Raw genomic sequence first — 72,089 nt, 5'->3', positions numbered from 1 at the left:
AGGATCCTCCAGTGCTTATGGTCAAATTGTGGGCAAGGGGATCAACATGACTGTGGGAATCATGACGAGCACTGCCAGTGTGGTGGTTGTGCATGGTGAAATTCAGACCATGCTTGTCTTGAGGACATTGATCCAGTTATGGGAATTCAGTCGAGGCCTAAAGAATACCAAACTCCTGGTTATGACAGCTCAAATGGATTTCACCTCATTTCATTTGCAAAGACAGTGGGATATAGACTTCATCCATGGTGCTCTGTCTTTTGCAGTTCACTCTAAAGGGGTGTTAGGATTCCATAAATTTATTCAGAACAGGAACCCCATTTCAGAAAAAGAAGACAAATTTCTTAGAGTATTCTGGGAACATACATTTACCTGTCTTCTCCCTGACACCAAAGTAGACATGGCAAATGAGGAATTCTGCACAGGAAACGAGAAGCTAGACACTCTTCCAGCATCAGTTTTTGAAATGAGTGCAACTGCTCACAGTTACAACATCTACCTGGCTGTTTTTGCTATAGTTCATGCCCTGCAATCCATGGATTTGTCCAATTTCAGAAAGAAAGCAGTTGCAGGAGGACAGAGAAAGAAGTTTCTCATCAAACTGCAATGGCAGGTAAAATGAACAAAAGAAGAGGGGTCCCCCTCTCTGCCAAGTCTGGGTTTGGGGCAGCTGCAAACTTGGTTTGTCACTAATCCATTTTTCAACTTGTTTTCTGGTGTTTCTTGCTCACAGTAAACACATTAAACACTGGTTTAGCAACCCTTCTTTCTTTCAGGACCAAGACATGCAGTGGCCTCTAATTTGAATGCACAATATCTCCCTTTTACTAGATATTTGGCCATCCAAGTTTCTTGGAGCATGATAAAGTCAAATGTTTGATGAAATAGTTATCCAGACTTCTGGCCACGTAGGTGAACCAGCCTGCCGTGTTCCAGGAGACAATTTTGAGGGTCATAAGCGCCCAATGAGCAAGCTGGTCTTTGCACCTTCATACTGTTTGGTTAATGTCACTGTGGCTAAAGTTTGTTTTTTTACGCAGAAAAACCACATATTTCTAATAGTATAAGAAAGCAACCCCCCCCCCACACTGAAGCATGCTCTGTAGCCTCCAGAAGACAAGGAACATGGTGGAACAAGGGGGTTTTCCCTGCTTGAGCCCATAGTACCATAGAGGAGAACATCACTGGCTTCCTGCTTGAAATAATGAACTGCTACATCCTGCACTGATCATTTAAAAAGCCCAGTGATCCTAGTTTGAAGTGTATTGTATTATTGCCTTGATTCTCTCTTAAGATCTCTCTCTCTCTCTCTTTAACTCTTCCCTTTAGCTCCAACGTTTTCTCCGAAATGTTTCATTTAACAACAGTTCTGGGGAAAAGGTTTCATTTGATCAAAATGGGGCCTTACAATCTGGATTTGATATTATAAATTGGGTCACATTCCCAAATCAATCTTTTCTTAGAGTCAAGGTTGGAAGCATAGACCCAGATGCTCCCCAAACATTCGCTATTGATGAGGATGCCATTGTATGGCCTAATATCTTTTACCAGGTAAGGATCCACGAAACTTTTCAGATGGTTCCCATTATTTCCCCAAAGTTTAAAAAGCAGTTAATTCTTCAGAATTGGAACCAACTTTGCCTCTTTGAGAGCCAGTATGGTGTAGTGGTTGAGAGCGGTGGACTCGTAATCTGGTGAACTGGGTTCACGTCTCCGTTCCTCCACATGCAGCTGCTGGGTGACCTTGGGCTATTCACACTTCTCTGAAATCTCTCAGCCCCACTCACCTCACAGAGGGTTTGTTGTGGGGGAGGAAGGGAAAGGAGAATGTTAGCCGCTTTGAGACTCCTTCGGGTAGTGATAAAGCTGGATATCAAATCCAAACTCTTCTTCCTCTTCTTCTTCTCTTTCTCATGTCAGCTAGATGAGGCTCGTTTATCTTAAGCACAACCACGGTGGACGTTCAATCAGTCCTACTGCATAGAAAGTAACTCCTAAGACTGAGGCAGATTTATTATGCCATGCCAACATCAATCTCGTTCTCAGCTGTAGATTAAACTATATCATACAAACTATCTAGAGCTATTTTTTGAATGTTAAAATATTCTGTGCTTTCTTTTATGGACAGTCGCTTCCCATTTCTCTGTGCAATGACAATTGTCATCCAGGTTATAGAAGGGGCAAGAAGGAGGGGAAGCCATCTTGCTGCTATGATTGCCTTCCATGTCCAGAAGGAAAGATCTCCAACCAGAAGGGTAAGTATGATAATGTATCAAGTTCTCAGAAGTATTGCATGTAGTCCACTGGATGCATATCAGGCTCTCACTCATTTATCTAATGATTCTAAAAAAAGTTTGTAGTTCAGTTTTCCATATATTTTCCTACAAATTTTTGGATTAGAACTCTATAACAAAGCTCAGAAAAAAGTGAATTCTGAAGGTTAACAGTGTTTTCAGTACTTGTATTATTTCAGGAAGAATGAATAGGCAATTTTTATTGAAGATGCTAATATTGAACAGTTTGAAGAGAATGGATACATGAAAACAAAGTCCTTTTGGAATAAACTATTGTCAAGGCCCATAGGTTTAGTTCACAAGTTTACTTACTTGTCTTCAAAAACATCAAATATATGTCAAAAATATCAATACAATACCTTGTTGTGTCCAACTTAGAAATAACTTCAATTTAGAAGCCGACAAATATAGCTCTGGAGAGCTTCATTTACACCCTTACTCCACAGAGTTTGAGAACAAAGAAACCCAAAGGCAACTCCCTTCAAAATGGAGATTTGCAACCAAAAGCCTTTGTCACCTGATCTAATGTTAATCACTCACATGTTAGCTGCTAGAGAACAACAACCAGTTATTGATCAACTCAGTTAAAAACCAGAGAGAGCTCTTCTTGCTGTTCTTTGGCTTCAATGAAATCTTTCAGTTAAGCCCTTTCACCGAAACAAACAGGCAGTCCCATTCCAGTGTGAATTAAACCAATTATACTTAACAAATCTATATTACAAGCCAAACAGAATGATCCTTTCCACCATAAATCATTTCAGTTTGATGGTGTTGGTTAAGAGAATACAAACTGATATATGTAATATACAGCTGTATATTATGCCACTTGACTAAAACAAAAGAAATATTTACATATATATATCCAGGCAGATGGCAGCAGAGGCATTACTCCCATTTTATCATGGACAAAAAGCAGCAGTGGTATTTCCCTGTGCCACTGAGCTCTTGGCATTTGGGTGCAATATACTGTATCATGTTTTGACCTATTTGCCTTCATTGGGGTTTTTCCAATATCAGAGCATGTACAACAAAATGAAACGTGTTTGAAAACTACATTTTCTTTTTTCAGACCTGGATGCCTGCTTCCAATGTCCAGATGGACAATATCCAAACAATGACCAGGATTCATGTATTCCAAAATATATAACCTTCTTGTCCTATGAGGAAACATTGGGCCTCGGTTTGGCTCTTCTTGCTCTTTCCTTGTCTTGCATCACAGCTTTGGTGCTGGGAATCTTCATTATGCACAGGGACACTCCCATCGTCAAAGCCAACAACCGGAGCCTCACTTACACTCTCCTCATCTCCCTCATGCTCTCCTTCCTTTGTGCTTTGCTCTTCATTGGCCAACCTGAGAAGGCAACCTGCCTCCTCCAACAACTTGCTTTTGGCTTCATATTTACTGTGGCTGTATCAAGTGTGCTGGCTAAGACCATCATTGTAGTCATAGCTTTCCGGGCCACCAAGCCAGGGTCTAAAATGAGAAAATGGGTGGGGAAACACCTGGCCACCTCAATTGTTCTTTCCAGCTGCCTGATTCAAGCCATTATTTGTACTGTGGGGTTGTCAATCTCTCCTCCATTCCCATATATGGACATGCACACAATGCGTGATGCAATTGTACTGCAATGTAGTGAAGGTTCACCTCTCATGTTCTACTCTGTGCTGGGCTTTTTGGGCTTCCTAGCCATTGTCAGCTTCAGTGTGGCTTTCCTAGCCAGGAAGTTGCCTGACAGTTTTAATGAAGCCAAGTTTATCACCTTCAGCATGCTGGTTTTTTGCAGTGTGTGGTTGTCCTTTGTTCCCACCTACCTGAGTACTAAGGGGAAGTACATGGTGGCTGTGGAGATCTTCTCCATCTTGTCCTCCAGTGCAGGCTTACTGGTTTGTATCTTCTTCCCGAAAATCTTTATAATTATGGTGAGGCCTGAGTTGAACAACAGAGAGCTGCTAATACAGAGGAAAAAATCATCATTGTAATGTGGTACTCAACCCAAATAACGTTATTCATCATTTAACCGCATTGTAAGCAATGGAAATTTAGTCATAGCTAAATATCTACCTTGTCATCCATGAAACTCACAATGCAATTCCAACCAAATATACTTATCCTCAGCTAAGTTGCACTACTATTGCAGCCCCTATCGTGAGAAGAAAATGAAAGAGAGAGACAAGAAAAAGATCACAGAAGAAGAGAAAGAGATAGAAGCAGAAAGAAGAAGGGAAAGTAAGAAGAGAAATGATTGAGAAAAGAAAAGAAACAATTAAGGAGGAGAAAGGACTTAATGATTTTCCATCTGTTGATTACAGAAAAAGCGGGGGAGGGGGATTAAGACATTTAGTCCAGATAACACCATCTTATCTACTTTCTGTTAATAGCAAATTCTCCCATCTGTCTCCACAAGTCTCTCCACTTGTGATCACATATTGGAATAATATTCCAAAATTCTTGTCCCGTGTCTTTAAGAAAAGTGCAACTCTGCACACTTTGTTGTAAGTTTACACCTTCCTATAATAAAGGATTGGATCTGGCCGTTCTCATGTCTTTGCTCACCCCCTCCTTTGGGCCTGCAGTTCAGGACAGCGTGCTTGGCGTGCCTTGTGTTCATCCACATTTGAGTGGAGAAAAATGATTGGTGAAAAAAGATAATGTCTTGATTGGACTAGGACAAGAAGGCTCACCACATCTTTGGCTGGAGCTATCCAAACACCCCAGCTAAATTAGAAAACTGCCTCTGTAGCAGGCCTGGTGTTTTGATATCTCAGGTTTGGGTCTGTCATAACGTAATTTTTACAACCACCAGAATAATTCTAGTGTCATGAAAGAAAAGCAGGATTGTTCTCCCCCGCAAAAAAAGCTTTTAAACGTTATTAAAACATCTGTCTTAAAGGAAATAGTCATAGTCACGTGAATGTTACTATATTCTGTGTGTGTATATATATATATATATATATGCAGGTTTTGGTGTCTTCGGGTGTCTTCCCGTGTAAGAGTTGGGGTGTCTAGGCGACGTTTCGACGAGGTCTCACTCGTCATCTTCAGGCTGGTGCTTTCGGCTTCTTGTTACTGGAACAGAGCAGGATCTCAGTGTTTGAGTTCCTATAAATACTGTTGAGGGGGTGTGGTGTATAGCCTCCAACGTTCTGGGCAGAGAGGAAGTTCCCAGGTTAGTGTGCCTTTTCTTCTTTTGTTCATTAATTACTTGAGGGATATCTTGAGTGATTTCTTGAGTGATATTCTGAGTACCAATTAGGAGGGTCATTAGGTGTGGATTAGTTGCTAAAGCTTTCGTGTCTTGACCTCTTGAGCTTGTGAAGAGTTTTTCTGAGAAGATGGCTGTACTGCAAATAGTTGTGCTCTGGCTTGGCTTCGTGTATAGGGGCGAGCTGTGGTTTTGTGCCCTGTGCCAGCCAGATCTGTGTAGGGATTGCAGGGGGGTGCAGCATCCGGAGGTGCCACTATGGTTTGGCTACTGGATGGTGTCTGTAATTTATCTGTGGAGAGGGTCTGGGTTTGGGTCTGGTGTGGTTGATTGGAGATGGCGTTCTGTGTGCCTCTGGTTCTGGTGTCGGTTTTTGTGGGGAGGGCTAATTTCCAGATGTCTGGCAGGCGGGACGTGTCGTCACGCTTGTTCATGTTGTGAGGGTGTTTCTCTATCTCGATGGCTTCCATAGATAGAGAAACACCCTCACAACATGAACAAGCGTGACGACACGTCCCGCCTGCCAGACATCTGGAAATTAGCCCTCCCCACAAAAACCGACACCAGAACCAGAGGCACACAGAACGCCATCTCCAATCAACCACACCAGACCCAAACCCAGACCCTCTCCACAGATAAATTACAGACACCATCCAGTAGCCAAACCATAGTGGCACCTCCGGATGCTGCACCCCCCTGCAATCCCTACACAGATCTGGCTGGCACAGGGCACAAAACCACAGCTCGCCCCTATACACGAAGCCAAGCCAGAGCACAACTATTTGCAGTACAGCCATCTTCTCAGAAAAACTCTTCACAAGCTCAAGAGGTCAAGACACGAAAGCTTTAGCAACTAATCCACACCTAATGACCCTCCTAATTGGTACTCAGAATATCACTCAAGAAATCACTCAAGATATCCCTCAAGTAATTAATGAACAAAAGAAGAAAAGGCACACTAACCTGGGAACTTCCTCTCTGCCCAGAACGTTGGAGGCTATACACCACACCCCCTCAACAGTATTTATAGGAACTCAAACACTGAGATCCTGCTCTGTTCCAGTAACAAGAAGCCGAAAGCACCAGCCTGAAGATGACGAGTGAGACCTCGTCGAAACGTCGCCTAGACACCCCAACTCTTACACGGGAAGACACCCGAAGACACCAAAACCTGCATTCCTGTACCCGTGAAAATCTACGAAAGCATATATATATATATATATATATATATATATATAAAATCAACAGCAGGATTTAGTCATTAACATAATTTAATGGTTGGCCTATGTATCTATGGAATAAGTCTCCTTTTCTTGGGCCCTGAATACCAGAGAAAATGCAATTGTTCCTATTATCTCACGGCCCCATGGGCTGAGATTAGGAAATGAATACCTTTTTTAAGGTACCATTACCATTTGATGCCAGATTATTCTGTGAACCGCCCTGATATTCTGTGAACAGCTCTGAGACCCCCAGGTATAGGGTCGTATGTAAATTCAATAGGTATAGGGTCGTATGTAAATTCAATAAAATCATCATCACTACCACCATCCTGAATTAGTGATAGGATTGTTCCTGGAATCTGACCACAATCCTGCCATTTCATAGGGCTGAAAGGCCAGCACAACTTTGTGTTAGTCTTTGTTTGTTTCTTGATGCCTCTCTTTTTGGGGGGCCTTGTAGATGCTTTGGAGCATATTGTTGCCACACCAGGGAGGGCTGTGAAGCCTACTGGGTTCTGCTGATATGTCGGGGGGGGGGATATTCTTCTGCACCTGCACAGTAAATGCTAAACATGTGGTTAACTCCACAGCAATTATCAAATCAACTGTGATTACAACCGCTTCTGCAAATATCATGGGAAATTCTATTGGCCACTGGCAAAATAGTAAATTCTGACTCAAGCTAGATATTAACATCCGCTGTGCCATCAATCTGAGTGCTAATAAACTGCACTCTTGAATGTCCCGGCTTTTGAGCTCGGCTGACTGACTGTTTATTCTGCTCAGATGATGAAACTAACAGGCACTCAAATGATAATGTGGGAACTGATAAAATGGTTTCTCACTGGATGGTTTTCATCCAAGATTATTCTATTTGGAATACTGGCATTAGTGTGGCTGCCTCAAGCTGGTTGCAGACTCCCTGTTCTTAAATCTTGCAGGGATGAGCAGACTCCTAGTCTTCACAACTATTATCAGCCAGGTGATCTCATCATTGGGTACATTATTTCACAGATCTACATATCTTCTTACCAGATAACATTCACAAAGCATCCCTCTCAGGACGTAGGTGATGAGCTCATGTACGGAGCTAGGTTTTAATGATGATGATGATGATGATAATCTTTTCAGATAATATTCTCCGGATGGTTCTATGAAGATGAGCTTTAGCTTCAGTAGTTAGGGGGATGACCTGAGCTCATTCCCTACTTCCTTATCGGAAAGGCATTCTGCCTCTACCGCTACCTTTTGGTATATTCTTATTTGCTGTGCTGGTGTAGATGATAATATTAGCATTAAAAGTAGTAATAAATGCAGATATTCTCTGACATTACTTCTCTCAGTAACCATGTGGACAATTTCTGAAGCTGAGTTTATAATTGCTAAGCCTAATCCTATTATTTGTAAGTATGATCAGTCCTGAGACTTCACTGTTGCTGGCATTATTTCTCAGATTTACATTATAGTAAGCTTTTAATAGATTTTATCTCTGTTGAATTTCTTGAACTTGCTGCACACTGCTGAGAGGCTGTTGTCAAAACATGTGCTACTCCCCTGGCATATTTAGCAGGCAGCTGGGCTGCCATTGACTCTGGATGGCTTCCACTTGAGGTTAGAAATGCACTTATTTCTTAGTTTTCATGGCCACAGTTATCAGTTCCTGTTGTTGATCATGTGATCTTGAGGTATCTTTTGACCTGATTTTTAAAAAAGTCAACAGCTGGATTTTCTTGATTATAGGTCACAGCCAACTAAATCATGCTGAGAGTACACCCTTTGAAATAAGTATCCAATGTTTATTCCAATGGACCCGTTCTGAATATGATCAGCCTTGTCTCTCACCCCTTATATTTACTAGATATTGTCTTGTATTTTCATGATGTGACCGCCTTGATATTTATCATAGAAGGGGAAAGCAGTCCGAAAAATAAACAAACTTCCATTGTAGGTTTCTGACTCAAAATTACCAGAACATCCTGGCCTTTGTATTTGCTGTTAGGGAGATAAATTGCAACACTCAGATCTTGCCCAATGTCACCCTGGGTTTCAACATCTATGAGAATTATTTCCATCCAATATCTACACTTCAAGCCTCTATGGAAGTCCTCTGCACACGGGGAAGATTTATCCATAACTACAAATGCGAACCCCAGAACAGTTTGGCAGCGGTCATTGGGGGACCTGACTCTAATGTCTGTCTCCACATGGCAGTCATTTTGAACAACTATAAGATTCCACGTGTAAGTTGGCTACCCAAGGAACTGGAAGTTTATAAATCTGGGGTGGAGGCAGGAAGAGGAGTGTCTTAGATAGTCAGGCTGCATGCTGCTTAAGGAACAAATATAGACCCAGGAAAAATAATCCTTAAACTGGCTTCATGTGCAGTTCCAAACTGCCAGCGTTCGCTTCCCCGCTCCTCCACCTGCAGCTGCTGGGTGACCTTGGGCCAGTCACACTTCTCTGAAGTCTCTCAGCCTCACTCACCTCACAGAGTGTTTGTTGTGGGGGAGGAAGGGAAAGGAGAATGTGAGCCGCTTTGAGACTCCCTAGGGTAGTGATAAAGCGGGATATCAAATCCAAACTCCTGCTCCTCCTCCTCCTCCTCCTCTTCTTCTTCAAACTAATATTCCTTTTATGACCTCTGTTAGTCCAACTCCCTATTCACTGCAAGAACCCACAGCATTCCTAGCAAGTGGACATCCAGCTCTCCTTAAAGACCACAGATGATTGAGAAATGCAGAAGCAGTGCTGGAGAGTCAGGCAGGAGCATAGGTCAAACATAATTATGGAATCTTTACTCCAACCTAGCAGTTTGAAAGCACGTCAAAGTACAGGAAGATAAATAGGTACCGCTCCGGCGGGAATGTAAACGGCGTTTCCCTGCACTGCTCTGGTTTCACCAGAAGCGGCTTAGTCATGCTGGCCACATGACCAAGAAAAACTGCCTGCGGACAAACACCAGCTCCCTCGGCCAGTAAAACGAGATGAGCGCTGCAACCCCAGAGTTGTTTGTGCCTGGATTTAATTGTCAGGGGTCCCTTTACTTTTACCTTTACTTTTACTGCCAATCCATGGGGGTGGAGTCCTCTGCAGCAACATTTATTTTATTTTTTAAGAAAGAGTCCCTTAGACACCGTAACACAGTCATAGGAATTGGGGTGGGGTGGGGAAGAGAGATATGTGAAAATGGCCTCTTGGGCACAGCAGCTGAGTTGCCAGCCTGATCACCATTTTGCAATATGCACAATGCCCTGGATCCACCATTGTTCCAGGGATTTGCAATGGTGTTGGGAACAGGAGAAGAGGATGGCGAAAAAAAGAATATTTTGAGGAAAACCCTGCAAAGTAGTTTTCTCTTCCTACAGGGATAGATGAGAAAAAGAAAAAGAATAACTGTGTTTTGATAATGCCCAGGTCCTCTCTAGAGGGGGACGGGGAATCCGTCTGCTTAATAACTAGCCATCAAAGAGTAGGTCTGTTTATGACCTCAATGGATGATTGGAAAAAAGCATTACATTTTGGCAAATGTATCAATGTATTTGGTGTAGGAAATCAGGTAATGGACATCAGGGGAAGACAACCCCCCCTCTCTTTGATCTGTACAGCAACATAAAAATGCAACTCAAAACACAGCAAGGAGAACTGACTTTGCTGCTTTTTCAAACTACTAATGTGTACATATCCAGAAAAAGAAAGTTGCAAAATAATCTTTCAATATTTTATTTTTAAATACCTTACCCACTCTTCTCGTTTTTCTTGATTTTCTTTAGCTCACCTATAGCTCCGCTCCAGAAACCACCAGCAACCCCCAAGCTGCTTTCGAGTACTGGATGTTTCCAAGTGCATCCAGTCAACACAAGGGTCTTCTCCAATTACTGCTGCATTTTGGGTGGACATGGATTGGAGTGCTTTATTTCAGTGTCGCAAGTACAGATATATTTGTAGAGAACATGCTTCCCATGTTTTCCCAGAACGGTATCTGCTTTGACTTCATAGAGAAATTTCCCCGAACAGATTTTTCCAGTGAGATTGAAAAAACCTTGCAGAAGGTGATTGGAACATTTAGGGTCATCATGGGAAGCAAAGCCAATGTGGTGGTCTTCCATGGTGAGACTCATACTATGATAGTTTTTAGAAATTGTATTCAGTATTTAGAGTTTTATGATATATCGGTGAACACCCAAGGTAAGGTATGGCTTATGACAGCTGAGATGGCTTTCACATCCCTTCCTCTTCAAAGAAGATGGAATGTAGACATCCTGCATGGTGCACTATCCTTTGCTGTTCACTCAAAAGAGGTGCTGGGGTTCCATAAATTTCTTCAGATGAGAAATCCTGCTTTAGAAAAAGAAGACGGCTTCATCAGGGTCTTCTGGGAAAAGGCATTTGAATGCTTTTTCCCCATATCCATGGTTGACAAGGAGATTGATGAAATCTGCACTGGAGAGGAGAGGCTGGAAACTCTCCCTGCATCTATTTTTGAAATGAGCATGACTAGTCACAGCTACGGTGCCCACAATGCAGTCTATGCTATCGCTCATGCTTTGCATGCCATGCATTCATCCAGATTCAAGTACAGAGCAGCAGTGGATAAAGGAAAATGGAAGTTTCTTAATCTACATCCATGGCAGGTAAAGTTCTGAACTTAAAACTATTATAGATCTCACCCTATCCATGGGTGAAGAAACAAACCATCCTTGATTGTTTAGCAATTAGTGGTGGGCAATGTGGCTCTGCCTTAATTTGCAATTTCCTCAATGAGTTCAGAATCTGACATTATAAACTCACACAGAAGTTGTATTTCATAATTATATTAGAATTAAAATTTGCTCCAATATGAGGTGGCCTGTGGACCTTTTAAGCCAGGCATAGGCAAACTCTGACCCTGCAGTTGTTTTGGAACTACAATTCCCATCATCCCTAGCTAACAGGACCAGTGGTCAGGGATGATGGGAAATGTAGTCTCAAAACATCTGGAGGGGCGGAGTTTGCCTATGCCTGTTTTAAACATTCTGCTCATTATCTTTAACTTCCTTAATTGTACAAGTCTGTCTTGAGAGTCTTGGAAGCAAATATGGCCAATGCACTCTTTACAAGTGGGCCTGTAACTGTCCTTGGGTGTCACTGGGATGTTTTACAAAAAGAAAGGCAGCTTTCATCTATTATTGTATATGTATATTGAATTTTTTTCCTTAAGAATGCATCCTTGACATGTTCCCTTGACATGGTTTTCTCCATGCATTGAAAGCATACATGAAAAAGGGGAGTGGTACTATGCACATTGGCCTCACCACCACCACAAGTGATCATTGCCATTGGCTTCATATCCCAGGAACCTCTCTACTCTTTGAAGATATATGAAGCTTTACAGGTGAAGGCTTCTCTGTGGAACTGGGAGCCCTGATCATGAAAGTTTTCCAAATGATATTTGACTGCATGTCCACAGCTCCCACACTATAATTTTGCCTAGTAGGTGGAGGTTTTGGAGGTAGAGCTTATTGGAATGTTCACACAGTTGGGAGAGTCAGTGAAGGGTAAATCAGGGTTTCCCAAACTTGGGTCTCCAGCTGTTTTTGGACTACAGTTCCTATCATATCTGACCACTGGTCCTGCTAACCAGGGATGATGGGAGTTGTAATCCAACAACAGCTGGAGACCCAAGTTTGGGAAACCCTGGAGTAAATGAATGGAGGCATACAAACGAAGAGTTTTGGTTGAGCACAGAAGAGGATAAGCAGACAATGAGTACATACCCTCCTCTTCCCCTCCAAGTCTTAACCTTTTTATTAGGTTCATGCTTATATAAGCCCAATGATTGGATCAGGGAACAAATCTACAACGACAGCACCTCTTTTATTTCCTCTTCTATATTGCCTCTAATTTGATCATCGGCATTTTTACGGAGCAAATGTGTTTCTCCCCTCTGTTTAGATGGTCCACTTTCTGAGAAGTGCTACATTTAACAACAGTGCCGGGGTTACGATTTCCTTTGACCAAAATGGAGAATTGTTAGGTGGACTTGATATTATCAACTGGGTTACTTTCCCCAACCAGTCTTTCGTTAGAGTAAAGGTGGGAAAGATAGACCCTAATGCTCCCACAGACAAAGTGTTCGCCATTTCAGATGGTATCATCATATGGCCTGACAGATTTAGCCAGGTAGGACCAGTGGCAACGCTACCTGCTCCGACACTGGGAGTGGTGTACATCTGGGGGCATGGCTGCCGCGCGTCCCAGGGGGCATGGCATGTGTAGTGATATTGGGAAATCTTAGTAGAATAAAACTTTGGCTCATGCAGAAGAAGAGCATTATGGGAGAGCCAAAAAACTGTAGAAAGCTGGGAATGTGTATCTGGGGTTAATTGCAGACTTTCTGTCTTTAGAAGTGTGAACCGGGTTATCTCCTTCATCTGCAGGGAGAGAGCTTCTATTTGATTTGTAGTTTTGACATCTGGGGTCTCGGATGTAGATTCAGTATGAAAAGGCTATCAGGCTAAATTTACAACTAAAAGGAATCTGGTGTGTCTCTGGGAATGAGAGGAGGACACTTTGATTCTCAAGGACCTTATGAATAAATAGACTTCAGCTGTCGAGTTTCCTAACAAGCCGGAGTTATTGTTCCCCCATGTAACCATTGGTGAATTGCTAATTAATCTAAAGAACTTATTGGCTCCTAAATTGTGTTTCCCCCCCCCCCCGGATCCTAAGGGATAAAACTTCAAGAAATTAAGTTGCAAATTGCAGACCATCTTGCCAGGCTTCCCATCTTGTCATGCAAAGCCTTTGCTATGCAGAGCAGCCTGCCCTGGGCCCGGGGGGGGGGGGGGGACCAGCGGAGACACTCTTTTGAATTGCTAAGCTTTGTATTTCTCTTCCTGCTGTGAGTATGTGCCTAGTCAGTGATATTCTATAATGTTTTTATTTTCTGTTTGAAACCTGTAAGAAATGTGCATGCTTTTATTTTCTGAAATAAAGATCCTTTCTTAATAAATTTGGAAAAGGACTTTTGCTTTCTTGTATTCTGTGCCTTTTACCGGGGAAGCTGAACCAGTGGCTAATCCACTCAGACGCCTACCAGAGTACCTGTTGGATTTCTGGCTGTGTCACGGTAAAGTGACATAGAGTGGGGCAGTCCGGTAAATACTGAAAGGTGATCCTCCTCCTGGATTCCTTTTGGGGGACTGATCCTGAATAGGAGGTGGTGGAAGCATACTACTGTTTGACTCGTTTTCCGCAAACCCTTTCACGTCCCTCTCCCTCTCCCTACCAGGTCTTGCTGGAGTTGGAGGACTGGTGAGGGGGGAATGGATAGCGCGTGCGAATGCTACAGTATGCATCAGGGGGGCTGTGCAGTGAGCATCCCAGGGAGTGGGGCAGCCGCGATGTCACCCCCTGAATGGAACCCATGGCGGCTTCCCCCCCGCCTGCCCCCACCTTCGTCCACCAGTGACTAGGGCCTGTACACACTTCTACATGTATGCACTTAATTTCCCATTCCTCACCCACTTGCTTATTTAGCTGCATCACTTGGTACTATTCCTCCCACCCCCCAAGCAAGATGTATGACTGCATTCTCAAATTGTGAAAATGTTGGGGACTTATGGGATCTAGGAAAGGGGAAATTTGAGGAATTTCATTGATAAACTTACCACAGTAACTTACCAGCCAGCAGCCACTAGACTAATTTTTCACAAAATAAGTTGGTAGGCACAAATAAATGGCAACCCCTTCTTCTTCAGTCGCCCATTTCTTAAGAAAACATCTTGAAACTTTCAGAACACTATTTTCCCGTAACTGTTAAAACAAGCCCCTCTTTCATTTATCAACAGGCTCAACCTCTTTCTCTATGCAATGACAAATGCTCTTTGGGTTACAGTAGAAAGAAGAAAGAGGGAAAGCCACCTTGTTGCTATGATTGTCTTCCATGTCCAGAAGGAAAGGTATCAAACCAGATAGGTAAGAATTGATTTCTTTTTAATGGAATATGTCAAGTATTTGGGCATACAGTTGTATTAGAAATTCATTTCACTCAGGTCTAAAAATTCATTCAAAGTGGGAAAATTATTAGAGGCCATACAGAAAATATGGTTGTTTCAGAATGGCCAGGGATGACATAAATGGATACCCATAATTTGGGAATTATTTGTGTGTTTAGTAAGGTTGACCAAAATGCTAATATCAGCATTTTGCTGATATTATCAGCACTCTCTCTGTGTGTTTCCGTGTGTGGTGACTATAAAGAGTATATAATGATGCTTGCATATAACAATGTCTGGATGTGCTGGTAAGAATCTTTTTAAACCGCATGCAGACTTTTTAAGCTCTAAAGTCGGAGTGGACTTATTTTTGGTTATCTATACGGCAAGGAGAATATACATTTTATATATTTGGGTCTTCCTGGTGGTTTAATTATTTTTGGGGAGATCCTTTTTGTGTTTAGGAATTATATCTACAGTCTATCTATATACATACACATTATAGGTGTTCAAAAGCCCAAGGTAGTTGAAAGTGCATGTGTACTTCATTTCCCTCCCACCCCCTCCATGCTGCCCCGGGTGTTGGCAACCCCTGCTATGCCACTGAAGCACATTGAGTCAAATGCACCTGGAATACCCCTTTGCTGCTTCAATATATGATGTAACAGTGAGTGGGCATGGTCAACATCCACAGGGATATGGGAGATGGGACCAGTGCATTCATGACCAGTCCCCTACATATTTTAAGCCCATAACTACATCTGTAAGGAGACATTGCATGTTAGGAATCAACTCTAATTATGAAACAAATGTCATCATTTGTATGCTAGGCCTGAGGAGACAGAAGAACATTCACTGGCTTTGTTTTATTTTTATTTTTCAGACATGGACGTCTGCTTTCAGTGTCAAGAAGATCATTATCCAAATAATAACAAAACTTTTTGCATTCCAAAATATATAACCTTCTTGTCCTATGAAGAATCTTTAGGCAACAGTGTCGCCATTTCTTCCCTCATTTTTTCTTCCTCCGCAGTTTGGGTGCTTTGGATTTTTGTTAAGCACCGAAACACTCCCATCGTCAAAGCCAACAACCGGAACCTCACCTACACTCTCCTCGTCTCCCTCATTCTCTCTTTCCTTTGTGCTTTGCTATTTATTGGCCAACCTGGAAAGCTGACCTGCCTCCTTAGACAGGCTGCATTTGGCATCATCTTCTCAGTGTCAATTTCTTGCATCTTGGCCAAAACTGTCATTGTGATTCTTGCTTTCATGGCCACCAAGCCAGGATCCAATATGAGGACATGGATGGGGAAAGATCTGGCCAGCTCCATTGTTCTATGCTTCTCCTTTATTCAAGCCACCATTTGCACAGTGTGGCTGGTAACTTCTCCTCCATTCCCAGATATGGACATGCACTCCATGACTAAAGAAATTATACTGGAGTGTAATGAAGGTTCCACTGTCATGTTCTACTCAGTCCTGGGCTTTATGGGCTTCCTGGCCATTGTCAGCTTTGCTGTGGCCTTCCTAGCCAGGAAGTTGCCTGACAGCTTCAATGAAGCCAAGTTCATCACCTTCAGCATGATGGTGTTCTGCAGTGTTTGGTTGTCTTTTATTCCAACCTACCTGAGCACCAAAGGGAAGTACATGGTGGCTGTGGAGATCTTCTCTATCTTAGCCTCCAGTTTGGGGCTACTGGGTTGCATCTTTTCCCCAAAATGTTACATCATTTTGATGAGACCAGAACTCAACAACAAAGAACAACTTATGAGGAAAAAAGTAAAGAATTTAAAGCCCAAATAGTCTCAAGCCAGCTCTTTGAATCAAATTTACGATTCAAGTCTATTTTCAATGTAAATCTAATCACATAGAATCATAGAATCATAGAATCCTAGAATCCTAGAGTTGGAAGAGACCACAAGGGCCATCGAGTCCAACCCCCTGCCAAGCAGGAAACACCATCAGAGCACTCCTGACATATGGTTGTCAAGCCTCTGCTTAAAGACCTCCAAAGAAGGAGACTCCACCACACTCCTTGGCAGCAAATTCCACTGTCAAACAGCTCTTACTGTCAGGAAGTTCTTCCTAATGTTTAGGTGGAATCTTCTTTCTTGTAGTTTGGATCCATTGCTCCGTGTCCGCTTCTCTGGAGCAGCAGAAAACAACCTTTCTCCCTCCTCTATGTGACATCCTTTTATATATTAGAACATGGCTATCATATCACCCCTTAACCTCCTCTTCTCCAGGCTAAACATGCCCAGCTCCCTTAGCCGTTCCTCATAAGGCATCGTTTCCAGGCCTTTGACCATTTTGGTTGCCCTCTTCTGGACACGTTCCAGTTTGTCAGTGTCCTTCTTGAATTGTGGTGCCCAGAACTGGACACAGTACTCCAGGTGAGGTCTGACCAGAGCAGAATACAGTGGCACTATTACTTCCCTTGATCTAGATGCTATACTCCTATTGATGCATCACACCTGTAGGGGAATCATGTTGAACTCAAAGTAATTTACTTCCTATTAAACATAGGTTGAAATGGTGCATTCCCTTGTAGTAAATGGGACAGGTATATTGTTTATTCAGTTATTTCCATTGAAAATCATGATTAATTTTAATTATCAATATCAGATCAGAAAATGTCATGTGAGCTGCTGTTAGTGAGTGGGCCAAGTTTCCATTGTCAGCTATGATTAGGGTAGGGAAATATTGTATCAATGAATTCCTAGGAAGATTGGAGCCTGCTGTATTATTTAATTCTAGCAAGTTTAGATGCCTATATATCTTAATATTTGGACATAACCAAAATATAAGGTATGTACTAATTTTACACCACCAGTTTCACATTTTAGGGAATTTCATTTAGTTTTGCTGCCATACAATATCATCACATATTAATTTATCAAGGCTTTTTGCAAATTTAGGAACTTTAAACTGCTTTTTAGTTTCCCAGGTTTTTCCCCTCTTTCCCTTTTCATGTGATATTGATGTCTTTTTATTTTCAGGTGTTATGTACATAAACTAAGTTTCATTCTCAGTGTTACACAGACCATTTCTGAATCTATACACATCATCAATGAGTTTAATTTTTATATATGTACACTAGTCAGATCTTCTGAATGTTGGGAATTAGAAAATTAGAAAAAAGAAAAAAACTCTTCCATTTGATCATGTGATATGAATCTAGCAGCCCTTTTATGCACTTGTTGAAGTTCTGTTAAGGCATGCAAGCTTGCATCTCCCTTTATTGCAACAAGTCACAGATGGATTAACCTTTTTTTTTTTTTTTACCCTGATGGAGCACCTGAACCTCTGTTGGCTGTGACTACCACACAACCATTCAATTGCATCAAGACACACACACCTCTCCTCTGCTGCATTCCACCCCAAACTCTGAGCAGTGTGAGATTCCAGGGGTTCCAGCTTCCTTCCTTGGAATGAGGGACAGTGGATACTGTGGTGTTTTCATCCCCCAAAGCCAGCTATCCATCATCTGCGTAGAAACTTTTTGGGAACACCCCCAAAACAACTCTTGTTGAGGAAGCTGTGTAAGGAAACTTGTGTATAGGTTTCATAACATGCAGCAGACCCTTAACACAATCAGTTCAAACAGATTGCAAGCAATGTGATGTTAAGATTTTCTGTGTTGAAGTTCAACCATGCAAGTAGAAATCATTTCACAACCGCAATCCCTTTGTCAGATGCAACTCCAAGTCTGTATATCTACAGGCCGAATGCAAAAGTAAAAGAAACCAACAGTCTTCTTCATCATCCACCAATCCACATTTTACATTTGGCGACCTAGAAGCAAGCCATCTTTATGTTTCTGTGCAAATAATTTAGAAACATTTATCAATTTGGAAGCTAAGTGTCTTATCTTACTGTTGTATGGAAAAAATCCAACAGAACTTTGAAGTGTTTTCAAGTAAACCATTTTAAACTTGCCAGACATGTGGTCTCTTTCTATGTTAAGGAATGTAGGGAAATTTGGAAGCAACTTTGAAGGGGATTTTTAAAAAGGTCTAACAGCCTATATTTTCATGCTTTGCTTTGCTTGCTGCACATTAGTGATTCTAAAACCTCTTCTGGGGTTTTCTCACTAAAGAGTACTTGCCACCAAAGAGAAACTCACCAAAGAGTTTCTCACCAGCCTAGACCTGGATCTAGGCATCCAGGGAATTCTCCTTTTTATTACACCTCTATTTCATTTTTATCCAAACACAAAACACAAAAAGCAACATAACCCCCATTAGCCCCTGCTAGCATGGCCAATGACCAAGTAGGATGGAAATTGTAATCCAGCAACTTTTGGGTTCCTCACCCCCAATATTAACGTACTGTCAGCCCTTCATACTGACAGTGGTGGATGCAGCTGACATCTTTTTACACCCTCTCACTGACATATTGGAAAACACAAGAATCTCTACTCCCATCCTAGCACTGTGTTTCGGGGGGGGGTTGTCCATGCAGCAACCCCTAAATTCAGAAGGATCATAGGGGCCGGTGTTAGAAGAGAATCAGAAAAATATATTCAAGACCCCAGATCAAGTGTTAGTTAGCTTTCCCTATAGTAAACGTTCCCCAAATACTGATGGAACAGATTTAGGGGAGTGTGACCAATTGGGTTGCACTGGGAATATAAGTTGTGAGACAATCTTTTAGTATCCTGATGCGAAGCCATATAGGGCTTTGCACACCAATACCAGCACCCTAAATTTAGCTTGAAAGCTACTTGGCAACCAGTGCAAATCTTTCAGCAATGGGGTAAGAAAATCAAAGATGTGGGGAGAAAAGCAAGAAAGTATTACAAGTTCTCAATTCACCTGTCCTTCTCGCAATAAATCGAATGCACAAGGGTGACCAAGACTATAGCCAAGCTGGAACACAGACTGAAATCGGTCCAGAACACCAGCTTCATCAAGGGCACATGCAATTTTTCCAACACCATCTTCTTGATCACATTCCCTGCAAAGGGGGTAAGTGTGACTGGGTGCCCCCCAAAATGTGCTACCTGATGAGATATGCCTCAGAATCCCTAACTGTAAGTAAGTACCATCCTTGTGGAAGAAGAAGCTCTCAGGAGAATCACATGAAGTGCATTCAAGCACACACCATAACAGAAGACATGAAATTTGGTCAAACCATTCACTTTATTATCCGCTCCTTTTTGTTTAGATCAGGCCTCAGCACAATAATGTAGCATTTGAGGAAAAAGACGCAACCCAGTAATCCTGCACCTGAAGCCAAGATAGAGAAGATCTCCACAGCCACCATGTATTTTCCTTTGGTGCTCAGGCAGGTTTGGGAAGAAGGATAACCATACACTGCAAAATAATAACATGCTGAAGGTAATTGACTTAGTTTCCTGGAAACTGCCTGGTAAATTCCTGGCTAGGAAAGCCACAGTAAAACTGACGGTAGCTAAGAAGCCCATGAAGCCCAACACACAATAAAACATTACATCAGATCCTGCATTGCATTGTACAATGGTTTCACTAACCACTGAATGCAAATCATACTCTGGGAATGGGGGAGAGGTTCCCAGCCAGACAGTACAAAGGGTGGCTTGAAGAAGGGAGCATGAAGTAACAATGGAGGCAGCCACCCTTTCCCCCAACCATTTCCTCATTTTGGATCCTGGTTTGGTGGCCTTAAAAGCTAGAATCACAGTGATAGTTTTGGCCAACATGCAGGAAACAGTGACTGAGAAGATGATGCCAAAAGCAGTTTGTTGAAGGAGGCAGGTCACCGTATTGGGTTGACCAATGAATAAAAAAGCACAAAGGAAAGAGAGCAGGAGGGAGACGAGGAGAGCATAAGAAAGGCTCCGGTTATTGGCTTTGACGATGGGTGTCTTATGGTGCTTCCTAAAGGTTCCCAGCACCAGAACAGTAATGAATGAAAGGGAGAGAGCAGCAATGGCCAAACCTTTCCCCAAAGGATCTTCATAAGACAAGAATGTTATAGCTTTGGGGAGGCAGAAATCCCTGTTAATATTTGGATAATGGCCCTCTGGACACTGAATGCATCCATCCATGTCTGGAAGAAATGAAAGTGAAATTCCTGAACATATAGCTTCATTTGGTGACAGTGACACATGCCTTAATTACATCCTGTTCAGATTACGGTAACAAACTCTATGTGGGGCTTTTCTTAGAACAGCTCCATTGACTCCCGGTCTGTTTCCAGGCACAATTCAAAGTGCTGGTTATGACCTATGAAGCCCCAAATGGTTTATGACCAGGCTATCTGAAAGACCCTATTCCCTCATGCAAACCAACCAAGGCCTTATAGCTACTAGCACTTAATTACATTTTAATGATTGTCTTTTCTCTGTTTTTAGCTTGTTCTGTTTCATCTGTTTAAGCCACCTTGGTTCCTGGATTGGGGGAAAGGCAGGATATAAATAAATATAACAGGAATTATAATAAATGCAAATTTTAAACTAATTGTTCCATTCACTTTTTTGCCTGGCCATGCCCACCGCTGGCATGTTGCATATGATTGGTTTAATTGACACTGAAATGGGAATGGCTATGTGTATTAAGAAGGCTTTAACATAGTGCTACAGTGGTGCCCCGCTAAACGAATGCCTCGCAAGATGGAAAACTCGCTAGACGAAAGAGTTTTCCGTTTTGGAGGTGCTTCGCAAAACGAATTTCCTATGGGCTTGCTTCGCAAGACGACAATGTCTTGCGAGTTCCTGCTGTTGTTTTTTTCTCCCCCCTTTTTCTAAGCCGCTAAGCCACTTATCAGCTGATCCGATCAGCAGATAAGCCGCTAAAAGCCGCTAAAAGCCACTAAAAGCCGCTAATAGCGCTAATCCGCTAATCCTTCAAAGGGCTTGCTTCGCAAGACGAAAAAACCGCTAGACGAAGAGAATCACAGAACGGATTCTTTTCGTCTTGTGAGGCACCACTGTATATTGAAGCCAAGAATAGGACTCTGAGCTCTGAGTTGATAATTAACTTGTTTCTGCTATCTAACACGTAAGTGTTTAACCTAAAATCAGATGATTAAGGTATTGAATCATAAATCGCCATTTTGAAGGGAGCTGCCTTTAGTTCTTTGCTCCCAGGCTCTGTGGAATGATGATGTAAATGAAGCTCTCCAGAGAAACAGCTCCGGGCAAAATGGATGCTATAAGGAGGGAGACTTTAGGTCTGCTTGGATTATTTCATATTTTGTAAGATGCTGAGCCTATGCCTTGGACTGGCATATGTCTTATGAAACTGTTTGGATGTGTCGTTTGATGTTTAAATTCTGTTATGAAGAAAGTTCTGCAAGTAAAGTTTTGAATAATATCGAATGGGTCTGGACAATGGTTCATTCCAAAAGGAACAGTTTTAATGCATCCAGTCGCTTCATAAAGTTTCTCAAGAGGGAATTTGGCCTTTGGGATGAGAAATAACGTACTTACTCATGTCTAATGCACCATCAAATCTAATGCAAACCACATTTTTCAGAAACTTGAAACCAAAAAAAGGATTTGCTAGCAAATGTAAATGTGCCATTGAACCTAAATGTGCACCTTAATTTTTGCAATGTATTTTGGCCCCAAAAGGTGCACATTAGAATCAAGTCAATACGGTAGTATACACTCACACAATCCATAATTGCACACATATCCCTGTGAAATCTATCAGCCACCACAACAACTATGAAGAACTTGGAACTTTATGATAACTTCTGAATGTCCATGTACCTTGGCTTATAACTGATGCACACAACATTTCTTACCCTTCTGGTCTGCAATTTCCCCCTCTGGACAGGGACAGCAATCATAACAGCAAAATGGTTTCCCTTCCCTTTTTGTCTTATGATAACCTGGAGGGCAGTTGTCATTACACAGTGAAAGAGGTGTCTGTAAAGAAATGAAAGAAGAGAATGCTGGGGATAAAGATAGGATCCCCCCCCCCTTTCAGTGCCCTCTAAATGCTAGGCAAACAAGTCACATGCAAGCTACCGTAGGTTCCACCACCTCATTTGGGCCAGACTAGAAGCTTAAATTAAATTAAGCTGATGAAAAATTACATCGTATCCAGACCCCGTTCACCAGTGGGGTTGCTGATGCTGCTTTGCCTAAACCTGGCAGAGGCAGGACAAACCTTTGACTTCGTGTTTTATCCTAAGTTCCCAGGTGACCTGACCAAGCTGAAGGAGTTTAGGATACAGCCAAAGTCCCCACTCTCTTGTGCTCCCCCCTCCCACACCCAGAATACCCCTATTTGGGGGTTTACTCTAGCCTCGTTCTGGCAGGTTCAGCTCAGCCAGTTTAGCCATAGCTGAGTTGCAATCAGCAACTTATTTATCCTCAGCTGAGCCAATGTTCATTGCTTAATGTAGATTGAGCCTGGCTGAACAGGAATGGTTGAGCTAGAGAAACATTGCCCCCTAAGATGCTCATCCCAGAGGATCTTGCCATAGCATTCCCCAATGAATACTGTATGTCTTGAAAGGCACGTAGGTCCTACCTGATTAAATGTTCTGGGCCATATGATTAAATCCTCAGAAATGGAGAACAGTTTATCTGGGGGTGCCTGAGGGTCTATGATTCCAACTTTTGCTCTAAGAAAGGATTGGTTTGGGAATGTGATCCAGTTGATAATATCAAATCCACATACTAATTCCCCATTTTGGTCAAATGCAACTTTCCCCCCAGCGCTGTTATTAAATGTGGCACTTCTTAAAAAGTGGGGAAGCTAAAAAGAAAGGGAAGAGAAGACAATTTACATCATTAGGTGATAACTGTTTACATTTGAGATTTCCTTGATGAAACAGGTTTCATGTCCAAGTTTCATCTGCAGAGGAATATGCCATGCAAGCTGAAATCTCAGGTTTTTATCTCCCAGTGAGTAGCATTACCTGCCATGTCTTCTGAGCCAGGTCCTTCCATTTGTCTCCCTTCACTGCTGTTCTGCCATTTGCAATGGATGAGTGCATGGCATGTAGTGCATGTGCCACAGCATAGATGGCATTGTAGACGCTGTAGCTGTGGGCAGTCATGCTCATTTCAAAAATAGACTCAGGAAGAGTCTCCAGTTTCTCTTCTCCAGTGCAAGTATTTCCATCCCTCTCTGCTTCCCTAGAGCTAGGGAGTGAGCAAACAAACACCTGTTGCCAGAAGTCCCTCAGAAAACCATCCTCTTTTTCTAGTGTTGGGTTCCTCATTTGCAGGAATTCACGGAATCCTGCCACCTCCTTTGAGGAGACTGCAAGGGATACAGAGCCATGGATGAAATGAATGTCCCAGTCTCTTTGAACTGGAGAAAATGTGAAATCCACATCTGCTGTTAAGATCCAGATCTTTGACTTCACTGGAACATCTTCAAATTGCAAGAGTTGGAACAGAATTCTTAAATTCATCATTGCCTGAAAGCCACCATGAAAGATCACTGTATTGACTGTACTTTCCATGGCAGCATTTATAACCCCAAATGCCTTCTTCATCATTTCAGAGAGTTGATTAGAAAAACCTATATCTGGTAAGTTTTTGATGAACTCGAAGCAAATGCCGTTCTGAGTAAGGATGGGGAGCATATTCTGTACAAATATCTTGGAACTGTCCACATTGTGGTAAATCATCCCAACCCATGTCCACCTGAAATGCAACAGTAACTGAATCATTCCAACATATTGATGAGCCTCATTTGGGAACATCCAGTGGAAGAAATTGTTTTCAGTTCTGTTATTCATCTCTGGAGCAGATGCGTAGGTGAACTAAATAAAAGAAAGCAAAACAGGAGTGGTTAGGAGATGCTGGGTTTAACCTGTGACCTTCGATTTGCAAGGCAGGTGCTCTATGACTGAACTATGAACCTTTAATGCACGTAGCGTGTCAGAGCCTAAAGCATAACATTGCATACCATACAGAGTAGTCGTGAATTAGAAGGATTCCTAAGCCACCACAAGCACCTGGACCTGTGAGTAGAAAAGTCTATCAATTGACAGGAAGGCTAGAAACAATGCATGTCTTTTCAAGTGAGTAGGGTTTGAAAGTGCATGAAATATGAACCCAAAACTTCTGCTTTGGAACAAAAGTAGAGGAATGAAGCCAAAACTGGAGAGCAAATCAGGACTGAAGAAGAAACCAGGAGGCAGGATGAAAGAGCATCCCAATGACATAGGAAAGCTCTAATGCAGAGGTCAGCAAACTTTTTCAGCAGGGGGCCGGTCCACTGTCCCTCAGACCTTGTGGGGGGCCGGACTATATTTTGAAGAAAAATAATAATGAACGAATTCCTATCCCCCAGAAATAACCCAGAGATGCATTTTAAATAAAAGCACACATTCTACTCCTGTAAAAACATGCTGATTCCAGGACTATCCGTGGGTCGGATTGAGAAGGTGATTGGGCTGGATTTGGCCCCCGGGCTTTAGTTTGCCTGCCCCTGCTCTAATAGCCACAAACTGGTTTTCTAGTCTGTCTTTTTGAGACAATTCTGTTGATGTTCTGAGAGAACTGGCTGATAAAGAAGATGTTGCAAACTTCAGCTCTTCAACTTCCTTGCAGGGAAACTGCACACAAACATCTGTCTGTTTGGGTTTTAGCAGCTGGATTTTCTTCTCTCAAAGCCCACACCAAAGCTAGTGTCCAGACTTTTTTTTTGCAAATAAGCAACTAAGGTTCTATGCAGTTACACTTTCCCCAAAGGAGAACAATTGAAACCAATGGACCTAGATTTGTCATGTGAACTGTTTACAGTGGGTCTACTTTGACTAAACTGTAATGGTGTACAACCTTATTTTGCTGCTGGCTGAGGAAGCCCAATCTATTGTATTGTCCCATTTTTTAAATTGCTGGCAGATTTTGAAGTCCAGCAAAATGTGGGCTGTTCACCATGGCGTTCAGGGATGGTTTTGTCATTTCATATCAGAAACTATAAATAGGAGAAAGAAATCATATCCAAACATTAAGCAGCATGCATTGTGTTACCTTTAATTTCAGTCAGATTACTTTCTGCTTCCGAACGCAAAACCTTCATCTTAAAAATAATTCCTATGAACAAAATTTACCTGCGGAATCTTGTAGGTGCCCAGGTCTTTAAGCAGAGGCTTGACAACCATATGTCAGGAGTGCTCTGATGGTGTTTCCTGCTTGGCAGGGGGTTGGACTCGATGGCCCTTGTGGTTTCTTCCAACTCTATGATTCTATGATTCTATGATTCTATGGCTGCAATGTGCCCAACTATGTTGGAACTGGGTCCCCCAGTGACTGCTACCAGATGGTTCTGAACATCACATTTGTAATTAGGGATGAACTGATTGTGTGTGGAAAGAACTTTCAATGTTGCCTGGCATGTGAACCATGGATGGAAGTAATTGTTATATACGTCAAAACCAAGAGTGATGTTGGGTAGGATTTTGGAGTTGTCGTTGATCTCCTTCACTGCAAATACCAAGGCCAAGATGTGCTGGTAATTCTGCGCCAGTAATCTGCAATGAGAGTAACATGTGGCATCAAGAGTGTAGCAACTGCCAGAGATATTTGCTACATTTCTGTTCAATATGTTGTGATGGAAAGCTCAGCTGGACCAGAGTCTGGTGATTCCAAAAGGGGAGTGGAGCCTCTTCCTGACTGGCTGCAGATTACCGCTAGCTGGAGTCAGCAATTGGGGAGGGAAAAGGGAGAGTTGAGAGTTGTGCTCTTGGTGTTAAGTCTCTGAGCTTAGATCAAAAGACAGTGATGGGTATATTTTAAGTGTTTCAGGCAAGAGAAAACTTGGAAGCTGAATTGGGGACGGGAGAAGTAGTGGTGTGAAGATACATTCTGCTTGGGTCTCAATTCAGTCAGAAGGGGGGTGATCTTCTGAAAAGAGAAGAATTCAATAAAGCGAGATGAGCGCCTCAAGCCCAGAGTCGTCCGCGACTGGACCTAAAGGTCAGGGGTCCCTTTACCTTTACCTATGCAATATAATTTAGTTATTCATACTTTTTATTTATTTTTAAAATTGCTGAAGTTTTGTATATTATTTATGATTGTTTTGTTTAATTTATGTTCACTGCATAGAGCTTTATTTCATTAAGCAATTTATTATCCTGACATATAAAGATATATCAATAAATAACCCAACCCTATTGAAGCAAACATCAGTCTACACCACCTGGAAATATTAGTCAGGCAGAAGTATGGCATGGTGAACATTTTCAGCTTCCTACATGAAGTCCCCAATCAGCTCCTGATATGGATGCCCTTGGAATTTGATCGGGTCATACAGTATGTAGGTCTGAGAAATTATACCAGCAACCGTCAGCTCTCCTGACTGATAATATCTGTGAAGAATAGGAACTCACTGTACATTTAGCAGCAGGAATCCTGCTCACTGTTTTAGGCAGGAGCAGTAATCCCAACACTAGAAATAACGACATACTGTACAACAGCATTATTTCTTGAAATCTTCACCTGTTCCACATTATCCCAAAAATGTCCTTGAGTACAAAACAGGTTAACTTGAATGATCAAACATTCAGTGTGATTTTTCATGGTTAGAAACTGAGATGAAGCAACAGTCACCAGATTTATATCATGCTGTGTCTAGAATCAAGTCTCAACTCTGAATAGATCTGGATGTGCTAATGACATCCTTCTGTCTTGTTCACCATTCTACCAGGACTCCTCTGGGACACGAGTAAGAAGTCAAATCAATTATGGTTAATTTGGAATAATTACAGAGAAGATAACTGCATGTGCAGAGTTAGGCACTGGAGGCAACGTGGCAGGAAACAATATGTTGACCACATGTCTGTAGAAAGTTCCACCGATTCACTGCAGTGGAATAGCAAGAGACACAAAGGTTTGCAGTGGGCCATAAACAATGCTGGGGGGAAAGGTGGAAAATAAAATACCAGAAAAGATGTGGCAGGTTGAAATGGCCTGGTGTTGAAATTGTGTAGTATTTTGCACAAGGTACAAACTGCTGGGGCTGTGCACAGGATTCAGCCACAGCCTGAACCACAAACCAAACCATTCCAATTTGGGTGGAATCTGGCTTTGCCTAAGTCAGTTGGAGACAACCCCAGATCAACACTGTTTGGTGAACAACCACCTCTTGGAGTGATCTGGAACTGTCAGAGGTGGGGCATCAGGCAGGCAGCAGAGGCAGGCAGTACCAGGATGTTCCCTCTCAGGAAAGACCCAGGGGAAACACGTCCCAGACTTCCATCATCAGTAGGACCAGGACCATGAATGATGCTAGAATGGCTAGAGCGTTCTTCAGCTCTGAAGTGTTAATGGTTTCAGAACTCACAGGGTTAAGGAGTTCTGAGTGACGTCTCTTTCCTGAGGCGTGGTCACAAACACTTACGGGAATGGTTTGACTCTGAGTGTTTCAGTCTGCCTCTGGTATGCTATGCGAGGGGGAGAATGGGCGAGCTTTCGCCAGGTCTGATTTATACTGTTATTCTACATGATTAAAGGCTAAGAAGATAAGGAATGCCTTGTGTCTGTTCTGAATTATTACCCACACGCTGCAATTGCTTTCTAACCGCTGTGATCGCTCTGCTACCGGCCAAGGAGAAGGACTTTTGGATCGGCACGGACAGTTTGCAAAGCTGCGCAAGGGAAGCGTGCCAGGCTCCATGTTTGGCCTCTCTTGGCACTCTTGGCCGGCATATCGGCATAGAAGTCCACTGCATCCTGTGACCACAATACACCCTCCCAGAAGCCATAGGATTGCATTCCAAGTGGCAATATATTGATACCAAAATAGAGAAGATCCTGAATATAAATAAAATCAGATAAATACATAAATGAACCATTCACAGCAATTCTATTCAGTCAAAACCCATCATGCTTTTCATGCATGACCCCATAAAATAAGCGCAGGGGTGGCCTAAGGTATTTTTCTTTAAAAAACGAAAAACTGCTGCATCTTCCTTTTGGCTAAACAGCATAACAACAACACATAAAATGAGCAAGAATGTTCTGACTTCCTATTTTTCTCACTTCACTTTTTAGTATCAGTGGTTGGTTGAATTCACACTACTAGAGCCTACTACACCCTGTACCCACCTGTCCATACACCTGGAGCTTTAAAAAGCTTTAACAAGCCAACAGTTCACAGTGGGCTTTCCATTCCCTGGACTCAAGGTTAACAAGACTAGGAGCAGATGTTGACAATACAAAAAAGTTCAACTAGACAGTTGGATGCAATGTAGGAAGAAAAGTGGCCCTTACTGACAGTTGAGGGGGTCACGAGAAACTGGGTATGGAGCAGGGGGTTCTGAACAGCAGCAGAACCCACTGCAAATTTCCCTTGCTGTTATAACAGCTTGATAAGCCACACTTCTCCCAGGAACATGCATATTTAAGAGATGTCCTGGTTTCCAGCATCATTTTCAACAAACTATAATGTGGGGAGAAGCTTCCTTCTGTTACCTTTGTCTAAAGCACTGGTGTGCAGTCCATAGACTAGTGCATGGGAAGGCAAACTAAGGCCCAGGGGCCGGATCCAGCCCAATCACCTTCTCAATCCAGCCTGCGGACAGTCTTGGAATCAGCATGTTTTTACATGAGGAGAATGTGTCCTTTTATTTAAAATACATCTCTGGGTTATTTGTGGGGCATAGGAATTTGTTCATATTTTTCTTCTTCAAAATATAGTCCAGCCCCCCCCACAAGGTCTGAGGGACAGTGGACCAGTCCCCTGCTGAAAAAGTTTGCTGACCCCTGGGTCACTGGTGGAACTAGCTTAGTCTCCTAAATCAGGCATGTCCAACGTGTCAATCACAATCGACCGGTCGATCATAGGATTGATTTTGGTCAATCAAGAGAGAGAGAAGCCCAGTGCGGTCCAACTGGTTCCTGAGAGAGAGAAAGGACTGGTTTATGGAGAGGGAGAGAGAGTTTATTAGATTATAACAGGCTTCCTCAACCTCAGCCCTCCAGATGTTTTTGGCCTACAACTCCCATGATCCCTAGCTAGCAGGACCAGTGGTCAGGGATGATGGGAATTGTAGTCTCAAAATATCTAGAGGGTCGAAGTTGAGGAATCCTGGTTTAGAAACTAATATAAAAATATAGTTTGACTTTTCTCACTTGTTTAGTTACTTGTCCATCTAGTAAGTATTTGGATCTGCCATGATGATATCCAAACATAACTACTGTACCTGTGAAATTAAGATTTATTATTTGTTTGTTTGTTTGTTTCATAAACTTAAATCAGGCTTCCTCAAACTCAGGCCTCCAGATGTTTTTGGCCTACAACTCCCATGATCCCTAGCTAACAGGACCTGTGGCTGAATTGACTCCCAGTTCATTGTTCCTTGATGGGCCTATATTGCACACTTGATTTGTGATTTTTCATTGGTACAAATTGGGTTGCCAATCTCAAAACATGAAAGGACTCAGTGAAGGAGGTCACCGCAGAAAAGTAAAGAAATAGAAATATTTATCCTGTCTTTCATATAAAGCCATCAGTGCCCTCTGAGTAGTTGCAAATATGCACCTAATCAGCGATATCTCCCTCAGGTTTTGGCCCTCAACTTCTTTACTTTTATTATAAAACTGACCTGCAAAGTCTTCCTAATAAAATCCTAGAAGCCTCCGTTGCTTATATGTTAATCTGAAACAATGATTTGATTTGAACTGTACAGTGGGAACTTAGGAGCAAGAATAGAGTGAGGAATCATTTAGGATACACATCACAGAGATAGCTGTAATTCACTTTAAAGTTAGTGGAAAAGAGGAGGCAAATTGTACCATTGCCAATTCTAGTACAAACAATAAATTGTGGCAGACTAATTCCATCATCGAAGTCACTATACGTCATCCTCAACTCACTGCTCAGTTGCTGTCCCACTAGGGCTGATTGACATTTCCACAACTACCATATTTTTGCATCAGCCGGCTTGCTGTGGATGATGCCACTCACCGCACAAATATTTTGCTATTCTGATTATCTCCTCTGTAATTATCCAAATTACTATGTTTGATTCAGCTGGCCAAAGCTCTGTGGCTTTCCAGAAGACAACAGGCAACCCCCCTCGAAAAAACAACTCATATTGATATGATTTTATAACCACACTGTGCCATTGCCAGATATAGTTATGGACTTGAGACAGGCAGAAATTTAATGCAGATAGTTCCACCTTTGAGTTGTGTAGGTCAGGTTCCCAACTGGCATTCAAGACATGCTTTGTTCACCTGCTAAATATTAAATATAAGCTGGACATAGGTCAAACAATATATCTTTTCAGAGCAGGCAGCCATCTAAGTCATCTTGTTCAAACTAGGCTTGCAAGGTTAACCATGCTGTAGAGTGTGTGGAGGAAATTACATCTGGCTCTCACTCCATCAGGAAGATGAGCATTGTGATGTTACTGTTGCTATTGCTACCTCGTATGACCTGCAAAGTATTAGATTATCAATGCAAAGGAAATAATCCTGGGCACATTTCACAGGAATGGTATCAACCAAGCAAAATAATCATTGGCGGAATAATGTCTCATCTCATCTTGCTTTTATCTGAACTTTCTTTCCAGATGCACCCTTCAGAGGAAGAGATTAATGCCCATCTGTAAGAAATTATTTTTCCCATGCACCCTTGAAGAGAGGTTGGCTTTTATTTTGGCTTTTATTTACGTTTTTATGTCTATGAATGATTAATTGGGTAGATTTCTGACTCATCTCTTACTCTAAAGATCCAAGGCAGGTTGCAAGAATTTTTTTTAAAAAAAATATTAAATAGATTAAAATAACTTACAGTCACAAAAATCTCTATTTCAGTTGTCAAAGGCCAGGGTGCGTCTTAAAATTTTGATTCAAATAAAATAGAAAGGTATTAATAAATGCATTTGCTGTTGGTACCTGACATTTTTTTCATTCAAAATTTATATACTGTTTGATTTTAATAAAATACAGAAAACAAACATTAAAATTGTATTTAAAATCACTTAAAACAGATATTTAAAAACATTCAAAGCTAAGTAAAGTAAACAATAAGATAAAACAGTTTTTAAGAAATGTATCTTTTGGATTAGGATTTCCAAAACCACCAACCAACCAACCAAAAATGTTCTAAGAACGCAATAGAACAAATAAAGTGAAGGTGCCCTTTACCAGATTTGAAGCAAGAACTGTCAATGAACAAAACCACCTTCTCACTGTCTTCCAAACTTCACAGGATATTTTCAGGGGGAAGAGAGCAGATGTTGGAGATTGCAAAACTGTGTGCTTATAGATTCCATGTATTTTGCTACTGTCTCCAAATTAAGTTTCTTTCAAATTAATGAAGCACACAACAATAAAGGGCATTAATAACAGGACCTTTGAGTCGTTAAATTTCTAAAAGACAATTTCACTCTTCTCCGGTTGTGTCATATAAGCTAAATCATATATGGGATGGGTATGATACCTATTAATTTATTTGCTTCCAGATTTGTTTCATTTGTTTTAAAATTACGTCTTCTTCAGGAAGATCAGTTGAAATAAAGTAAAAACAGAGGTAAAACAGAAAAACAGAAGTAAAAATGTTTCAGCAGACTTGTGTTTCTTGTGCATATTTTTAAAAAGTTGCCCATGCATTTTCCAACTACTTGCACAGAACTTTTCAGAATGAAATTTCATCATGAAGTTTGAGGTTTTCTACAGTTGTAAGAATGGACTTGTATATCATTGATCCTCTCCCCCCCCCCCCGGCATTTTTCTGCTGAAACAGCTCAGATGAAGAGTGTTGGTTTCCTTTCTTCTTCAAACCTTTCAATAACAAAAATCTATGATGAAAATGAAAATACTCTCTGGGTTGAGAATGTTGAATTGTAGGAAGGCGTTGCCTCAACCATTTCTGGTATGTGTCAGACACACACACAGACACACACACCAACAAAAATGGTTCCATTTGGGCAATCTGGCTCCTGGACCAAAGCAATTTGCCAGCTCTCATGAACAGGTACACACCCCACCCCACTTTGGATCAATGGCAAGAGAATGTATCATAGGCGAAACTATATTTGATGGATCTCACCTTCATGTTATAGTATCTGCAGCTCAGCACCGGCGAGTTAAAGTTGAACACTACATGGATAACATATTGATTTCTCCCTTTAATGATGAACATGTATATCTCTATTTTGCAGGATGGTCCCAAAATTTTATCAGCACATCCTGGCCTTGGCATTCGCCATAAAAGAGATCAACGAGTTTCCCAATGTCTTGCACAACACCACTATTGGGTTGCACATTGACGATAGCTACTACAATGCAAGGATGACCTACCGTACCACTCTGGAACTGCTCTTCAAATCACCCCATTTTCTCCCAAATTACAAATGTGGCAGCAGAACACAACTAATGGGAGTCATTGGTGGACTTAGGTCTGATACCTCCTCACAGATGGCAGATGTCTTGGGACGTTACAAGATTCCACAGGTGAGGAGTTCATGGGGAAGTATTTTCAAAATGATGAATATTTTATTTTTAGATTTATATTCCATTTTTTTGCACAGTCTGTGCAATGGTTTATAATAAAACTAGTAAATAAAGGGGCAGATGGGGATTGTCAACCTGGGAAGGTAGCCCATATTCAAAACAAACAAACAAAAACATCTTGCTCTGCTTTCCTTTGGACCACAACAGCATGGCCAAGAGGAGGGTCTTGTCATCTAGGCAGCCCAGGACCTCCATAAGAGCCAGTGTGGTGTAGTGGTTAAGAGCGGTAGTCTTGCAATCTGGGGAACCGGGTTCGCGTCTCCGCTCCTCCACATGCAGCTGCTGGGTGACCTTGGACCAGTCACACTTCTTTGAAGTCTCTCAGCCCCACTCACCTCACAGAGTGTTGGTTGTGGGGGAGGAAGGGAAAGGAGAATGTTAGCCGCTTTGAGACTCCTTCGAGTAGTGATAGAGCGGGGTATCAAATCCAAACTCTAAACTCTAAATATACACTGCCCAGGCTTGCACCCTGGGGAGGTCACTTTGGTGTTGCTAACACAGTGGTTTGGCTTCAACCCCTTGTCTCTCAAGGAAGATGGATGCCAACAAGTAAACCAAAATCTATCAGAAGCTCAATCCGTAAACAACAATCACTAATAACAAAACTCTCCTACAAATGCCCTCAGAAAATGTGTGTTGTGAGTAAGAGGATGGATTGAGGTCAATAAATACATGAAATCATGTAGGAGATGAGGAATGTGGTAGGGTAGTTAAACTGATCATGGAGCTGGAGGACAGTCTTATTAGAATAGCCTGCTTGCCTCACCTAGGAGGTAACATGGCAATAAGTCTGATTCTGAATGCCCAGGTGGTATTCCACCCCCCCCCCTCCAAGAACTCTCTAGCTCTCTTGGCTGCTTGACTAATGATTAGCTTGCCACTCTCCTTCATGCTTTCATAATTTCCTGAGTAGATTATTGCAATAAAATCTGTTTGGGACTGCTATTGAACAAATATACAGAACTCACAGGCTGGACACCAGTCTGATGTTTGTTTAGAGGTGCACACTACGTAGAATGGAACATTGTGTCCATATTTGTTTCTGGGTGCAGTTCCAACTACTGACTCTGGCCTTGGAAATAATAAAAAATATGCATCTAGAATTTATTGCAAGAATAAAACCATGAAATGATAAGTGTTGGACAGCAGTGATTCCTTACAGAGTCTTCAGATAAATACCTGTCTATTACTTTTTTATATTTTAGTTTTCTTATGGCTCATTTCATCCAGCAGTGAATGATCACACTGGGTTCCCCTCCTTTTACCGCATGGTTCCCAATGAATCTCTTCAGTACCAAGGAATTGTCCAGTTACTTCTGCATTTCCAATGGAAATGGATTGGTTTGATGAGTTTTGATGATGATGGGGGAGAGCATTTCCTGCAGACTATAGAAGCCATGCTTTCCGAGAGTGGCATCTGCTCAGCTTTCACAAACAAAGTTCCAGCTAATATCCGTATATTGGAAATGGGTGATATGAACAAATACATATTGGAAAGTATTCCTATTTTCAGGGACAGCAAAGCCAATGCAATCGTTATATATGGGAAAACGTCAAACCTCAGGTGGTTGGCTGCCATTATCTTTGGGATCAAAGAGTCGCTTGCCGGTAATCTTTACTACAATGCAAAGGCACCTTTTGGGAAAGTATGGATTACGACAGCCCAGATTGATTTAGCACTCTTTCTATTCCAAAGAAACTGGGATATCCAGGTGTTCCACGGAGCCATCTCCTTCACAATTCCTTCAAAAGACATTCCAGGTTTCCAAACATTTGTTCAGAGTGTGAGTCCTACCCAACCGAAAGGGGATGGCTTCATCAAAGATTTCTGGGAGCAAGCGTTTGACTGCTTTGTTTTAAATTCTGGTGGCTCTACAGATATTGATGGAGCGTGTACTGGTGAGGAGAAGCTGGAGAACCTTCCTGCACAATTTTTTCAGTTGAAGATGACAGGCCATAGCTATAGTATCTATAATGCTGTTTATGCTGTAGTCCATGCCTTGCGTGTCAAATATTCAGCTAGCTCCAACCACAGAAAAATTGAGAGTAGAGGCAAGCTGCATTCTTGGCAAGTGGAGCCCTGGCAGGTAAATGCCTCCACACTCACAAACATCTATGACTTGGGCTAGAGCATTATAGTGACACATAGAATAGTATGCATGGATTTAGTTTTTAGCTCTCTTCAAAAAAATAGGTCCAAGCAGCTAGTCAGACTCATCACATCAATTTCCTTTCTGTAGTTTCCATATATTGTTTAGACCAGTGGTGTCCAAACTTTTTTCAAAGAGGGGCCGATTTGATGAAGTGAAGGGCCGTGGGGCCAACCAAAGTTGTTGACCTTTTGGGGGGAGTTGGAGCTGTTGAGCTTCTTTTAGGATTGAAGTTGTTAAAGTTTTTTTAAGATTTTACCCCAGGAAATAAACTGCCACAGGGGCCAGATTAAACCGGCTGGCGGGCCAGATTAGGCCCCTGAAACGGACTTTGGACATGCCTGGTTTAGACAAACCTGCTCAGGTCCTTAGAAAGTTAAGGTAATTTGAATCTGTTTCTGTATTTTAACTTTAGTGTGTTTTGAAGTTGGGTGGTAATTTTTCCTTGATTTCCTTGTCTCATCTTTTTGTAAACTGCTTTGCATATGCCCACTTTTGCCACCTAGCTCTCCTGCCACTGGCAACGTATCCCCAGGAAGGTGTTCCCGCAAAATGACACAGCTCTCAGACCGGGAAAAACCCAGCTATTGTGTATTACTTTGTTCTAACCTAAGGAAATTTAATTAGCCCCAATTAATTTACTAGGATATATTTCTGAACAGATATGCTTAGCATGAGCTGGAAATGGTTTGCGTATATCTTGCTGAGAATATTCTGTTTCTTATGGGGCTCTCTGTTCTATTTCTCTCCTCGTGTAGCTCCATTCATTGCTTAGGAACAACCCACTCAACAACACTGTTGGAGATGAAATTATGTTCAATGAACATGGGGAATTTGTAGCTGGATTTGATGTTACAAACATAGTCACTTTCCCAAACAATTCCTATGTCAGAATCAAAGTGGGAAGGCTGGATCCTCAGGCTGCTCCGGACAAAGCACTCACCATCAACGAGGAGGAACTTGAGTGGCACAGAGACTTGTCTCAGGTGCAGAGCATTGGCAGAGCATCTCGTATGAGATCATTGACATCCATCCATGGGCTGGCATCCGTTTAAAATAAATGGATACAAATTTTGTTTCATACAATCAATGACATTCATTGGCTTGGCATAATATTAGCACATACTTCCAGTTAATAAATAACAATGTATCTTGAATAAGGGTGGTAATTTGTTGGTTTGTTTTTGAACTCAGAGTAATTTTGTATTCTGTCCATCACCTTGTTGGTTTGTTTTTTTTAAATAGAAAAAGGCAGCCTACAATTATACACAAGCGCACAAACAAATATATAATGAGTGATATCATTACTAGAGAAATGCCACCCTAAGGAAGAAATTCATTGGGAAAACTCTTTAATTATTTATTAAAATGCAAGTGGTACCTGAGGTTACAGACTACACTAACCCAGCAATAGTACCTCGGGTTAAGAACTTTGCTTCAGGATAAGAACATAAATTGTGTGGTGGCAGCAGTGGGAGGCCCCATTCGCTAAAGTGGTACTTCAGGTTAAGAACAGTTTCAGGTTAAGAACAGACTTCCAGAACGAATTAAGTTCTTAACCTGAGGTACCACTGTATACCTCAATTTCACTGAAAATAACTGAAGTTTATATATACAGAATTATATATACAGAATAAAAACCATCATGCCGTCACCATCATCACTTCAGAAACCATTACAGAAAGCGTCCGAATAAAAGTTTTCAGTATGCATTTAAAGGGCAATATAGAAGCTGCATTCTGAATCTCCATTGGAAGAGTGTTCTACAAGGCTGGGCCAATGGCACTCAATTTCTTGTCAGTGTCATCTGAATCAATGTGGGGGACAACCAGTGACACCGTCAGGAATGAGCCAGCTCCTAGTGGAACGTTAGAGCCTGCGACAGAACAGAGAGGCTCATATTTGACTCCTTCGAGCATTGGAGCGCAGCCAAAGCTCTCAGGAAATTCAAACAGGAGCGAATAGAGACATGGGTAGCCTGTCAGAAAAGGAAGAGGCTGGAGCTAATCCAATAAGTGTGGAGAATCGGCGAAGGGGTGGGCTGTTAGACAAGAGACGTAAGGTACATGAGTTCAATATCTTCTGTCATCATAGGAAGGATTCTTCAGAAGGGTCATCTTGAGTAATGATACCGGAGGCTTTGTTAGAGCCACCCGGAGCTATCTGTTTGTTTTTGCAATAAATCCTCCTTTTTAATTACCTATGCTTACTGTGTTATGAAGCTGAGAACTGGGACTTCTGAAAGACTCTGAGCTGGGATATATTTGTTCAGGAAGTCCCTAGACCTGGACTTTGAACCTGGCTTCGTAGCAAACAGGAAGCCACTGCAGAAGATTGGTGCTGGTGGCTAAGAGATTGTAGATATTTTAGCCCATCTTGTCTTGCTATTTCTAATCCCCCCCCTTTTTGTTACTTTCTAGTTATTGAAAAAAATATAGTACAGGGTTTGCCATGGACAGAGATTTCTTTATCATGTTTTCCTCTTATTCCAATAGTAAGCATTGCCCACACTCTCTGCACTGTTTCTGTAGTCAAATATGTTAATGTTTAAAATTAACCAATCCTTCTTTATAAAATAAAAACAATTAATTCCATGGAAAATTATTCCTTTGCCAATGTATAGGTGCCTCCATTCTCCTTATGCAATGATAAATGCTATCCTGGGTACAGCAGAAAAAAGAAGGAGGGGATGAAATTTTGTTGCTACGACTGCTATCCATGCCCAGAGGAAATGATCTCAACACAGGAAGGTAGGAGGCATGTTTAAATATTTCTAATGAAAAGTATAGACAGTTCTTGGAGGCGCATGCATGAGATTTAGCCTGTACATTATTTTCAATAGTGTTTTCATGGATGGGAAGGAGATGGAAAAGTTGCTTCAGCAAAAAAAAAAAAAAAAAAAAAACCCCAACAGCATATTGTATGACCCTTTAATAATGTTTGAAACAACTGATCATTTGTTGAAATCTTGGAACTCTACCAAAAAGAGGGGGGAAGGGGAGAAAATCATAAATCTGCACAATAGAAAGCTGGATCACTATGGCTGAATTAACCCAAAGGAGCCAGGCAAGGGGTCTAGTGAGCTTTTGACGCTGCCTAAAGCAATGAGAATAGGGACACAGGTAGCGCTGTGGGTTAAACCACAGAGCCTAGGTCTTGCCGATCAGAAGGTCGGCAGTTCGAATCCCCGTGATGGAGTGAGCTCCCGTTGCTCGGTCCCTGCTCCTGCCAACCTAGCAGTTCGAAAGCACACCAGTGCAAGTAGATAAATAGGTACCGCTCCGGCAAGAAGGTAAACGGCATTTCCGTGTGCTGCTCTGGTTTGCCAGAAGTGGCTTAGTCCTGCTGGCCACATGACCTGGAAGCTGTACGCCGGCTCCCTCGGCCAGTAAAGCGAGATGAGCGCCACAACCCCAGAGTCGGTCACGACTGGACCTAATGGCCAGCGGTCCCTTTACCTTTTAAAGCACTGACAAAGATGGGGAATAGTAATAGTTATATGTCTATATATATATACTGTATGTTATATACTGTAAAAGGAAAGGGAAGGCTCGGGAAATCTCAATTGAAATCAACCCCTTTTCCCTATCTCCAAATAGTCTGCCACACCACAAGTCTTACTTTACTCAATAAGGTTAAAGAACCCCGGCAAACCGCATGTTCCTTATGCAGAATGAATGAGAATTAATCCCTGGAAACAATTACCAAGACCAAATACTGATTTAGGTGGACTCATAGAAACTTGGTTCTGATTACTGATGTTTAAAATATACATACACACACACACACACACACACACACACACATCCTTTTCTTTCAGATTTAGATTACTGTACCAGATGCCCCGAAGATCACTTCCCTAATAATCATAGAGATCACTGCATCCCCAAGATTCAAAGTTTTCTTTCTTTTGAAGATACTTTGGGCATTGCTTTGACTTCTCTGTCTCTTCTCTTTGCCCTGATCACAGCTCTGGTGCTGACAGTCTTCATCAAGCAGCGGGACACTCCCATCGTCAAAGCCAACAATCGGAGCCTCACCTACCTTCTCCTTGCCTCTCTCCTCCTTTGCTTCCTCTGCGCTTTGCTATTCATCGGACAACCCAAGAAAATCACCTGCCTCCTCAGACAAACAGCTTTTGGCATCATCTTTTCGATTGCTGTCTCTTCCGTTTTGGCTAAGACTATTACAGTGGTTGTGGCTTTCATGGCCTCCAAGCCAGGAAACATTTTCCGGAAATGGGTGGGGAAAAGATTGGCACATTCTGTCGTATTGTGTTGCTCCCTCGTTCAAGTCGCCATTTGTGCTCTTTGGCTAGGTTTTTCTCCCCCATTCCCAGATTTGGACAGTCACTCAGTGTATGGAGAAATCATAACTGAATGTAATGAAGGGTCAGTCACCATGTTCTACTGTGTCCTGGGTTATATGGGCTTTCTAGCCACTGTCAGCTTCACGGTGGCTTTCCTTGCTAGGAAGCTGCCAGACAGTTTCAATGAAGCCAAGTTCATCACTTTCAGCATGTTGGTCTTCTGCAGTGTGTGGCTGTCCTTTGTTCCAACTTACCTGAGCACCAAGGGGAAATACATGGTGGCCGTGGAGGTCTTCTCCATCCTGTCATCTGGCTCAGGTTTACTGAGCTGCATCTTTACTCCTAAATGCTACATTATTGTTTTTAGGCCTGATCTGAACAAAAAGGAGCAGTTAATACGGAGAAAACTTTAACGTTTCTAATATTCAAATCATTTTCTTCATTTTAATTTGTTTTCTGTGAAAGTCAGCTTTCCTGTGCAATGTCTGATTTTGGACCATCCTTTTGAAACATTTGAAGCATTCTTCTCACATACCCAAAACAAACAGCCAGTGAAATTTATGTAGAATGGAACCTTCATATGCATTTTTGAGTAATGCCTTCCTCAGTATTGAATTTTGTTCCTGTTTGCTTGGTGAAGTATAGTAAATTGTAGAATTTGGAAGTAAAATGTTGAACAGACTAATCCATAGTGTCCTTATTTCCCCATTCTTATTTTTTTGTGTATATGTGAGACTTTAACTACAAAATTGCACTTGTGGTTTAGAGCCACAACAGCCATTTCGTGTCTTGCCAGCCCTCTATTGGAAGCCATTTTGTATCGTGTGAAGCATACAATGGTTGTTATTTTGTAATTTGTTCTTATATACATTCTCAAAATCATAGTTCCTTGGCTCATAGCTTATAGCTCACATTCCATGTACTTTTATCAGTACAAAATCTATGAATAAAAGCCTAGAGGACTCCAGTGATCATATATCACTCAAAAATACATATTAATTTGATATGAGGAATTATCTTGTGATAACCAGTGGAAACTGAGGACAAGGAAGAGGGCAGGATGTGTGGGAAATGACACACCACCAAGGGTGCATTGCTGTTTGCCATAATGCCATTGGAGAGCAGGAGTTCAACTGTAACTTTGGCAAATCTAATAGAAATATCCCTGTATCCAGACCTTTTCTATCCTTGTGGTCACTATGGGTCACTTTCAAGTCACCACTCAGCTGAAGACGAACTAGAGAGCTGAAGAAGTTTGATGTGACATCTCACAAACATGTTTGAATCAGCCGGTAGTGATGTTACCCTGTAATTACCCAAATTACTGTATTTTATTCAGCTGGCCAACTCTGCAGAGACTTTTCAGTGGGGCGGTGGCGCAGAAAATAAGCATGCCTGAAAGGACTTTATATCACCTCACTGTAAAATTGCCAGCTACAGGTAGGGGGATTGGAGAGAGGCAAGGCTTGAGATCTAACAGGTCAAGAGTCAGATTATTGTCTTGCAATTGATGTGAAGGGACATTTCCCCTCTCGATGATAAATGCAAGGTAGATACGAGATACAGGTCCCTAAAAGTGTATTTTCGAAAGAGACCGGCAGCAGAGCTAATTTGTTCAATCCAAGTTAGCAATAATAACTATACCCTAGAGCATCAGAAAGAAATCTCAGTTCAGAGCTTCCTATGGCCATCAGGATGAGATTTGAGATGTTGTTCTTGCTGTTGCTACCACATACGGCTTGCAAAGTAGAAAATTTCAACTGCACTGGGAATGATCCAGTACATATTCCGCATGAATGGTACCAGTCAAGTGAAATCCACATTGGAGGAATAATGTCTCATATCTACTTCCTTTTAACTGATGTCGATTTCCTGAAACACCCTTTGGAGGAGGAGATTGCTGTCCAACTGTAAGAAATTATTTTTCCCACACACCATAAAAGTGAGCTTTGCTTTGATTTTGGTGTTTATATCCTTTTAGAATCACCAAAGGTTGGTTTATATTGAACAGTATCAATTGTTGTGACTGAGTGAATGTTCCTAAGGACCAGAAGACATTAACTAGATATTTCATTGTTCTAAAAACCCATTTGAATCATTAAAATATTTTGAGATGATTTCACTCAGCTGAGGTGATAGGCTTGCTTGCTGAGGCTTCCCATTTAAGCAAAGAAGCAGCATGTTTTTTTCCCCTTATTGGTTTGTTACTCTCTCTTTTTAAAATTTGTACAAAACAGGTCAATGATCAACAATGTGCTGCTTTTTAAGAGATCTCCATTTTCCCCCACCTGGAAATATCTCAGTAAATAAGTTAAAGAAGTGCTTTAAAAATCAGTCTGTATCTTTAATTAACTTCTTCTATCAGTTTTTGTCTGAGCAAACATACATTGAATTGCCACAATCCTTCCCTTTACTGAAATTGCTGGTGGAGAAGAAGAGCATAGCTGCTGATTGGCTGCAACAACTTGAGTTTATGGTGCCCTTCAGGACCACTTGAGTGTGAGGCTGATGTTTGTGTCTGCTTTCCAGGGCAGGCGCACCCATGAGGCAAGGTGAGGTAACTTCCTCAGATGGCAGGATCCACAGTGGCAGAAGATCCTGATGTAGATATTTATTCCCCACTTGTTCCTGGTGCAGATCTTCACTCATCCCTTCTTCCCTGGCAGGGAAGGTGTGTGTGCCATTTTATGGTTCACCTAGATGCCAAAATCTCTTGAGCCAGCTCTGTCACTACCAGTGCTGACTGGTTATTTATCAGGAGCTGGGATTGAGTGGGTGAAAGTAGTATTATAGCTTCCCCAGTCCAGGTGACAGCCTGCTCTGAACTGACCCTTTCTCAGGTGAAAGATGGGAGAGATGTATTGAATGGTCCAGCGACTGTGGGGCAATGAACCCATTAGAGCTTCAGGGATGTGGAGATGGTCTTATATGCATATGCTTGGTAGCCATTCTTTGTAAGTTCTAATATTGTTCAGTATGTGTTTTTTATTTATGACTGCTTCGGTTACAAAGGTAATGTATAAATATATAAATTTTAAAAATAAAAAAAATTGTCCAGTAACACCTTAGAGACCAATTAAGTTTGTTCTTGGCATGAGCTTTCAGGTGCATGCACACTTCTTCAGATACACTGAAACAGAAGTCACCAGACCCTTATGTATGGTGAGAGGGTGGTGAGGGGTATTACTCAGAAGGGGGGTGGGAATGGGTGATTGGCTGAAGTACCACTGTACCTGTTTTGTTATTTTGCATATTTCTTGAAGGACTGATGTCCAAAAGGATTGAATCCCACCACATCTGTAGGTATGTTCCTGTAGTGGTGCAACCTCCCCTGCATTTAGGTGAAGTTCCTGGCTGTGTCAGCACCTGCTTCCGAGGTGTTAGGTACCATCTATGAAGTAGTTGCAAAGTGAGTTTCCTTCTTTTGGCTGAGATGGCCTTAAAGGGTGGTTTAGACCACAGTTTAGATCATTTGGTAGGGTTTATTTCGTAACCTATATCATGTTCCCATTGGTTTTTAATTGTGGTGAGGGATCTTGGAGTTATCTTTTGTATAGTGTGGATACCATCCCCTTGCTGTGTTACTCTGTTGTCAGGAGAGGTTTTTCAAAGGTTGTCAGAGGCCTAAGGGCTGCTGCTATGATTGGTGGATTATTTTAGAAGCCGTGTAGTTGTTGTTGGGTCAGCTAGGGTATTTGAGTGTCTGCTAGTTTGTCTTGTATTTCTTGTGTTGATATAGGTTTTTCATTTTTGTAGAAGTCTGTTAGGCGGTGTAAGCCTTTGGCTTGCCATATTTTTGTTTGGAAGCTTTGGGCTACATGGTGGAATAGTGGGTAATTTTTTAAAAAAACAAAACACTTCAACACTTCTTCAGAGGGTAAGTGTTCTATTAAAATAAATAATAAAGAAAGCAATCCAGTAAAAGTGAGCCAATGTCAATTTCATTTTCTGTCCAACAAAATGTATTTACCACATCCATCTTCTGGGAATTGTAGCTTTTCCTTTTCACTGGACAGCTAAATTATCTTAAAACCAGAGTGGAACCCTATTTTAATGTACTGTTGATTTTTCTCCTAAGAAAAGCTTGTAAATCTGTTTCCAGGATGGTGCCAAAATTCTACCAGCACATCCTGGCCTTGGCATTTGCTGTACATGAGATCAACGAGAATTCCAACATCTTGCCCAATGTCACTCTTGGGTTCCACATCTATGATAGCTACTATGATGCAAGGATGACCTACCGCACCACACTGGATCTTATTTTCAAATTCCATCAGTTTTTCCCCAACTACAAATGTGACACCCAGACACATCTAATGGGCATCGTTGGTGGACTTAGATCTGATATATCCTCACAGATGGCAGATATTTTAGGACTTTACAAGATTCCACAGGTAGGATCAATGTGTTGCATTCATAGGGGATAATAAAATCTTCTTTTCCTGGAAGGGGTCTAAGGGCACACCCACACTTCTGTTTGTGCCTCGATTTCTTGGCAGAGGACTGTGACTTCCAGGAACAGATCCAATTAAATGATATCGTCCAGGTTTTAGATCTGGTGTTCAGATGGATATTGTCTTGCTTCTTTGGACCAATAGTTTGCTGTGGAAAAGAGGCAGAGGGGAAATACAACCTGGCTTATTCTTCAGGATTCTATCACAGTTAAAATCTGTTTCTTTCTTTGTTCTAGTTTTCATATGGCTCATTTCAACCAGCAGTGAATGATCAAGTAGCTTTCCCTTCCTTTTACCGCATGGTCCCCAATGAAGCCCTCCAGTACCAAGGAATTGTTGAGCTACTAGTGCATTTTAGATGGAAATGGGTTGGGCTGATGACTTTTGATGATGCTGGTGGAGAACATTTCTTGCAGGTCATGGAAGCAATCTTTTCCAAGAATGGAATCTGTTCAGCCTTCACAAATAAAGTTCCAATTTATTTGAGAATATTGGAAATGGGTGAAATGAACAAATACATTATGAAGAGCGTGCCAGTTTTCAAGAACAGCAAAGCCAATGTGATTGTTCTATATGGAGAAACTGCAAATATTAGATGGTTGGCAGCCATTATCTTGGGGGTAAAGAAGTCTCTAGCAGCTGAGTCTCAGTACAATGAGACTGCATCTTTTGGGAAAGTATGGATTACAACAGCCCAGATTGATTTTGCACTCTTTATATTACAAAAAACCTGGGATATCCAAATGTTCCATGGTGCTATTTCTTTCACAATTCCTTCAAATGAGGTTCAAGGATTCCAAAAATATATTCAAACTTTAAAACCTACTCAATCCAAAGGAGATGGTTTCATCAAAGATTTCTGGGAACAAGCATTTGACTGCTTTGTTCCAGGTTCTGATGGCTTCACAGATATTGATGGAGCATGTAGTGGTGAGGAGAAGCTGGAGAGCCTTCCTGGGCAATTTTTTCAATTAAGCATGACAGGTCACAGCTACAGTATCTATAATGCTGTCTATGCTGTGGCACATGCTTTACGGATCATGCGTTCATACAGATTAAATTACAGACAAATGGAAAATGGAGGCGAGCTGCATCCTTGGAAAGTGGAACCCTGGAAGGTAATGCCTCTGAAATCCATTTAGAACATGTGTCTAAACCCTTGGTCCCGCTCATCAATTTCAATCCTCCCTAGAAATATTTAGGGTAGGTTTTTGTTTTGTTTTTATATTAAAAAATATCTATTTTCAGGGAGAGTGGAGTTTTGGGGGAGGGTGATGGAAGATTTTGCCACTTTTGGTGAAGTGACATGGGTTCACATGTTGCACCTCACACTTGGTACTATAAGTGAGATGCTGTCCCTTACCATAACCCTTTAACTGAAAAACAGTTGCATACATATAACTGATTGGTGGAACAATGTGGTATGAAATACAGGATAGAACACTTTTTATCATGAAAGTTATGTACAACATAGACCCAAACAGCATCAAAAACCTGCTGTGATGGGTTAATGTCTGTATCCATTCATTCCTGGAAGGAACCCAATGTAGACTTCCAGTTTCAAGTTTGACTGCAGCCAGCAGCAGAGTTAGCAGCTCCTTCTAAGCAACTGTGAAATTTAGATCACTTTTAACAGCCAAGTGCAGGACTATAGACTGGCTTGTTATTGAAGAAATATTCATGAATATAGGCAATGTTGTTCATTTTTCACACTCCCACCACACTTGAAGGAAAGTGTCCTTGTGACTGCAAGCTCTCGTACAGTGGCGGGGTGTCCAGAGTAATGTTTTTGAAAATAATTGACGTCTTGGTATTTTCTCATGCCAGTGTGGTGTAGTGGTTAAGAGCGGTGGACTTGTAATCTGGGGAACCGGGTTCACTTCCCCGCTCCTCCACATGCAGCTGCTGGGTGACCTTGGGCTATTCACACTTCTCTGAAGTCTCTCAGCCTCACTCACCTCACAGAGTGTTTGTTGTGGGGGAGGAAGGGAAAGGAGATTGTTAGTCACTTTGAGACTCCTTGGCGTAGTGATAAAGCGGGATATCAAATCCAAGCCCTTCTTCTTCTTCTCAGTTCTTTTTCTCTCCCCATCCAGAGTCATTCATTGTTTAAAGACATTTTATTCAACAACAGTGCTGGTGATGAAATTATGTTTAATGAACACAGAGAAATCGTAGCTGGATTTGACATTACCAGCTTGGTCACTTTCCCAAATAACTCTTATGTCAAAGTCAAAGTGGGAAGGCTGGATCCTCAAGCTCCCCCTGGTGAAGTGCTCACTATTAATGAAGAGAGACTTGAATGGCACAGAGAATTGTCTCAGGTGTGGAAAATTCTCACTTTATGATAACTTTCATAGTAACTGGATGGCTGAGGCGGCATCAGATTTCCTCCTTCATTGTAGTGGAGTAGGCCCACCCCCACCTAAAGACTTGGTACAGCATTCCTCACACTGAATTTGCCATTTGTGCAATCACAGATATTAATATTTCATTTCATCAGCCCTTTGTTTATCGCTTATTATTTGGAAGAGAAAGGAAATCCAAACAATTAATGCTAAATCCTTCCTTTGTTCAAGAATAGGTACCTCCATTCTCTTTATGTAATGATCAGTGCTATGCTGGCTACAGCAGGAAAAAAAAGGAGGGAAAGAAATTTTGTTGCTATGACTGTTCTCCATGTCCAGAAGATATGATTTCGAACCAGGAGGGTAGGAGAAATATTTCTAAGAAATATGTTTGTCATGAAAAGTATGGAAAGTAGTAGAACATATATGTGTAAACAATCACCATTTTTGAGTTCTTCAGATTTAGCTGCTGCCACTTGCAGAATATTCTCGTTTGTGGTTAGAGTAATAACGTCTAATTTGGGAGGGAGTAAACAATAGCCTGGAGCATGCAAGAACATTCATTATTAATTAGAAATTGTCAACAAGATAGATTTTATTTATTTCTCTGTACAATTCTTCCAATGGGTTGCATAGCTGTAGAGTATTTATCTTTAACAATCCTTGACCCTGTTTTATGTTTTGTACTCAATTAAATAATTTATTTATTTTTATTTCCACCTTCAAAAAAATGATTAAAAAATTACACACACAAACCCCCAAGCTCAACAACAATAATATAACTACCTGCAAAGAAACCTAACAGGTAAACACAGTGAGCTTCCGAATCTTCACACCATGCATAATCCAAACACTCTAGTGTCCTCCTTCCCATGTCTTTTTTTCTTTGAAGTTAAAAGCTGCAATTGTAACATTCCTCAAAAAGGAGTTGTTCCAACCCTCTGAACATTTTGCTTGTCCCTTTCAGAAACTTTTCCAGCACCACATTAGTATTCCAAGAGTGGTCACTCTATAGATTTATATAATGACGCTAACTGGTTTCCTCCCAATAATTTCCCTAACACTCCTTAACACACAGCTGCCACATAATAGGTTAGATTCTTCATCAAGCTATCCTCCACAATTTAAAGATCTCACTACTATTCAATAACCACCAGATCCAACTGAATTTCTGAATATGTGAAATTAGGATTTTTGCTGCAGTTTACACCTGCTAATGCTGAATTTCATTTGCCATTTTGATGTCCATTCACTCAATAGATTTATTTTCTCACTTCAGTGCTGGATAAAGGTTACTAGTGGACAATGCTGAACCCAGAAGATTTAAACACTGGATTTAGGTGGATTTTTTAGAAAAGTGGCTCTTATAAGAGAGAACAATTATGGACATTTTTACCGTATGCATATTATATTTCTCTTACAGACATGGATTACTGTATCAGATGCCCCGAAGATCACTTCCCTAATAATTGTAGAGATCACTGCATCCCCAAGATTCAAAGTTTTCTTTCTTTTGAAGATACTTTGGGCATTACTTTGACTTCTCTGGCTCTTCTCTTTGCCCTGATCACAGCTCTGGTGCTGGCAGTCTTCATCAAGCAGCGGGACACTCCCATCGTCAAAGCCAACAATCGGAGCCTCACCTACCTTCTCCTTGCCTCTCTCCTCCTTTGCTTCCTCTGCGCTTTGCTATTCATCGGACAACCCAAGAAAATCACCTGCCTCCTCAGACAAACAGCTTTTGGCATCATCTTTTCGATTGCTGTCTCTTCCGTTTTGGCTAAGACTATTACAGTGGTTGTGGCTTTCATGGCCTCCAAGCCAGGAAACATTTTCCGGAAATGGGTGGGGAAAAGATTGGCACATTCTGTCGTATTGTGTTGCTCCCTCGTTCAAGTCGCCGTTTGTGCTCTTTGGCTGGGTTTTTCTCCCCCATTCCCAGATTTGGACAGTCACTCAGTGTATGGAGAAATCATAATTGAATGTAATGAAGGGTCAGTCACCATGTTCTACTGTGTCCTGGGTTATATGGGCTTTCTAGCCACTGTCAGCTTCACGGTGGCTTTCCTTGCTAGGAAGCTGCCAGACAGTTTCAATGAAGCCAAGTTCATTACTTTCAGCATGTTGGTCTTCTGCAGTGTGTGGCTGTCCTTTGTTCCAACTTACCTGAGCACCAAGGGGAAATACATGGTGGCCGTGGAGGTCTTCTCCATCCTGTCATCTGGCTTAGGTTTACTGAGCTGTATCTTTGCTCCTAAATGCTACATTATTGTTTTTAGGCCTGATCTGAACAAAAAGGAGCAGTTAATACGGAGAAAACATTAACGTTTCAAATATTCAACCTATTTCCTTCATTTCTATTTTTGTTTCCTCTAAAATATCAGATAAATTCATATGTGGCTTTATACAAAGCATGATTCTGTGCTATCATGATGAAACCTTTGATCTACTCTCCTCACATGCATGAAAGAAAGAAAGAGTTGAAATGACGATTTAAAATGTTTACCATGCCACAAAATTTTCCTTGCAACAAAACACTTGTAGGGTGGAGTTTATTGTACCTTTATTGAGATTATTAAGTGGTGTACAATATATATAAAAAACCCCTATATCACCGGGGAAAATTTATAACTAATAATAAAACTGCATATAAAAACAGATCTGTAATTGTATCCTTTTTCATGTCATCTACGCTCAACACCTCATGACAGAGCTAGCTGGATACATTCACACTTAATCATTAGACTTCCAGAGTTCAACTCTGTGCTCGGTTTGTAGGGCATGAGACTTATAACCTCAGGTTCATGGGTTCAACCCCACTTTGGGCATAAGATTCCTGCGTTGCAGTGGTTGGACTAGCTTATCCTCATGGTCTTTTCCAACTCTATGATTCTGTGGGAACAAGAATTCCTACAGATGAGACAGGCTTTCATCTTATGGATCAGGGAAAGCCTGCACAAAATCACAGGGTTGTTGCTGCTGCTGCTGCTGCTGCTGCGTGTTCTTTACAAGATTTCAGTACATTCTCATACCCCCAAACACCCTAACAGAGACATATAGAAGAGGAGGAGGAGGAGTTTGGATTTGATATCCTGCTTTATCACTACCCGAAGGAGTCTCAAAGAAGCTAACATTCTTCTTTCCCTTCCTCCCCCACAACAAACACTCTGTGAGGTGAGTGAGGCTGAGAGACTTCAGAGAAGTGTGACTAGCCCAAGGTCACCCAGCAGCTGCATGTGGAGGAGCGGGGAAGTGAACCCGGTTCACCAGATTACGAGTCCACCGCTCTTAACCACTACACCACACTGGAGTGAGAAAATACCAAGACGTTGATTATTTTCAAAAACATTACTCTGTGACACCCCACCATTGTACTGGAGAGCTTGCAGTCACAAGGACACTTTCCTTCATGTGTGGTGGGAGTGTGAAAAATTAACAACTTACTGACTATATTCATGAATAGAGCATATAGACAATATAGGGACAGAAAAACCTTATAACTATTAAAATAGAGTGTGTTTTTTGCTGCTCATAGATCTGCATTGCTGTGCTACGGAGACATGACTGAAAGCTTAGTGTGATAGGAGCCCAAGGCTTTAAGGTTTTACTCTTGAAGGATCACATTGCTGTACAGATTGATACTCAGGTGACCTCCAAGGAATCAAAAGGTTTGTGTCTCTTTTGTGGGAAATATATACTTGTGTAGCAAGGCATCCCCTCAACACTCTTCCGTCCTCCCCAATTCTAAGAATAAGAGACATGACAACCAATATTTTTGTGAAATCAGACTGCAACTTTATTGACAACAGATGTAAGATGTTTGCCCTAAGCAGGAAGGGCTGGAGAGACGGAAAGTTCCTGGGCTTATTCCAATCTCTCTCTCTTCCTTGCCTCCCTCCCCCTCAGTCACCTCCTCCACATCTTCTGCTCCCAGGCTTCCCCCTCCCTCTGGGGAACTTGAGACCTCTGGTTTGTCCCTGACACTCCATGCACACCATTCAGGTTCATGCCCCAGGTAAGTCGTTTTGGTGGTTTGATTTCACCTCTGGATGCACTCCCTATTGTCTCTCAAACAGATGGATGCCAACCAACCTTTATCCCACCCTGTCATCAACGGATGAAAGGTGGACTAAGACACCAAATTAAGAAAGAAAGAAAGAAAGAAAGAAAGAAAGAAAGAAAGAAAACTTAGCTCCCAGTACAATTAAAATTAATCATGATTTTCAATGGAAATAACTGAATCAACAATAAAGTCCCATTTACTACAAGGGAATGCACCATTTCAACCTATGTTTAATAGGAAGTAAATTACTTTGAGTTCAACATGATTCCCCTACAGGTGTGATTAGGTTTACATTGAAAATAGACTTGAATCGTAAATTTGATTCAAAGAGCTGGCTTGAGACTATTTGGGCTTAAAATTCTTTACTTTTTTCTTCATAAGCTGTTCTTTGTTGTTCAGTTCTGGTCTCATCAAAATGATGTAACATTTTGGGGAAAAGATGCAACCCAGTAGCCCCAAACTGGAGGCTAAGATAGAGAAGATCTCCACAGCCACCATGTACTTCCCCTTGGTGCTCAGGTAGGTTGGAATAAAAGACAACCAAACACTGCAGAACACCATCATGCTGAAGGTGATAAACTTGGCTTCATTGAAGCTGTCAGGCAACTTCCTGGCTAGGAAGGCCACAGCAAAGCTGACAATGGCCAGGAAGCCCATAAAGCCCAGGACTGAGTAGAACATGATAGTGGAACCTTCATTACACTCCAATATAATTTCTTTAGTCATGGAGTGCATGTCCATATCTGGGAATGGAGGAGAAGTTACCAGCCACACTGTGCAAATGGTGGCTTGAATAAAGGAGAAGCATAAAACAATGGAGCTGGCCAGATCTTTCCCCATCCATGTCCTCATATTGGATCCTGGCTTGGTGGCCATGAAAGCGAGAATCACAATGGCAGTTTTGGCCAAGATGCATGAAATTGACACTGAGAAGATGATGCCAAATGCAGCTTGTCTAAGGAGGCATGTCAGCTTTCTAGGTTGGCCAATAAATAGCAAAGGACAAAGGAAAGAGAGAATGAGAGAGATGAGGAGAGTGTAGGTGAGGTTCCGGTTGTTGGCTTTGACGATGGGAGTGTTTCGGTGCTTAACAAAGATCCAAAGCACCCAAACTGTGGAGGAAGAAAAAATGAGGGAAGAAATGGCGACGCTGTTGCCTAAAGATTCTTCATAGGACAAGAAAGTTATATATTTTGGAATGCAAAAAGTTTTGTTATTATTTGGATAATGATCTTCTTGACACTGAAAGCAGACGTCCATGTCTGAAAAAGAAAAGTAAAACAAAGCCAGTGAATGTTCTTCTGTCTCTTCAGGCCTAGCATACAAATGATGACATTTGTTTAATAATTAGAGTTGATTTCCTAACATGCAATGTCTCCTTACAGATGTAGTTATGGGCTTAAAATATGTAGGGGACTGGTCATGAATGCACTGGTCCCATCTCCCATATCCCTGTGCATGTTGACCATGCCCACTCACTGTTACATCATATATTGAAGCAGCAAAGGGGTATTCCAGGTGCATTTGACTCAATGTTTTTCAGTGGTGTAGCAGGGGTTGCCAACACCCAGGGCAGCATGGAGGGGTGGGAGGGAAATGAAGTACACATGCACATTCAACTACTTTGGGCTTTTGAACACCTATAATGTGTATGTATATAAATAGACTGTAGATATAATTCGTAAACACAAAAAGGATCTCCCCAAAAATAATTAAACAACCAGGAAGACCCAAATATGTAAAATGTATATTCTCCTTGCCGTAACAATATAGCATACAAATAGAGAACCAGAAACCACTCCGACTTTAGACCTTATAAAGTCTGCATGCAGTTTAAAAAAATTCTTACCAGCACATCCAGACATTGTTATATGCAAGCATCATTATATACTCTTTATACTCACCACACACAGAAACACACACACAGAGAGACATCTGATATTAGCATTTTGGTCAACCTTACTATGCACACAAATAATTCCCAAATTATGGGTATCCATTTATGTCATCCCTGGCCATTCTGAAACAACCATATTTTCTGTATGGCCTCTAATAATTTTCCCACTTTGAATGAATTTTTAGACAGGAGTGAAATGAATTTCTAATACAACTGTATGCCCAAATACTTGACATATTCCATTAAAAAAAAAATCAATTCTTACCTATCTGGTTTGATACCTTTCCTTCTGGACAGGGAAGACAATCATAGCAACAAGGTGGCTTTCCCTCTTTCTTCTTTCTACTGTAACCCAAAGAGCATTTGTCATTGCATAGAGAAAGAGGCTGAGCCTGTTGGTAAATGAAAGAGGGGCTTGTTTTAACAGTTACGGGAAAATTGTGTTCTGAAGGCTTCAAGATGTTTTCTTAAGAAATGGGCGGCTGAAGAAGAAGGGGTTGCCATTTATTTGTGCCTACCAATGTGTTTTGTGAAAAATTAGTCTAGTGGCTGCTGGCTGGTAAGTTACTGTGGTAAGTTTATCAATGAAATTCCTCAAATATCCCCTTTCCTATATCCTGTAAGTCCCCAACATTTTCACAATTTGAGAATGCAGTCATAAATCTTATTTGAAGGGTGGGAGGAGTAGCACTAAGTGATGCAGCTAAATAAGCAAGTGGGTGAGGAATGGGTGTGTGTGTTGCTTTTCCAGCTTCACTTTCAGAGCACTTGACATGCAGAATTTGGCAGCATCACTGGACTAGGCAATGAACTGTTTTTGCTTTGTTTTGAGAGGTTTTTTAAATGCAGAAATTAAGTGCATACATGTAGAAGTGTGTACAGGCCCTAGTCACTGGTGGACGAAGGTGGGGGCAGGTAAGGGTTCCATCCAGGGGGTGACATTGCGGCTGCCCCGCTCCCCGGGATGCTCACTGCACAGCCCCCCTGATGCATGCTGTAGCATTCGCACGCGCTATCCACTCCCCCCTCACCAGTCCTCCAACTCCAGCAAGACCTGGTAGGGAGAGGGAGAGGGACGTGAAAGGGTTTGCGGAAAACGAGTCAAACAGTAGTATGCTTCCACCACCTCCTATTCAGGATCAGCCCCCCAAAGGGAATCCAGGAGGAGGATCACCTTTCAGTATTTACCAGACTGCCCCACTCTATGTCACTTTACCATGACACAGCCAGAAATTCAACAGGTACTCTGGTAGGTGTCTGAGCGGATTAGGCACTGGTTCAGCTTCCCCGGTAAAAGGCACAGAATACAAGAAAGCAAAAGTCCTTTTCCAAATTTATTAAGAAAGGATCATTTCAGAAAACAAAAGCATGCACATTTCTTACAGGTTTCAAACAGAAAATAAAAACATTATAGAATTTCACTGACTAGGCACATACTCACAGCAGGAAGAGAAATACAAAGCTTAGCAATTCAATACACATTCTCAGCTTTCTACAGTTTTTTGGCTCTCCCATAATGCTCTTCTTCTGCATGAGCCAAAGTTTTATTCTACTAAGATTTCCCAATATCACTACACGTGCCATGCCCCCTGGGATGCACGGCAGCCATGCCCCCAGATGTACGCCACTCCCAGTGTTGGAGCACGTAGCATAGCCACGGGCCCTACCTGGTTAAATCTGTCAGGCCATATGATGATACCATCTGAAATGGCGAACACTTTGTCTGTGGGAGCATTAGGGTCTATCTTTCCCACCTTTACTCTAATGAAAGACTGGTTGGGGAAAGTAACCCAGTTGATAATATCAAGTCCACCTAACAATTCCCCATTTTGGTCAAAGGAAATCGTATCCCCGTCACTGTTGTTAAATGTAGCACTTCTCAGAAAGTGGACCATCTAAACAGAGGGGAGAAACACATTTGCTCCATAAAAATGCCTTTGATCAAATCAGAGGCAATACAGAAGAGGAAATAAAAGAGGTGCTGTCATTGTAGATTTGTTCCCTGATCCAATCATTGGGCTTATATAAGGATGAACTAATAAAAAGGTTAAGACTTGGAGGGGAAGAGGAGGGTATGTACTCATTGTCTGCTTATCCTCTTCTGTGCAAAACCAAAACTCTTCATTTGTATGTCTCCATTCATTTACCCCAGGGTTCCCAAACTTGGGTCTCCAGCTGTTGTTGGATTACAACTCTCATCATCTCTGGCTAGCAGGACCAGTGGTCAGATATGATAGTAACTGTAGTCCAAAAACAGCTGGGAAACCCTGATTTACCCTTCGCTGACTCTCCCAACTGTGTGAACATTCCAATAAGCTCTACCTCCAAAACCTCCACTTATTAGGCAAAATTATAGTGCTGGAGCTGTGGACATACAGTCAAATATCATTTGGAAAACTTTCATGATCAGGGCTCCCAGTTGCACAGAGAAGCCTTCACCTGTAAAGCTTCATATATCTTCAGAGAATAGAGAGGTGCCTGGGGTATGAAGCCATTGGCAACGATCACTTGTGGTGGTGGTGAGGCCAATGCACATAGTAAAGGTAAAGGTAAAGGGACCCCTGACCATTAGGTGCTGTCGTGACCGACTCTGGGGTTGCGGCGCTCATCTCACTTTACTGGCTAAGGGAGCCGGCGTACAGCTTCCGGGTCATGTGGCCAGCATGACTAAGCCGCTTCTGGCGAACCAGAGCAGCGAACGGAAATGCCGTTTACCTTCCCGCTGGAGCGCTACCTCTTGAGCTACTTGCACTTTGACGTGCTTTCGAACTGCTAGGTTGGCAGGAGCAGGGACCGAGCAACGGGAGCTCACCCCGTTGTGGGGATTCGAACCGCCAACCTTCTGGTCAGCAAGTCCTAGGCTCAGTGGTTTAACCCACAGCGCCACCCGCGTCCCAATGCACATAGTACCACTCCCCTTTTTCATGTATTCTTTGAAAACATGGAGAAAACCATGTCAAGGGAACATGTCAAGGAGGCATTCTTAAGGAAAAAAATTCAATATGTATATACAATAATAGATGAAAGCTGCCTTTCTTTTTGTAAAACATCCCAGTGACACCCAAGGACAGTTACAGGCCCACTTGTAAAGAGTGCATTGGGCATATTTGCTTCCAAGACTCTCAAGACAGACTTGTACAATTAAGGAAGTTAAAGAAAATGAGGAGTGGAATGTTTAAAACAGGCATAGGCAAACTCCGCCCCTCCAGATGTCTTGAGACTACATTTCCCATCATCCCTGACCACTGGTCCTGTTAGCTAGGGGTGATGGGAATTGTAGTTCCAAAACAACTGCAGGGTCAGAGTTTGCCTATGCCTGGCTTAAAAGGTCCACAGGCCACCTCATATTGGAGCAAATTTTAATTCTAATATAATTATGAAATACAACTTCTGTGTGAGTTTATAATGTCAGATTCTGAAGTCCTTGAGGGAATTGCAAATTAAGGCAGAGCCAGATTGCCCACCACTAATTGCTAAACAATCAAGGATGGTTTGTTTCTTCACCCATGGATAGGGCGAGATCTATGATAGTTTTAAGTTCAGAACGTTACCTGCCATGGATGTAGATTAAGAAACTTCCTTTTTCCTTCATCCGCTGTTGCTCTGCGCTTGAATCTGGATGAATGCATGGCATGCAAAGCATGAGCGATAGCATAGACTGCATTGTGGGCACCGTAGCTGTGACTAGTCATGCTCATTTCAAAAATAGATGCAGGGAGAGTTTCCAGCCTCTCCTCTCCAGTGCAGATTTCATCAACCTCCGTGTCAACCATGGATATGGGGAAAAAACATTCAAATGCCTTTTCCCAGAAGACCTTGATGAAGCCGTCTTCTTTTTCTAAAGCAGGATTTCTCATCTGAAGAAACTTATGGAACCCCAGCACCTCTTTTGAGTGAACAGCAAAGGATAGTGCACCATGCAGGATGTCTACATTCCATCTTCTTTGAAGAGGAAGGGACGTGAAAGCCATCTCAGCTGTCATGAGCCATACCTTACCTTGGGTGTTCACCGATATATCATACAACTCTAAATACTGAATACAATTTCTAAAAACTATCATAGCATGAGTCTCACCATGGAAGACCACCACATTGGCTTTGCTTCCCATGATGACCCTAAATGTTCCAATCGCCTTCTGCAAGGTTTTTTCAATCTCACTGGAAAAATCTGTTCGGGGAAATTTCTCTATGAAGTCAAAGCAGATACCGTTCTGGGAAAACATGGGAAGCATGTTCTCTACAAATATATCTGTACTTGCGACGCTGAAATAAAGCACTCCAATCCATGTCCACCCAAAATGCAGCAGTAATTGGAGAAGACCCTTGTGTTGACTGGATGCACTTGGAAACATCCAGTACTCGAAAGCAGCTTGGGGGTTTCTGTTGGTTTCTGGAGCGGAGCTATAGGTGAGCTAAAGAAAATAAAGAAAATCGAGAAGAGTGGGTAAGGTATTTTCAAAAAAAATATTGAAAGATGATTTTGCAACTTTCTTTTTCCGGCTATGTACACATTAGTGGTTTGGAAAAGCAGCAAAGTCGGTTCTCCTTGCTGTGTTTTGAGTTGCATTTTTATGTTGCTGTACAGATCAAAGAGAGGGGGGGTTGTCTTCCCCTGATGTCCATTACCTGATTTCCTACACCAAATACATTGATACATTTGCCAAAATGTAATGCTTTTCTCCAATCATCCATTGAGGTCATAAACAGACCTAGCGTTTGATGGCTAGTTATTAAGCAGAAGGATTCCCGTCCCCCTCTAGAGAAGACCTGGGCATTATCAAAACACAGTTATTCTTCCTCTCATCTATCCCTGTAGGAAGAGAAAACTACTTTGCAGGGTTTTCCTCAAAATATTATTTTTTTTTGCCATCCTCTTCTCCTGTTCCCATTGCAAATCCCTGGAACAATGCTGGATCCAGGGCATTGTGCATATTGCAAAATGGTGATCAGGCTGGCAACGCAGCTGCTGTGCCCAAGAGGCCATTTTCACATATCCCTCTTCCCCACCCCACCCCAATTCCTATGACTGTGTTACGGTGTCTAAGGGACTCTCTCTTAAAAAATAAAATAAATGTTGCTGCAGAGGACTCCACCCCCGTGGATTGGCAGTAAAGGTAAAGGTAAAAGTAAAGGGACCCCTGACAATTAAGTCCAGGCACAAACAACTCTGGGGTTGCAGCGCTCATCTCGTTTTACTGGCCGATGGAGCTGGTGTTTGTCCACAGACAGTTTTTCTTAGTCATGTGGCCAGCATGACTAAGCCACTTCTGGCGAACCAGAGCAGCGCATGGAAACGCCATTTACCTTCCCACCAGAGCAGTACCTATTTATCTTCTTGCACTTTGACGTGCTTTTGAACTGCTAAGTTGGCAGTAAAGATTCCACAATTTTGTTTGACCTATGCTCCTGCCTGACTTTCCAGCACTGCTTCTTAATTTCTCAATCATCTGCGGTCTTTAAGGAGACCTGGATGTCCACTTGCTAGGAATGCTGTGGGTTCTTGCAGTGAATAGGGAGTTGGACTAACAGAGGTCATAAAAGGAATATTAGTTTGAAGAAGAAGAGGAGGAGGAGGAGGAGGAGAAGTTTTGACTTGATATCTCACCTTTCACTCCCCTTAAGGAGTCTCAAAGCGGCTCACAATCTCATTTCCCTTCCTCCCCCACAAACAACACTCTGTGAGGTGAGTGGAGCTGAGAGACTTCAGAGAAGTGTGACTGGCCCAAGGTCACCCAGCAGCTGCATGTGGAGGAGCGGGGAAGCGAACGCTGGCAGTTTGGAACTGCACATGAAGCCAGTTTAAGGATTATTTCTCCTTGGTCTATATTTGTTCCTTAAGCAGCATGCAGCCTGACTCTCTAAGACACTCCTCTTCCTGCCTCCACCCCAGATTTAAAAACTTCCAGTTCCTTGGGTAGCCAACTTACACGTGGAATCTTATAGCTGTTCAAAATGACTGCCATGTGGAGACAGACATTAGAGTCAGGTCCCCCAATGACCGCTGCCAAACTGTTCTGGGGTTCGCATTTGTAGTTATGGATAAATCTTCCCCGTGTGCAGAGGACTTCCATAGAGGCTTGAAGTGTAGATATTGGATGGAAATAATTCTCATAGATGTTGAAACCCAGGGTGACATTGGGCAAGATCTGAGTGTTGCAATTTATCTCCCTAACAGCAAATACAAAGGCCAGGATGTTCTGGTAATTTTGAGTCAGAAACCTACAATGGAAGTTTGTTTATTTTTCGGACTGCTTTCCCCTTCTATGATAAATATCAAGGCGGTCACATCATGAAAATACAAGACAATATCTAGTAAATATAAGGGGTGAGAGACAAGGCTGATCAGAACAGATCCATTGGAATAAACATTGGATACTTATTTCAAAGGGTGTACTCTCAGCATGATTTAGTTGGCTGTCACCTATAATCAAGAAAATCCAGCTGTTGACTTTTTAAAAAATCAGGTCAAAAGATACCCCAAGATCACATGATCAACAACAGGAACTGATAACTGTGGCCATGAAAACTAAGAAATAAGTGCATTTCTAACCTCAAGTGGAAGCCATCCAGAGTCAATGGCAGCCCAGCTGCCTGCTAAATATGCCAGGGGAGTAGCACATGTTTTGACAACAGCCTCTCAGCAGTGTGCAGCAAGTTCAAGAAATTCAACAGAGATAAAATCTATTAAAAGCTTACTATAATGTTAATCTGAGAAATAATGCCAGCAACAGTGAAGTCTCAGGACTGATCATACTTACAAATAATAGGATTAGGTTTAGCAATTGTAAACTCAGCTTCAGAAATTGTCCACATGGTTACTGAGAGAAGTAATGTCACAGAATATCTGCATTTATTACTACTTTTAATACTAATATTATCATCTACAACAGCACAGCAAATAAGAATATACCAAAAGGTAGCGGTAGAGGCAGAATGCCTTTCTGATAAGGAAGTAGGGAATGAGCTCAGGTCATCCCCCTAACTACTGAAGCTAAAGCTCATCTTCATAGAACCATCCGGAGAATATTATCTGAAAAGATTATTATTGTCATCATCATCATCATTAAAACCTAGCTCCGTACATGAGCTCATCACCTACGTCCTGAGAGGGATGCTTTGTGAATGTTATCTGGTAAGAAGATATGTAGATCTGTGAAATAATGTACCCAATGATGAGATCACCTGGCTGATAATAGTTGTGAAGACTAGGCGTATGCTCATCCCTGCAAGATTTAAGAACAGGGAGTCCGCAACCAGCTTGAGGCAGCCACACTAATGCCAGTATTCCAAATAGAATAATCTTGGATGAAAACCACCCAGTGAGAAACCATTTTATCAGTTCCCACATTAGCATTTGAGTGCCTGTTAGTTTCATCATCTGAGCAGAATAATCACTCAGTCAGCTGAGCTCAAAAGCCGGGACTTTAAAGAGTGCAGTTTATTGGCACTCAGATTGATGGCACAGCGGATGTTAATATCTAGCTTGAGTCAGAATTTACTATTTTGCCAGTGGCCAATAGAATTTCCCATGATATTTGCAGAAGCGGTTGTAATCACAGTTGATTTGATAATTGCTGTGGAGTTAACCACATGTTTAGCATTTACTGTGCAGGTGCAGAAGAATATCCCCCCCCCCCGACATATCAGCAGAACCCAGTAGGCTTCACAGCCCTCCCTGGTGTGGCAACAATAAGCTCCAAAGCATCTACAAGGCCCCCCAAAAAGAGAGGCATCAAGAAACAAACAAAGACTAACACAAAGTTGTGCTGGCCTTTCAGCCCTATGAAATGGCAGGATTGTGGTCAGATTCCAGGAACAATCCTATCACTAATTCAGGATGATGGTAGTGATGATGATTTTATTGAATTTACATACCACCCTATACCTGGGGGTCTCAGAGCTGTTCACAGAATATCAGGGCGGTTCACAGAATAATCTGGCATCAAATGGTAATGGTACCTTAAAAAAGGTATTCATTTCCTAATCTCAGTTCATGGGGCCGTCAGATAATAGGAACCATTGTATTTTCTCTGGTATTCAGGGCCCAAGAAAAGGAGACTTATTCCATAGATACATAGGCCAACCATTAAATTATGTTAATGACTAAATCCTGCTGTTGATTTTTTAATATATATATATATATTCAGAATATAGTAACATTCACGTCACCATCACTATTTCCCGTAAGACAAATGTTTTAAAAACGTTTAAAAGCTTTTTTTGCGGGGGAGAACAATCCTGCTTTTCTTTCATGACACTAGACTTATTCTGGTGGTTGTAAAAATTACGTTATGACAGACCCAATCCTGAGATATCAAAACACCAGGCCTGCTACAGAGGCAGTTTTCTAATTAAGCTGGGGTGTTTGGATAGCTCCAGCCAAAGATCTGGTGAGCCTTCTTGCCCTAGTCCAATCAAGACATTATCTTTTTTCACCAATCATTTTTCTCCACTCAAATGTGGACGAACACAAGACACGCCAAGCACGCTGTCCTGAACTGCAGGCCCAAAGGAGGGGGTGAGCAAAGACATGAGAACGGCCAGATCCAATCCTTTATTAAAGGAAGGTGTAAACTTACAACAAAGCGTGCAGAGTCACACATTTCTTAGAGACACGGGACAAGAATTTTGGAATATTATTCCAATATGTGATCACAAGTGGAGAGACTTGTGGACACAGATGGGAGAATTTGCTATTACTCAATCTGGAGAAATGGTGGAGGGAATTAATGGAGTAAATTTGATAATTAAGGGGGGGAAACACGGCTGACATTCGTCACGGCTAAAATGGCCGCTGTTTCTTTAATGCTTAAAAAGCTGGGTCAGCATGGCTCAGCGGCCTGCACCAAGTTGTATATATAGAGTGAGAAATGTTAGTTTGGTTGCTGGTGTTTGGGTTGGTTGGTTAGTGTTGGTGTGTATAGTTGTTCAGTAGTTTTTGCACAAAGACTTTTAAGAATAAAACTCTGCAAGGATATTCTTCTGGACTCTTTTATGCCGACAAGGGTCTGAGGACCAGGCTGAGGAGACAAAGGGAGGTCAGAACCCTTTCCTCCTTTTTTGCATTTTACAAACACTGACAACATTTACCAATAATATTAATAATTTGGGAACTCCTCTTGGACTTTTCATGGGGAAAAGAAATGAATGACTTTGAGACACTTTGACTTAAAAGAAATATTATTTAACAGAAAGTAGATAAGATGGTGTTATCTAGACTAAATGTCTTAATCCCCCTCCTTCACTTTTTCTGTAATCAACAGATGGAAAATCATTAAGTCCTTTCCCCTCCTTAATTGTTTCTTTCCTTTTCTCAATCATTTCTCTTCTTACTTTCCCTTCTTCTTTCTGCTTCTATCTCTTTCTCTTCTTCTGTGCTCTTTTTCTTTTTCTTGTCTCTCTCTTTCATTTTCTTCTCACGATAGGGGCTGCAATAGTAGTGCAACTTAGCTGAGGATAAGTATATTTGGTTGGAATTGCATTGTGAGTTTCATGGATGACAAGGTAGATATTTAGCTATGACTAAATTTCCATTGCTTACAATGCGGTTAAATGATGAATAACGTTAGTTGGGTGGAGTACCACATTACAATGATGATTTTTTCCTCTGTATTAGCTGCTCTCTGTTGTTCAACTCAGGCCTCACCATAATTATATAGCTTTTTGGGAAAAAGATACAAACCAGTAAGCCTGCACTGGAGGACAAGATGGAGAAGATCTCCACAGCCACCATGTACTTCCCCTTAGTACTCAGGTAGGTGGGAACAAAGGACAACCACACACTGCAAAAAACCAGCATGCTGAAGGTGATAAACTTGGCTTCATTAAAACTGTCAGGCAACTTCCTGGCTAGGAAAGCCACACTGAAGCTGACAATGGCTAGGAAGCCCAAAAAGCCCAGCACAGAGTAGAACATGAGAGGTGAACCTTCACTACATTGCAGTACAATTGCATCATGCATTGTGTGCATGTCCAAATATGGGAATGGAGGAGAGATTGACAACCCCACAGTACAAATAATGGCTTGAATCAGGCAGCAGGAAAGAACAATTGAGGTGGCCAGGTGTTTCCCCACCCATTTTCTCATTTTAGACCCTGGCTTGGTGGCCCGGAAAGCTATGACCACAATGATGGTTTTAGCCAGCACACTTGATACAGCCACAGTAAATATGAAGCCAAAAGCAAGTTGTTGGAGGAGGCAGGTTGCCTTCTCAGGTTGGCCAATGAAGAGCAAAGCACAAAGGAAGGAGAGCATGAGGGAGATGAGGAGAGTGTAGGTGAGGCTCCGGTTGTTGGCTTTGACGATGGGAGTGTCCCTGTGCATAATGAAGATTCCCAGCACCAAAGCTGTGATGAAAGACAAGGAAAGAGCAAGGAAAGCCAAACTGAGGCCCAATGTTTCCTCATAAGACAAGAAGGTTATATATTTTGGAATACATGAATCCTGGTCATTGTTTGGATATTGTCCATCTGGACATTGGAAGCAGGCATCCAGGTCTGAAAAAAAATGTAGTTTTCAAACACGTTTCATTTTGTTGTACATGCTCTGATGTATTCTCTTAACAATCACCATCAAACTGAAATGATTTATGAAGGAAAGGATCATTCCGTTTATTTTGTTATATAGATTTGTTTAATTCACACTGGAATGGGACTGCCTGTTTGTTTCGGTGAAAGGGCTTAACTGAAATATTTCATTGAAGCCAAAGAACAGCAAGAAGAGCTCTCTCTGGTTTTTAATTGAGTTGAACAATAACTGGTTGTTGTTCTCTAGCAGCTAACATGTGACCAGTAGTAGATAGGTAGCCGTGTTGGTCTGCCATAGTCAAAATAAAAAAATTCCTTCCAGTAGCACCTTAAAGACCAACTAAGTTAGTTCTTGGTATGAGCTTTCGTGTGCATGCACACTTCTTCAGATACACTGAAACAGAAGTTGCCAGATCCTTCTATATAGTGAGAAGGTGGGGAGGGGTGTTACTCAGAAGGGTGGTGGGAATGGGAGGTAGGCAGATAGCTGAGAGAGCCTGTTGACGACTCTTAACGACTGTAATAGGTCTTACAGGAAAAGGCAAGGGGTGAGATGACTAAACCATGACTAAACCATTTCTCACCTTCTCACCCCTTGCCTTCTGAGTAACACCCAGAATTTTTTTTATTTTAGCTAACATGTGAGTGATTAATATTAGATCAGGTGACAAAGGCTTTTGGTTCAAATCTCCCTTTTGAAGGGAGTTGCCTTTGGGTTTCTTTGTTCTCAAACTCTGTGGAGTAAGGGTGTAAATGAAGCTCTCCAAAGCTATATTTGTCGGCTTTGAGTATAAATTAAAGTTATTTCTAAGTTGGACAGAACAAGGTATTGTATTGATATTTTTGACATATATTTGATGTTTTTGATGACATGTAAGTAAACTTGTGAATTAAACCAATTTATTCCAAAAGGACTTTGTTTTCATGTATCCATTCACTTCAAACTGATCAATATTAGCACCTCCAATAAAAATTGCCTATTCATTCTTCCTGAAATAATACAAGTACTGAAAACACTGTTAACCTTCAGAATTCACTTTTTTTCTGAGCTTTGTTATAGAGTTCTAATGCAAAAATTTGTAGGAAAATATATGGAAAACTGAACTACAAACGTATTTTAGAATCATTAGATAAATGAGTGAGAGCCTGATATGCATCCAGTGGACTACATGCAATACTTCTGAGAACTTGATACATTATCATACTTACCCTTCTGGTTGGAGATCTTTCCTTCTGGACATGGAAGGCAATCATAGCAGCAAGATGGCTTCCCCTCCTTCTTGCCCTTTCTATAACCTGGATGACAATTGTCATTGCACAGAGAAATGGGAAGCGACTGTCCATAAAAGAAAGCACAGAATATTTTAACATTCAAAAAATAGCTTTAGATAGTTTGTATGATATAGTTTCTATGATATAGTAAAAGCTATGGTTTTCCCAGTAGTGATGTATGGAAGTGAGAGCTGCACCATAAAGAAGGCTGATCGCTGAAGAATGGATGCTTTTGAATTCTGGTGCTGGAGGAGACTCTTGAGAGTCCCATGGACTGCAAGAAGATCAAACCGCTCCATTTTGAAGGAAATCAGCCCTGAGTGCTCACTGGAAGGACAGATCGTGAAGCTGAGGCTCCAATACTTTGGCCACCTCATGAGAAGAGAAGACTCCCTGGAAAAGACCCTGATGTTGGGAAAGATGGAGGGCACAAGGAGAAGGGGATGACGGAGTACGAGATGGTTGGATAGTGTTTTCGAAGCTACCAGCATGAGTCTGACCAAACTGTGGGAGGCAGTGGAAGGCAGAAGTGCCTGGCATGCACTGGTCCAGGGGGTCACGAAGAGTCGGACATGACTAAGCGACTAAACAACAACAAATGATATAGTTTAATCTACAGCTGAGAACGAGATTGATGTTGGCATGGCATAATAAATCAGCTTGAGTCTTAGGAGTTACTTTCTATGCAGTAGGACTGAAACATCTACCTTGGTTGTGCTTAAGATAAACAAGCCTCATCTAGCTGACATGAGAAACAGAAGAAGAAGATGAAGAAGAGTTTGGATTTGATATCCTGCTTTATCAGTACCCGAAGGAGTCTCAAAGTGGCTAACATTCTCCTTCCCTCCTTCCCCCACAACAACCACTTTGTGAGGTGAGTGGGGCTGAGAGACTTCAAAGAAGTGTGAATAGCCCAAGGTCACCCAGCAGCTGCATGTGGAGGAGCAGGGAATCGAACCCGGTTCACCAGATTACGAGTCCACCACTCTTAACCACTACACCACACTGGCTCTCAAAGAGGCAAAGTTGGTTCCAATTCTGAAGAATAAACCGCTTTTTAAACTTAGGGGAAATAATGGGAACCATCTGAAATGTTTCGTGGATCCTTACCTGGTAAGAGATATCAGGCCATACAATGGCATCCTCATCAATAGTGAATGTTTGGGGAGCATCTGGGTCTATGCTTCCAACCTTGACTCTAAGAAAAGATTGATTTGGGAATGTGACCCAATTTATAATATCAAATCCAGATTGTATGGCCCCATTTTGATCAAATGAAACCTTTTCCCCAGCACTGTTGTTAAATGAAACATTTCGTAGAAAACGTTGGAGCTAAAGGGAAGAGTTAAAGAGAGAGAGAGAGAGATCTTAAGAGAGAAGCAAGGCAATAATACAACACACTTCAAACTAGGATCACTGGGCTCTTTAAATGATCAGTGCAGGATGTAGCAGTTTATTATTCCAAGCAGGAAGCCAGTGATGTTCTCCTTTATGATAGTATGGGCTCAAACAGGGAAAACCCCCTTGTTCCCCCATGTTCCTTGTCTTCTGGAGGCTACAGAGCATGCTTCGGTGTGTGGGCGGTTGCTTTCTTATACTATTAGAAATATGTGTTTTTTCTGCTTATTGTGGAGTTCACCAACATGAAAAACAAACTTTAGCCACAGTGACATTAACCAAACAGTATGAAGGTGCAAAGACCAGCTTGCTCATTGAGCGCTTATGACCCTCAAAACTGTCTCCTGGAACACGGCAGGCTGGTTCACCTACGTGCCCAGAAGTCTGGATAACTATTTCTGCTTGGCAGGGGGTTGGACTCGATGGCCCTTGTGGTCTCTTCCAACTCTATGATTCTATGATTCTATGATTTCATCAAGCATTTGACTTTATCATGCTCCAAGAAACTTGGATGACCAAATATCTAGTAAAAGGGAGATATTGTGCATTCAAATTAGAGGCCACTGCACGTCTTGGTCCTGAAAGAAAGAAGGGTGGCTCTAAAAGGCATGTCATTAAGTTGATATGGTTAGGTATTTCCAAAGTAACCAGTGTTTAATGTGTTTACTGTGAGCAAGAAACACCAGAAAACAAGTTGGAAAAATGGATTAGTGAGAAACCAAGTTTGCAGCTGCCCCAAATCCAGACTTGGCAGAGAGGGGGACCCCTCTTCTTTTGTTCATTTTACCTGCCATTGCAGTTTGATAAGAAACTTCTTTCTCTGTCCTCCTGCAATTGCTTTCTTTTTGAAATTGGAGAAATCCATGGATTGCAGGGCATGAACTATAGCAAAAACAGCCAGGTAGATGTTGTAACTGTGAGCAGTTGCACTCATTTCAAAAACTGATGCTGGAAGAGTGTCTAGCTTCTCGTTTCCTGTGCAGAATTCCTCATTTGCCATGTCTACTTTGGTGTCAGGGAGAAGACAGGTAAATGTATGTTCCCAGAACACTCTAAGAAATTTGTCTGCTTTTTCTGAAATCGGGTTCCTGTTCTGAATAAATTTATGGAATCCTAACACCCCTTTAGAGTGAACTGCAAAAGACAGAGCACCATGGATGAAGTCTATATCCCACTGTCTTTGCAAATGAAATGATGTGAAATCCATTTGAGCTGTCATAACCAGGAGTTTTGCATTCTTTAGGCCATGACTAAATTCCCAAACCTGGATCAATGTCCTCAAGACAAGCATGGTCTGAATTTCACCATGCACAACCACCACACTGGCAGTGCTCGTCATGATTCCCACAGTCATGTTGATCCCCTTGCTCACAATTTCACCAAAAGCACTGGAGGATCCTTGTCTTGGTAAACTTTCTATGAAGGCAAAGCAGATCCCTCTTTGGGAGAAGATGGGAAGCACATTCTGCACAAACCTCTCTCCGTTGTCATCATCCAGATAAACCACCCCAATCCATGTCCACCTGAAATGAAGAAGTAGCTGGAGAATCCCCATATATTGGTGAGTCCCATTTGGGAACATCTGTTGGATGAAAGCACCTTGTTTTTCAGTATCCAGGACTGGTGCAGAACCATATGCTAGCTGAAGACACATTAAAATAAAAGAGTACGTTCTCATATTATCATGATCATGTAGGTAGATGTGTGTATCTCTGGCAATACAGACACTGTACTACCAAATCATAATGCTTCTCACAAAATATCACCTAAGAAGCATCAACATTTTCTTTTGAACCTCTGCCAGTCTAACCTCATCTTTAACTCTTATGGTAGCATCTGTGTAGCCTCCAGCATTCCCTTTGGGTTGTGCAAAAAAGGCCCTCTCACAATCCACCTAGGTGTGCTTCAGAAATAGAAGGGATCCATCAGTCTTGCAGCTAAGGCATGTCTGTGACGAGACCTGACACCTCTTGGAACATACACAGCTGTCCCACCAACTACAACTTTGTGGTGTTGTAGTGGCCCAAAGGTACAGACATTCTCCCCATAGTCAGGTTTTCCTGCAAGGCTTCCAGTGTGATTTCAGCCATATCCATTTTAACCTCCAAACCACATCTATAAAGTAAGAGAAGCACTCTGTGGTTTGCTCATATATCCTGCTCATGAGCAAAGCTTACCTGTGGCATCTTGTAGTTGCTCAAGATGGTTGCCATATGGAGGCAGACGTTGGAATTAGGTCCCCCGATGACTGCTACTGGATTGCTCTGGGTGTCACACTTGTAGTTTGGGGTTAATCTTTCCTGAGTCGAGAGAAGTTCCATTGAAGCTTGATAGGTTGCGCTTGCACTGAACTGGCTATTATAGATCTGGAAGCCCAGAGTGATGTTGGGTAAGAGTCGAGGGTTTAAACTGATTTCCCTTACAGCAAATGCCAAGGCCACGATGTGCTGGTAGAGCTGGGTCAGTACCCTGTCAGGAGACCACAAAATGGTGCATCTGCTGCAGATTATATGGGCCACATTTCAATACAATGTGGCATTTCATCAAGCTATGTATTACAGCTCATATACAGGAAAGAGTCAGTTGACTGTGGTCATGCATCCACTGGCATTTTATCCCCTTTACTCTTCTCAATATGCATCTAATAATGACACTTAGTAGAGGCTAAAGAAGGCCAAGTTAGAATAGAAATTTGGGAGGCTTTGTATTGCTTAAATCAGGTCTATTCCGATTTTTGAAATTATCAGGTACCATATATTTAACAAAAGAAGATATACTGAAAGTACCAGGATGATAATCAAGGATGGTAATAATTGCCTGTAAATTGTTATCCAATCCGGAATTTCTAATAGACAATGCATTTCAAAATATCATTCCCCTACAATTTAATAGACTCTTCCAGGCAGTTAGTTCAGAAGTGCAAATATAGGACTGACCCAATTCTTGAGTAGGACAGTTATTGTACCTTGTATTATATAGAACAAGTTATAGCAGATAAGGAAATAGATTACCCCACAGCAGACAATTCGAAAGAAGATTATTGTGAATGTAAATGCTTATCCACAAAGCCATGCTTGCAATAATATTATCAGAACAGGTACATTTTATAAACTCCTTACATGATATCACCAAAGAGCTCAGTAGAGGGAGGTTTTTCAAATGTCATTGGACTTGAAAACACAAAGTTTTGCGAAGAAATGCCAGCGATATTGAGATCTCCAGGCTGATAATACTTGTGGAGAATAGGAAGAGGGTCACCGATACTACATTTAGCATTTGGAAGCTTGCACACTGCTTGAGGCAATAGCACAAATACTAACACAACTAACACTATCATTTTCTATTAAAATCTGATTTCTAGAAAGAATTTCACCTCTTCCAGCATTGCTGTTCAAGGAGCTGTGAATCCTGGAATTAGAGTGAAATGGCTGCTTATTCAGCAGATGTGATGATTCGCATTTCAGAATGACAGAGTTCTGCCTGTCTCTTTCTCTTTTCTGAATGGTGCAAAGGGATATGGATGGTTTATTCAGTGCCAACCGATTGTTTTGCTCGTGGCCATGGGCACTCCCCAGGAACTTTGAAAACAAGGAGAATTAATCATAGTTAATTTGATAATTACAGAGAAGATAATAAACTTATTCAGAACTGCAGCTTCTCCATGAAAATGTTCAGTTGATCATGCCTAATTGAATACAGTGCCTACTAAATTGAAAGGGACTTAAATTATTACTAGTTTGTCACCTTGATTTCCGTGGGACCTAATTTCAACTCACTTGGTATGGAATTGATTCAAGCAAATATTATGCAGTGTGAAGTTGCAGCAAACAGATTGATGAAGTTGTGTCTGTTTCTAGCCTTAGTTCTAAGTGGCACAGGAAATAATACAAACCTATAGTTCGCTGTTGTTTTGTAATTTTGCTAGTGCCCACTACAGGTCAACAGGGAATTGGAGAAAATGTAATCACAGTTAACCTGGTAATTAGAGGGGAAATAATCACTGCTCAGACTTCTAGGTTCTCTGAGACATGAGAAGGAAAACATGTTTAACTCAGCATAATTTTCTCATCTATAAGAAAAATGAGCTATTTAAAAAAGAATCTTTCAAATAAAAATCATTGTGCAATATATTTATATGTAGAGATGTGTTAAAACTGTTTTTTAAAAGCAGTTGTCCAACATAAAGCAGTCTCCCTTCTGTTTTCATCTAAGAGGGGGCATACACCTTCCCAAGCTCATGTTATTTCATGTGTGATCACTATGTCTGCCAAAATGAAACATTTTTACCAAGTTTCCCATATAATGGGAGCGGAACTTGCTGGTGTAGTTTTGTGATTTACAGGCCAAGCTCCTTATCTTTTTTAAAATCATCTTCATTGAATTAAAATACAAATATATAAACATACATAAAAATAAAAAAGAGCAGATTAAGACAAGAAAAGATAAGAAAGGGGGGACGTACAAAACATGAATTTGCATTATTACACAATCATTAATTGAATTTCTAAATAAAAGACTTACAATTCTTCTCATTGTACTTGTATTGTTATTTATGGTTAAAGCACAGCCTTTTATTACCCTAACAAATTAACATTTGCACATTGTATTTTACAAGGATCAGTTTAATTCCGCAAGGAGATTTTTATTTGGACAATAAGGTTTTAGGTAGTCTTTGAATATTTTCCATTCTTTGAATACTTTCTGGTTTGAGAGCCCTCTTTCGCTGTGATCTTTGCCAGTTCGAGGTATTCAATCATGAGAGTGTCCCATTCTATTATCGTGGGTGGTGTTTCATTTTTCCAATTTCTTGCCACTAATATTCTGGCTGCTGTTGTTCCATACATAAACAATGGTCTTATATCTTTTCTGATTTCCCCTGACATTATTCCTAGGAGGAAGGCTTCTGGTCTTTTTCTGAATGAAAATCTCAATAGCTTTTTGAATTCATTATATAATTTGTCTCAAAATTCCCTGATGGCTGTGCAATTCCACCACATGTGTAAATATGTCCCTGTCTCTTTTTTTGCACCTCCAGCAGGCTGGTGATCTACCCTTATACATTTTAGCAAGTTTTGCTGGAGTGTGATGCCATCTATAAAGCATTTTCATTATGTACTCCCTAAGATTATAGCATGCAGTGAATTTTATATTCTTCCTCTATAATCTTTCCCATTGTTCCATATAGATATTATATCCAAGATCTTGTGCCCATCTCACAATTACAACTTGAACTTGCTCTTCTTTCACTTCCCATTCTAATAAATGGTTGTATATTCCGGAGATATGCCAACAAATTTGGAAGACTCAGCAGTGGCCAGAGGATTGGAGAAGATCAGTCTACATTCCAGTTCCAAAGAAGGGCAGTGCCAAAGAATGCTCCAACTACCGCACAATTGCACTCATTTCACACGCTAGCAAGGTTATGCTTAAAATTCTATAAGGCAGGCTTAAGCAGTATGTAGACTGAGAACTCCCAGAAGTACAAGCTGGATTTTGAAGGGGAAGAGGAACCAGAGACCAAATTGCAAACATGTGCTGGATTATGGAGAAAGCTAGAGAATTCCAGAAAGACATCTACTTTTGCTTCATTGAATATGCAAAAGCCTTTGACTGTGTCGACCACAGCAAACTGTGGCAAGTTCTTAAAGAAATGGGAGTGCCTGATCACCTCATCTCTCTCCTGAGAAATCTCTATGTGGGACAAGAAGCTACAGTTAGAACTGGATATGGAACAACTGATTGGTTCAAAATTGGGAAAGGTGTACGACAAGGCTGTATATTGTCTCCCTGCTTATTTAACTTATATGCAGAATTCATCATGCGAAAGGCTGGGCTGGATGAATCCCAAGACGGAATTAAGATTGCCAGAAGAAATATCAACAACATCAGATATGCAGATGACACAACCTTGAGGGCAGAAAGTGAGGAGGAATTAAAGAACCTTTTAATGAGGGTGAAAGAGGAGAGCGCAAAATATGGTCTGAAGTTCAACATCAAAAAAACGAAGATCATGGCCACTGGGCCCATCACCTACTGGCAAATAGAAGGGGAAGAAATGGAGGCAGGGAGAGATTTTACTTTCTTGGGCTCCATGATCACAGCAGATGGTGACCACAGTCACGAAATTAAAAGACGCCTGCTTCTGGAGATGTTTGGATAGCTCCAGCCAAAGATGTGGTGAGCCTTCTTGCCCTAGTCCAATCAAGACATTATCTTTTTTCACCAATCATTTTTCTCCACTCAAATGTGGACGAACACAAGGCACGCCAAGCATGCTGTCCTGAACTGCAGGCCCAAAGGAGGGGGTGAGCAAAGACATGAGAATGGCCAGATCCAATCCTTTATTAAAGGAAGGTGTAAACTAACAAAAAAGTGTGCAGAGTTGCACTTTTCTTAAAGACACGGGACAAGAATTAGTGTTGGTTAGTGTTGGTGTGTATAGTTGTTCAGTCGCTTTTGCACAAAGACTTTTAAGAATAAAACTCTGCAAGGATATTCTTCTGGACTCTTTTATGCCGACAAGGGTCTGAGGACCAGGCTGAGGAGACAAAGGG

At 41.6% G+C, this 72,089-nt stretch overlaps 2 protein-coding genes across 2 annotated transcripts; both read left to right on the top strand.

Moving 5' to 3' along the window:
• Positions 1–31,130: 31,130 nt before the first annotated feature.
• LOC308575590 (vomeronasal type-2 receptor 26-like) lies at positions 31,131–39,989 on the top strand (the record flags this gene model as incomplete). The annotated part of the gene is made up of 5 exons (XM_081174341.1): positions 31,131–31,207; positions 32,766–33,057; positions 34,323–35,204; positions 37,891–38,017; positions 39,088–39,989. The coding sequence occupies 5 exons, from the start codon at positions 31,131–31,133 to the stop codon at positions 39,987–39,989; spliced, it is 2,280 nt and encodes a 759-aa protein (XP_081030467.1).
• Positions 39,990–43,679: 3,690 nt separating this feature from the next.
• On the top strand, positions 43,680–48,703 carry LOC308575589 (vomeronasal type-2 receptor 26-like; the record flags this gene model as incomplete). The annotated part of the gene is made up of 5 exons (XM_081174340.1): positions 43,680–43,970; positions 44,267–45,148; positions 46,127–46,354; positions 46,615–46,741; positions 47,802–48,703. 5 exons carry the CDS (start codon positions 43,680–43,682, stop codon positions 48,701–48,703), a joined length of 2,430 nt encoding a protein of 809 aa, XP_081030466.1.
• Between the last annotated feature and the right edge of the window lie 23,386 nt (positions 48,704–72,089).

The sequence above is a fragment of the Podarcis bocagei genome (genome assembly GCF_964188305.1).
Source record: "Podarcis bocagei genome assembly, chromosome: 16".
Lineage (NCBI taxonomy): Eukaryota > Metazoa > Chordata > Lepidosauria > Squamata > Lacertidae > Podarcis > Podarcis bocagei.
Note: the sequence above shows the minus strand (reverse complement) of the source record. Positions and strands in the feature narration are given on the sequence as shown.